We start from the raw sequence: 72089 nt of genomic DNA, 5'->3' as shown, positions 1-72089 counted from the left end.
ACTCATACGCAACATTCCATCTCCTATCAGTATTACTTTGCTCTTGAGGTCTTCTGCTGTAATGAACTCTCTCCTTATCTTGGATGCCACCTACAAATTAAAACTTTTCCTGATTCCTCTTATCTCTCATCTGGACCTTTTTTCACCTCTCAAAGTTGCTTTTTATACATTTATGTTAATAAATTATATCTTATATCCCCCTTTCCCTTTATAACTCAACCCAGTACAATATAAGTTTTGAGGGAAAGAATTTTTTTTGAAAATCTTTTTTTTTTATGTTGACTTACATCACCTTGCATATGGGAGTTTAACAAATGTTTGTTGAATTGAATTGAGTGTATTTTTCCACACAACTAGTGAATAGGTAACAAAACCCAAGTTCCATTCTACTGATATTATTACTCATATAAATTTAAGATGTCTATGAAGACAATACTTTAACTGAAAATTTGAAGCAATAAGTTCTGCAGCAGCACTTTCAGAATCTTAACAGGTCATCTGGTGTTTTCTTTCCATAGTTAAATGTGTGTTATAGCAAAATTTGTGTGAATGATGAAAACAAGACATTTGGGGAATGTTAGCCAAAATCTCTGGCTGGCCTCAAACATGACATTCAATGAACTGTGATAATTAAAACCATATACCTTTTTGGGGCCCCAAAAGGAAATCCTAAAAAAAATAGGTCACGTGTGAAGGAAATTGTTTCCTCATATTATTTTCTATTTCTGTTTCAACAAAGAGATTTTATAGAAGTAAAGTTTTAGGGCTGAATGAGACCTACATAATCTCATCAACTGACACTTGAAGAAACTGAGGCAACAGAAACAGTCACATGTTTTGAGTAACACAGTAAGTGTGGGAGCAGTATTAAAATCCAGGACTTCATGACTCTGTATCCAGCATGCTATTTTGTACTTTACCTAATAATTTCCTATTTTTTTGACTAATTAAAGCTAAATAATTTTGGACTTATAGAAAAATTGAAAATATGAAACAATTATCAGGAAGTTAATCCAAATGAAAAGACCAATTGTTAGAAAAAGGTCAATAATTAAACAAAACATCACCAATTCAATCCAATGAACATTTATTAAGCACCTACTAGGTGCCAGACATTGTGCTAAGCACTGGTAATAAAATTAAAAGTCCTTGTCCTCAAAGAGTTTACAATCTAATAGGAGAAGACAACACAAGTTGGAAATACATGATCTTCTATAAAGTCAAAGTCAAGCAAAATAATTGATGGAAAATGGAGAATTTCAGCCACAACCACAGAAATAACAGTAATAGCCTAATCAAACAGAAATTTTTTTTCAGATCAATATTGATGACTGTATAATTTTTATTCTTCACATACTATGATCACTTTTATAACTACCTTGCTATGTGCTATTGGAGAAAGCTGCTTGGCTTCCTTATGCCTATTACATTTACTTTTTAGAGAAGTATAATTTATACTGACTTCTTAGAATTCCAGAATTTTAGAGCTGGAAGAGAATTCTGAAACTATCTAGTTCAATCCTTATTCAAATATGGATACATGCCATAAAAGTTTTCATTTCTGTGTCTTTCTTGGATGATATTGAGTGTTTTCATTAAGAAAGATTAAGGATACATGTGATCATCATAGGACTAGTTGAAGAGAAAAATAACTATTCTATATCTATCTCAACACATTATTTCAAAAATCAAATCGTTAATCCAAAAATTTAACCTGATTTTCTTCTCCTATTCTCTGATACACATACATTTGTTGCAGTTGTTCTGCTAGAGACAAGAAACGTAAGTCAATGATGATAAATTTGGCCAGTTTTTAAGAAATCTATGGGCTTACCTTTACTGCTTTCCATGTATAGGTCTCTGGGCAATAATAGTTGGTTTAGAACATTAATTCAACACTAGAGTTGTCTAAAAAAAACAACTTATTTTTTTCTGCTGATGTTATCATATCATTTCACCTGTCCCACAGGCATCTCAAAGTTAATATTTGAAACAGAACTCATTATTTTCCTTCCTAAATCCTACCCAGGAACATTCCTATTTTTGTGAAAAGCACCACTATGCTTCCAGTCACCCAGTTTCATAACCTCAAAATCTACTTCACTCTTACCCACTACCCTCCCCATTTCCAATCAGTTACCTGGTCTTATTAATTCTGCTTTTTCAAAAATCTCTAACATCCATCTCCTTTTTTTCCCACTCACACTACAAATACTTTAGTTCAAGCCCTCATCACTTCTCACTTAATAATGGTCTCTTAATAGGTTTTCTCTGTATCCAATCTTTCTTGCCTTAAATCCATCCTCCTTACAAGTGCCAAAGTGATATTCCTAAAACTCAGTTTTGACCATAATACTCCTGTGCTCAAGAAACCTTAGTGGTTTCTTACTCCTGTTAAGATAAAATATAAACTTCTTTGGATGACATTTATATCTTGCATAGTCTTAATCCTCTATCTTTCCAGACTTATTAGATATCATTCTTCATCATACTTAGTACATTTCAGTCAAATAAGCTTACTTCCTGGTTCCCATAAACATTTTAATTCCTATCTCTGGCCCTTTCCCTCCTTATCACTTTCTGTTGGATCTATGCTTTGTGCCTAAACTTATGGTCCTTATCCTTCAATGAACCTTTCCTGATTTCTCAATTTTTTAATGACCCTTGTTCTAGTCACTGACTTTTAAAATACATATCCTGTATTTTTTCCTTTATAAATATGTCTTCCCTGTATAATTTAAACCCCTTGAAAGTAGAAACAGTTTCACTTTCACACATGTAGTTCTTCTGTCTGGCATTTCTTAGGTCAGACAAAATAAATGTGTTTATTGATTGCCACTGTCACTTTAAATCATCTCTTCCCCGAAGAATTGCACTGAGTACCTTGCTTATCAAGAAAATGGTCCAGAAAGAGTGATTGTTGGTGGGGAGGGGGAGGCTATTGGAATGACTAGTCCCACCTATTTAGACATCCATTTTCAGTTTTTCACTCCTCCCTCTGATTTCTCTTTACCATTAGACCTTAGATTCTCAAAAAATTCATTTTTCATAAACTAAAAGATGAGAATGTAGCCCTAGCTTCCCCTAGGCTATTCTTTTGATAATTAACTCAAACTTCTCCCTGTCAACCCTCTTCATCTCCTTTATAATCACCTTTCTCTCCATATTCCTGCCACCAGAAGGTAAATGATTAATAGTGAATGAATAGACTCAAAGGAGAATTGTTTCTTGTCAGATTAGACATAGAAATCAAGTTTTAAGAATGAATTTCAATGATTTCAGGGAGAAATGGGATAGGTTAGATCCCATTGATTTAAATTTTACTTGATAAATTATCCTAAGTTGGTTAGATTTTTTTGGCAATGGAATCTTAATACTCTATCATTATTTCTCTATCTCTATGTCATCTATCTATATACCTATCTTTCTACATACTTATCTCTCTCTCTCTCTGCTTCTGTCTCTGTCTTTGTCTCTATCTTTCCATCTCTCTCTCTCTCTCTCTCTCTCTCTCTCTCTCTCTCTCTCTCTCTCTCTCTCTCTGTCTCTCAGTGCTTCTCTGTATCTCTCTCTGTCTCTCCCCCCCCCCTCCAATTCTCTCTGTGCAGTTAATATGACATTGGATAGAGCTCTGGATCTGGAGTCATTAAGTCTTAGATACTTTTCTTAGTTGTATGGTCCTGGGAAACTCACTTAAACCCCACCTACCTCAGTTTACTTAAATGAAAACTGGATTAATAACAATAATAATAATAATAATAATAATAATAATAATAATAATAATAATAATGCCTCCCTCCCTCCTGTGGTTGTTGGAAGGATTAAATGAGACAATAGATGACAAACACTGACCACTGCCTGAAACGTAATAGATACTTAAGAAATTATTGATTGCTTTCTCCTCCTTCCCTCCCTCAATCATCTATTATTAATGTAAACATTGTGATGAGGAAGAAAAGGGATCAGCATATTGGAAATTTGGTGCAGGCAGGTTTGTGTGCATGCACCGGTGTGTATATATGGGCTTACTGAGAAATTCATATTTTTCAAAGACATTAAAGAGGGAGAGAGAGAAGAAAAAGTAATAGGATGATTGCTTTAAAAGATTATCACACTGTTTCACCGAGATAGAACAAAATAATAACAATATTCATCTGGAGCAAAAAGGTCAAGAACAGCAAACTGATGAAAAATGTAAAGGAAGGTGGCCTACCTCTGCTAGATCTAAAACTATACTATAAAGCAGAAGTCTTCAAAATTTTCTGGTACTGGTTAAGAAATAGAGTAATGGACCAGTGGATTAGAATAGGTTCTAAAGGAGTTGTAGTAAATGACTACAGCAATCTACTGCCGGAATAAAAATCACTATTTGAAAAAATTGTTGGGAAAACTGGAAAATAGTATGGCAAAAACTAGGTATAGACACACATCTCATGCCCTATACCAAAATAAAGTCAAAATGGATTCAGGATTTAGACATAAAGTGTGACACTGTAGATGAATTAATAGAACAAGTTCTATCAGATCTATGGAAAGGGATAAATTTATAACCAAACAAGAATTAGAGTACATTACAAACTATAAAATGAATGGTTTTGACTATATTACATTAAAAAGTTTTTGCACTAATAAAATCCATGCTGCCCAAATTAGAAGGAAAACAGAAAGCTGGGAAACAATCTTCACAACTAGGAGTTCTGATAAAGGTCTCATTTCTAAAATATATAGAGAGAATTGCATCAAATTTATAAGATTACAAGTCATTCCCCAATTGATAAATGTTCAAAGGTATGAAAAAATGCTCCAAATCATTATTAATTAGAGAAATGCAAATTAAATCAACAATGAGGTATCACCTCACACCCATCTGATTGGTCAAGATGAGAAAAAAGGGAAAATGATCAATGTTGGAGAAGTTTTGGGGAGGACTGGGATATTGATGCATTGCTGGTGGAGTTGTGAACAGATCCAGTCATTCTGGAGAGCAATATGGAGGTATGCCCAAAGAGCAATAAAGCTGTTCATTCCCTTTGACCGAGCAATTCCAGTTCTATAGGTCTATATCCAGAAGAAATCATAAAAAAATGTGAAAAGTCCCACATGTTCCAAAATATTCATAGCACTCTTTTTGTAATGGCAAAGAATTGGAAATTTAGGGGCTGTCCATCAATTGGGGAATAGCTAAACAAGTTATGGAACATGAATACTAAGGAATATTATTTTTCCATAAGCAACCATAAAGGGTCAGACTCTAGAGAAGCATGGAAGGAATTAAAAGATCTGATACTGAGCGAAGGGAGAAGAACTAAAAAACAACGTACACATTACCAACAACATTGTGAGCTGATCGATCATGATGGAGGCAGCTCCTTTCAGCTGTTCAGAGAGCTAGGACAACTGTATTGAACTAGCTATGAATACTATTATTCCCATCCAGAGGAAGAAAAGCAAAACCAAAACCAAAACCAACGTGTCAGAATCTGATGAACACTTTATAAAACTATTTCTTATGTATCTCTTTCCCTTAATCCTAATCCCTCTAAAATATTGAAAATGACTAATCTGTAAATATGTTTATCAAAAATATGTTTGCATATTGTTGTTCACTATTGAGATGAGGGTGTTGGAAGGGAGGGTGGAAGAAAATTTTGTAACTTAAAAATATACATGTGCATATGGATAAATAAATATAAATTTAAAAAAAGATTATGACAATCTTGTTTTAATAGTGTTAATATACTAGCTTTCAGGGACAGCTAGGTGCTGCAGTGGATAGAGCACCTGGAGTCAGGAGGATCTGAGTTCAAATGTGGTTTCAGACACTTAATAATTGCCTAGCTGTGTGACCTTGGGCAAGTCACTTAATCTTATTGCCTTAAATTTAAAAAGAATACTAGTTTTTAGAAATGTCATGTCAGCAATTCTTTTTTTTTTTTTTTAGGTTTTTGCAAGGCAAATGGGGTTAAGTGGCTTGCCCAAGGCAACACAGCTAGGTAATTATTAACTGTCTGAGACCAGTTTTGAACCCAGGTACTCCTGACTGCAGGGCCAGTGCTCTATACACTGCCACCTAGCTGCCCCAATGTCAGCAATTCTAAAAAAACAAAATATATTTTTTAGGAGAAGTATCAAAGAAAAGATTTTTTTTTTAAAAAGTCTGGGACTATTACCTAGGATAGATAGACCAAGGATAATGCATAATGAAGAGAAGACAACCCTATTGAACTCATACTTCTGCTTTTATTTTTTTTCTAAAGGGAATGGTTTGTATACAAGAAAGGATAGGGAAAAATGATTAATTAGGAATTGAAATACCTTCAAGTAGCCCATAGTTATTGCCTCTAATCATTCTTAGCATTAAGACTGGATGAACTATAGATTACGTATGAGGTAATTAAAACAGTATAGATGAATTTAAGATAATTATCTTAATGATAATTGGCTATGATTCCAAAAGATCAGTGATGAAACTTTCTACTGACCTAATGATAATTGGCTATGATTCCAAAAGATCAGTGATGAAACTTTCTACTGACCTTAAGGACTCAAGATGGAAATTCATTTTTAGGACATGATCAGTGCTGGAATTTGTTTTGTTTAATTATGCATATTTGTGATTATGGTTTTGTTCTTTTTTCTTTTTGTCGTTGGAAGGAAAAAGGTTGTGAGAAAGAAAAAATCTACTTAATTTGAAATTAAAATTCAAAAAAGCAATTTTAAAGACAAATCATTATGAATAGAAAAGAAGGTATAGAATTAAAGAAGGACAAATGTTCATCTTTTTTAGGAGAATATAGTTGCATCTTCAAACTGTGGCAAGTGAAAAAAATTTTAAATGTATCATTTTGTATTGACCACCTAAAATCTGAATTTATTAAAAACAGGTCATGCTAGATAATCTAATTTTCTTTTTTTTTTTTGGCAGATTTACTGCACTGGTAGACGGGGAATTTTAGAAATGAAGTATGCTTGAATTTCATTGACACGTTGCACAAAGTTTCTAATGATATCTTTGCGATTAAGATGGAAAATATAGACCAGCTGAGAATTTCATTAAGGTAGATTCCTGAAGTATTAAGTAGAAAACTGACCTCAGAGATTAGTCATTAAAAATCTGATGTCCAAAAGGAAGTTGTTATATGAATGTTTGATCTAGAGGCCTGGCCTTGATTTTGGTTGTCATTTTTCTTTTCATTTTTATCAATGAAACTAGAGATGGCAAGTTTCTCAAATCTGTCTGCCCCACAGAGATTGAGAAATACCTAGCATACTGGATAACCAAATTGGAAACCCAAAAGATTTTAACAATGAAGGGCAGTGGGCTAAACACAATGACATAAAATTACTAAAGATAAATTTAGAGTTAAAAAAACACACAAATGGAAAAAGAAGATAACAGCTAGAAAGCAGCTAGTTTTCCAACCAAAGAAACAGAATTATATTATGATTCTTCCCAAATTCATTTATAACATTTGAGCCTAGTGGTATGCCTTTCCAAAGAATACATATTAATTTAAAAATAGACAAATGAGTACATATAGGCTACATTTCCAGGGAGATGTTTCACAACTTTAGATGGTATAACTTTCAAATAACAAAAGTCACAGTTTTCTCTAACATATAGAGGCAATTAAGCTAACTCAGTCAAGAGAACGTTGGATATGAATTCATAGTCCTGAATTCAAATTTAACCTTAGACAGTAATATCTACATTAACCTAGGTAAGTCATTTAATCTCAGTCAACCTTAGTTGTCTCATCTATAAAATTGGAATAATAATAGCACCTCCAAGGTTGTTATAATATTTAAATGAGATAACATTTGTAAATCTCTTTGTAACACTTAAAACTCTATAAAAATCCTAAATATTTTATTATTTTATTAAATGTCATTTTGATGAACACAGTATATTTTAAATTTATGTATAAAAGGAATAGTAATAATCTCTTATAAAAATATGTTCATTTCCTTGGAATCTATGGAGGAAACCAAAAAAAAAGTAGAAAGATCATTTAGTATATATATGTATATATATATATATATATATATATATATATATAAAACCTAATAGAAATAGTTTTCACCAGCACTAAAACTATTTGACCACTGGGTGTCATTGTTATACCCAGGTCTGTTCTTAAATTATAAGAAATTCTGTTTTTTTGGAGGTGATCTGTTTGCTCAGGATTGACCTCTGTTAAATTGGTGAAATTTTTCAAGGTGAGTAGTTGCATTCTAATAGCACATAAACTTATTATTAATACTTTATTCCTTAAAAACAAAAATAAAAAAACAAAATTATATTCAACTGTTGGCCTTATCTCAAACTAGTTAGTAGTTCATTTAAAAAAAAATCACTGAAAAAATGTAGGAAATTTTTTGTACTTGAAATAAATTGTATCAATAGCCTCCCTTTCTTAGTTCCACACAAAATTAGGATATTTATGGGAACCAGAGATCTTTTTTATTATACAGAGGGTCTTTTGTATTTCAAGGTCCTGATTGGTGTGAATAACAAATGCCTTAAAGTGGTTGCATGCATTTGAATTCACACTATTTGGAGCTATAATTATGGAAATAGGTAATTGGTTCCAGTCCAGTATGTACTACAAATTCAAACATTTCCACCACTTCAGGGAATTCATTTTTTGCACTAATTAGGAGAAAGCTGTTGTAATTATTTTGAGTTTTGAGTTAGATGGATTTGTTATATTTTGCTTCTAATTTATTTTAATTTGGGCATCTAAAATCTTTATCAAAATTTGACATTTGGCATATTCTAGTCTAACTAGGTGGCACAGTGGATAGAGAGTTCTGGACCTGGAGTTAGAAAGATTCATCTTTGTGATTTCAAATCCAGTTTCAGACACTTATTAACTGACTTGGGGAAAGTAATTTACCACTGTTTGCCTCAGTTTCTTCATCTGTAAAATGAGCTTGGGAAGGAAATGACAAACATCTCCAGTTTCTTTGCCAAACAAACTCCAAATAGTGGATAAGAGCACTGGCCTTGGAGTCAGGAGTACCTGAGTTCAAATCTGACATCAGACACTTAATAATTACCTAGCCATGTGGCCTTAGGCAAGCCACTTAACCCCATTGTCTTGAAAAATCTAAAAAAAAAAAAAAAACCAACCAAACAAAAAACCAAACAAACAAACAAAAAAGGAAAACTCCAAATAGGTCACTATGTGTTGAAGTTAATTGAGTGTACTGAACAATAATTAGTTCTATTTAGCAAAAGTTAACATTTCCAGTTTTGCTGTTTCTCTTCCTCAAAATAATACTTGGAAAGACTAACAATATAATGGGTGGTTGTAAAAAAAAAATACATGAAGGATCTCTCAGAGGCACAGTTAAAGAAAGGAAAGTATCAGATATGGAGACATGGAAGATTTCAGCTCAAATTCAGCTTAAGACAATAGTTGTGTGATCCTGGGCAAGTCACTTAAACTCTGTGTACCTCAGTTTCTTCATTTGAAAACAGAAATAAAATTAGCTCCATTCTCCAAAGGTTGCTATGAGGATCAAATGACATAATACTTGTGAAGCACTTGACATAATATCTGATACATAATAAGCACTATATAAGTACTATTATTTTATTATTATTATTATTATTAGCCACAGAAAGGGAAATTAAGGACTAAGACATCATCCAAAAGGTTGTATCTGAAGCTGAATTCAGTAATTTTACTATCATTTCTGACTCTATAGTAGCCCCAATATTTTTTTCAAGTTTTTCTCCATTGTGCTGGTTTATTTTTAATTTAATTTAATTTATTCTGAACTTTAAAAATAAAACATTTATTTCTATAACAATAGAATAAGAAAAAAGATTGCACATGAAATTATAAATCTATTATGACTATTTGCTTATTTTCAAATCTATATTAAAGTTATCATGTAACTTGCTTTATTTTTTCATGCCTCTCCCTTTCTCTAGAGAAGTTACCATTAGACACAAATATGTGCATATATTTGTATTCAGACATATGCACACATATATGTGTGTTAAAACAATCTAAACATACCTCTATCATTTTTTCATCTAAATAAAAATAGGACCTTGGTAATTAATTTGGCTAATTGTAATAGTCAAAACAGCATAGTCATTCAAAGTTTTTCTCAAAACAATATTACTAATGCATCAGAGATTTTCTTTGCAATGATACTAGAATGGTTTATTTCCTTCTTCAGTTCATCTTACAAATAAAGAAACTGAATCAATAAAGATTAAGAGACTTGAGTTATACAGCTAGTATTAAATAAGACCAGAGTAGAACTCAGATCTTCCTGACTCTAGTTCTGATACTCTATCCATTGTACCAAATAGCTGCTCAAGGAAGACATGAGTTCAAGTCCTAGCTCTGTATACTCTATATCCCTAGAAAGTTACTTAACCTCCTTTTGCCACAAGTTTCTCAGCTGAAAAGGAAGAATGGTAGCACTATGCATGTCTCAATGTTATTATGAAGATCAAATGAAATAATATTTATTTATTTATTCATTTTTTCTTCCAAGTGATATTTTATTTTTTTCCAATTACCTGTCTTAAAAGTTTTTCAACATTCAAACACATGAATATTTATAAGTTAAATAATTTCCTTCCACATTCCCTTCCCATTCCTCTCCCCCAGTGGCAAACAGTATAGTGAACTTTGTACACATTAGTCATCATTTTCTGTATGAGGAATAGGAATAAGGCGGAAAAATAGAAAATAATGAGATAGGAAGGAAAAATAAATTTTTTTTTTAAAAAAGTGAACATGATGTTCATTCATATCCGGTAGTTTTCATTTGTTTGTTTTGTTTTTTGACTTGTTTTGTTTTCTTATTCTGGGTGTGGATAGCATTGTCTATAGTAGGCCTCCAAGGGACTTCCAGATGCCCTAGCTCTCTGAACTGCTGAGAGGAGCTGCATCCCTCAAAGCTGATCAATTTACAATGTTGTTGTTTTTGATTGTACTGCTCTCTTGGTTCTGCTCCCTTCGCATGGCATAAGTTCCTCTAATTCTTTCCATGCTTCTCTAGAGTCTGACCATTCAAGGTTTCTTATAGAATAATAATATTCCATAACAGTCATATTATAACATTTTTAGTCATTCCTCAATTGATGGGCATCCCCTCAATTTCCCATTCTTTATCACTACAAAAAAAAAGCTGCTATGAATGTTTTAAAACATGTGAGCTTTTCCCATTTTTTTATTATTTCTTCTAAATATAGGCCAAGTGTTGATATTGCTGGATCAAAGGGTATGATACATCTTATTGCTCTTTGGGCATAGTTCCACAGTTCCTCTCAAGATTGGATGAAATAGTTAATAACTCCCCAACAGTGCATTAATGTCCCAATCTCCCACAACCTCTCCAACATTGATCATTTTTCTCATCTCAGTCAACCTGATACGTGTGAGATGGTATCTCATAATTGTTTTAATTTGCATTTCTCTAATCAATAATATTTTGGAATATTTTTATATGATTATATGTAGCTTTAATTTGTTTGTAAACTTCCTCTTTATATCCTTTGACCATTTATCAACTGGGGAATGACTTATAACCTGATGAATTTGATTCAATTCTCTCTATTTTTTTTTAAATGAGACCTTTATCAGGAACCCTAGCTGTGAAAATTGTTTCACAGCTTGGCAATATTGGTTTTATTAGTGCAAAACCTTTTAAATTTAATATAGTCAAAATCATCCTTTTAAAATTTATAATGTACTCTATTTCTCTACTTTCCGTAGATTTCACACATAGAATATTTCTTGATCTACTAATTGGTCTATGGTATTGACTTTTATGTCTAAACCCTGTACCCATTTTCACCTTATTTTAGTATAGGGTATGAAATGTGGGACTATGCCTAATTTTCTGATACTAATTTCTAGTTTTCCAGGCAATTTTTGTGTAATAGTGAGTTCTTATTCCAGAAGCTAATGTCTTTGAACTTGTTAAACAATAGAATTGAAATAATATTTATAAAATGCTCAACATAGTGCTTAAATGGCATACAGTAGGTGTTTGATAAATATGTCTTTCTTGGGACTATCTAAAGGAATATTATTTAAAGAAACAAAATCTGAAAGCATTTCACATCAATGAAACCAGATTTCATAAAGAAGACAATTTTTGAATAATATAAAAAGACAAAAATAATTGCCTAAGACAATATTTGGTCATAGGCACTTGAGAGATATTTACACTATAGATAGATATTTAAACTATAGCCATGGCTTGTTTCTATAGCTTTCCTTTCTAAATTTCAGCTATTTTTGCCTGTGAAAGGAACTAATGAAGGATGATTTCCTGGTCCTTACAAATATGTCATTTTAGGATACTCTGCAAAATCTATATGAGTAAGTATTTTTAGCCATAAACCTTCTTGATACATCCGGGTAAGAGAGCACCTGGCACTTGAAAGTTGAAGACCATTCATGAACAATATGTCAATTATTTCAATTTGACAGGGTTATATTTCACATCATACATGTTTTTTTCTTTCTGAATGCCTAGAAATTTAATCTCTGTATGTTGCATAACAGAGTCTAGGTGACTGACATTTTCACATTTTCATCTTCTTAAATTTTTTTTTTCCTGCTGATGATTATGGATTTCATATGGGAGACTCTGTCATGGTCCAGGGTTTGATGTGATCAAAATGGATTCATCTACGAAAAGAAGCAATTGAAAGATCTTTCCACCTAGAGAGACTACCAATCTATTTAGGCTTTTCATTGCAAATAATACATTACAGAGACTTTGTTATATTCACATTTACAACTATTTTGTACATTGTTATTAGTAATCAATTATTTTTTTTTAAGCCTTTTTCAAGGCAATGGGGTTAAATGGCTTGCCCAGGGCCACACAGCTAGGTAATTATTAAGTGTCTGAGGCCAGATTTAAATTCAGGTACTCCTGACCCCAGGGCTAGTGCACTATCCACTGTACCACCTAGCCACCCCTAGGAATCAATTCTTGAAAAAAAGTTGTTTCATCATTGCATGTTTTAAGGAATGCATATGATTTTGACATATACTAGAAAAATATCTTGTTGGAAAGTCAATAAAGCATTATTTGATACTATTAAGTACAACAATATTCTCTGTTTTTTTAATCATTTGTTTGATTCTAAAGATGAAGTTTCTTTGCCACATCATTTATAGAAGTCTCCTTGTTTTTTTTTTTATCAAGGGCGCTGTTATTGTGTAAGTAGGCTATTATTAAAATTGTGCATATTTGGGAAAAAGTAAGCATTAGAGTCAGTAGCTGTTAATATTATTTCCAGTATCTTTTCCCCCCCTCTTTTGGGGAGATAATGATCTCTAAGGTTAGCATAACATATTGTCTTAATACTCATTTTTGATCTAAGAAATTGTCTTTAACACTGGTAAAAATAATCACTTCTTTTAGGTTTTTCTTTTTTTTTGTGCTGTAAGATTCTGTCCCTGCCTAGTATTCTTTGTTTGTTGTTGTTGATGTTGTTGTTGTTATTTTGTTTTGTTTTCTTTGCTTTTTGCAAGGCAATGGGGTTAGTGGCTTGCCCAAGGCCACACAGCCAGGCAATTATTAAATGTCTGAAGGCAGATTTGAACTCAAGTACTCCTGACTCTAGGGTCTGTGCTCTATGCACTGAGCTACCTAGCCACCCCCCCGCCTAGTATTCTTAAAAAAAACTTTACCAATTAATTCATATTTTGAAACTTTCAGTACAACTATAAAGGTGATATAGACTTATAGTGTAAAATAAGTCATCCTTCTATATTATTAAAAATGCATTTTTGAAATCCCAACTAAGAGCAGTTCTAATCAGTTGATGTATAAACTTAAAAATCATAACTACAGGATAAATCCAAAGCAAAGAAACAGAGATTCCTATGACACTCGAGGGTGTCATAAATAAAACTACAGAAACAAATACAAACTTTTGCTTGCTCTGAAGGTATACAAGAAAAATAAGGAGATTTCAAAGCAAGATAAAATCCTACTGGTAATTTCTGTTCTTTTATTTCAATGTAAGATTAACTCATTAAATTGAAATAGGTCATTGTCACTTACAGGAACAATGACAATTGTCATTATATGATTTACTTTTAAAGAAATGATTAGCACAATAATGATGGAGTGATTTGTCCATTACTTCTGAATTATGGTTTCAAAACAAAGTTTTTCAAAGTTGTTTTGGTTTCAACCTAGTCCACAAATATCAACTATGATTATCATATAAATATCTGACAAGCTGAACTATGTAAACATAGACTTTATTTTATTGACATCTTTTCTTTTTAAATTCCTGAAATTTCTTCCCCTGCCTCATCCCAGAGTGCCAAACCAAATAACAGATATTTTTTAAAAAGAGGGAAAAATCATTCTCTTCTTTGGAACCATGGTTATTCTTTGAAATTTCATAAGATTCATTTTTCATTGTTTTGTAATTTTTGTTCTTTTCATTTACTTTGTTATAATCACTATGTAGTTTCCTTGGTTCTGTTTTCTTCACTCTATCAATTAATAAAATTTTCGTACAATTTTCTGTATTTTCCTATATCTTTCAGTGTAGTCATATTCCATGACATTCACATACCTCAAATTCTTGAGCTATTTTTTAGCTGAGCAACATCTAATTTGTTTCCAGTTCTTTGCTTAAAAAGTACTGCAATTTATATGGTGGTATACCTGGAGGCTTCATTGCAATGACTTTCCTAGGGTACATGGCTCATAGTGACATCTTATGGCAGAACAAATATTATGACTATTTTAGTTGCATTATTTTGTAAATCATGAATACTACAGAGGAAATCATAGTTAAAATATTGTTTGGAAAAAAGAAACAGCCATACTTTGAATTCAATATTATTCTGCAACCTATCAATCAGTGAACATTTATTAAGGTACTCCTGGCATTGTGCCAGATTTTGGAGATTAAAAAGATAAAAATGAAATTGTAGCCATCCTCAAGAAGTTTACATTCTATAGGGGAAGATAACATGTACACACATGACTACATATAAAATACATTAATAAATTAATTTGAGTTGGGAGCATTAAGAATTAGACTAAAAGAATTACCTAGTACACTAAAAAGTTGATAGACTTATTCAGGATAATACAATCAGTAACATCAGAAGTTAGGCTTAAACTCTGATATTTCTGACTCTGAGGTAAATTTTTGATTATGTCTGTTGACATTCAGTGAATTTAGTTCTGAAGTCAAAGAAGTCCTGATTTCAAATATGGCTTTAGACTCTTACTAGCTGTGAGACTCTGGGAAAATCACTTAACCTGCATTTGCCTCAGTTTTCTCAACAATAAAATGGAAACACTGATAGCATAGGATAGCATAGGATCAAAAAAAAGAGACAGTAAAGTGTCTGACACATGGTAGATACTATATAAAGCTTTATTTCCTTCTCCCTCTTTCCCTTACGATCTCCCACACATTCTTTTACAATGTTATCTCAAAAAATATAATTATAGAAATCTTTTGGTATTTATTTCATTATTATTATATCCTATTTCTTTTTCTTTTTTTCAAGGCAATGGAGCTGTGACTTGCCCAACTTCACACAGCTAAGTAAATATTAAGTGTCTGAGACAAGATTTGAACTCTGGTTCTCTTGACTTCAGGGTCAGTGCTCTATCCACTGAACCACCTAGCTGCCCCCCCCATCATTTTTCTTAAGAATGTTTGTTTGCCTAAGTATTAGCAAAATTTTTCATGAGTTTACTGCAGTTTACTGGAACATCTCAGCACACATATTGGACCATGATGGCTCCATACTCACTGTCATTAGCATCAATTTGCATTTCCAGAAGGAGCATTTGTTTTTTACTTACTAATACTACCATTGAGAGGTGAATTTTAGTGCATGCCCCTTTTCTCTTCATCCTCATTCCAAATCAGTTTCTTAGGGGCTCTCTAAATCAGAGTTCTCCAAGAAGGATTTGTCAGAGCAAACCCATTCTAGCCTCCAGATTCTGGAGACCAATAGTCTCAGAGGCAACAAAATAATTTGATCTCTGGAGTTTGGAATGGTAATAAATTACAGTAGCAGAATAAATGACAGAGAAAGAGATACATAAATAAAAAAGGAGAATGAAGAGAAGAATCTGTGAAGGGAACTAGGGGCAGAGATTTTCAGGATCTTTAAGGTGATCAGATGAATTAAAAAATCAGAAAATTTGAGTAAGATGGAAAAAGATTAAGGAGCATTAGATTTTCTGAACAAAAGAGAAATAGCATACAAAGAATAATAGTAATTTATATTTGTACATTAAATACTTTACAAATATTATTTTATTTTATTCTCAAGCCATAACTCTCCTAGATAAGTACTAGTCTTTCCTTCATTTTCCAGCTGAGGGCACTGGAGAAACAGGTTAAGTGATTTTCCCAGCATTCTATCTTTTGAGCCAACAAGCTGTCCCCCAAAAGAAGATCAATAATGAATATTTAGGCAAACAAATATTCTTAAGAAATATGAGGAGGTAGCTAAGTGGTGCAATGGATAGAGCAGTGGATAGAGCACTGACCCTGAAGTCAGGAGGATCTCAGTTCAAGGCTAGCCTCAAATCCTTAATACTCACTTAGCCGTGTGGCCTTGGGCAAGTCACTTTATCCCACTGCCTTTCCCCCAAAAAAGAAATATGATAGGATATAATGATGATAATAAAATAATGTTCCTTTTTGATATGTTGTTGTTATGTTGATATGTTACATTATTACTGTATTCCTTCATTTACTATATTTAAATGTGAGACTCATTTTGCAATACCTTGATCATTTCTAGGATAAAGTATTTTAAAGATATCTTTTAAATTTAACTTCATTGCTGACAACCTAGTAGAAACTAAGTTTAGGTCTTGTCTGTGTTCTTCAGAAGAATATTTTATGTGAGATTTAATTGAAAAAAAGTTAGAAAGATAGCAGGATAATATAGCATTTTAGCCTAAGGTAACTCCCATTCCAATATCTGCCTTCTTCCTTTTTATACTTGAGCTACTCAGAATTGCCTTAGGGCTTTCAATACTGTATAACAATATCTTCATTTGTTGAACTCTCAGAATCTACAATCTTTCCTAAGCTCAAATACCTGTACAATTTTCCTTTAGCAAATAATTTCACTTACTCTCTTACTAAGAAAACCAACCAACCATGATTCCCCTTATTGCTCCAACTCCATAATTCCCAATATTCTCTATATTTTCTTCTTCTTTTTCTTCCTTATTGCAATTTCAGAGAATTGAGTAACTCATCTACATCTTGCCTCAACTGTTTGTGTCCTTGATTCCACCATCTCTCAAGAGTTAGAAGTATCAGTTTATCTGCCTTAGTCTCTCTCTCTCTCTCTCTCTCTCTGTTTCTCTCTCTCTCTCTCTCTCTCTCTCTCTCTCTCTCTCTCTCTGTCTCTCTCTCTCTGTCTCTCTCTGTCTGTCTCTCTCTGGCTCTCTCTCTCCCCCTCCTTCTGACTCTCTCTGTCCCCCTTCTGTATTAAAACTTATTCCATCTACTGGCTCACAAACACTATTAGGTCACAATCCTAAAGAAACAAGCAAAAAACTTAACCTTGTCCTTCACCTTACATTATTATGATACATCCCTCTTCTCTTTCAATTCAAAAGTCTACAATTGATATCTTTATTTTTACCACCTACTCACTGTTTTTCCTATCCTACACTACCTGACCTATATTCATATAGTATCTTATAAAGTTTTATCAAGTACTTTATAGGTTATCTCATTTGAGATAGGTAATAGTATAATATTAATTTACCAAATAGAGCAAGTATAAATATGGCAGATTGGATGATTTCTCCAGCGTAGTACATCTAGCAAGCATATGAGAGAGGGGATTTAAATTCATGTCTTCCTAACTCCAAGGCCTGCACTGTGTCTTTTCTGTCAACTAGTCACCTTCATATTGAAAAGTTCATGCTTTCATTAACAAATGATCATTACTAATTGTTTTGTTTTCTGTAGCTTTTTTCCCTCCTTATTTTCTTCATCTTCTTTTACTGCATAATTTCTCTTCTGTTTCACAGGCTTATATGTCTCTAAATGTTCTGACTTGAGCCCTCTTTATTTATCTCTTTAGATTTTCCATTGCTTGTCTCATCAGCTCACAGTTAATTCCAAAATCTATATATTCATCTGTTTACGTTCTCCTGAAATCTATGCTCATATGTCCACATACATCTCTAGAATTGTACATCTCTATCAGCTCATACCTCAAATTGGAGATGCATAAACATAAATAATTTTCTCCCCTCTAACCCTAACCGTTCTCCATATTTTCTCTATTTCTATTGAAGATTACCTAACACCTAATCCAAAGATAAGACTTTGAAGAATTTTTACTTCTTACTACTCAATTATTACCTATACCAAATATTTTACCAAATCTTATTGAATCTACCTCTACAGCAATTTTTGCAACTATCTCCTCTACATTTTTATTGCTAATTCTCTTGTTCAGGCTCTCATGACCTAGAAAATTACAAAAATTTTCCAGGAGTATTCCCCTCCTTTCAGTGATTGCCTTTTGTTAGCCTATCCTTAATACTTTAACTTTTAGATTTATAGAAGATAAAACACAAGTCAATGTTGACTGTTAATGCTACTGCAACCCTTCAATAATCACATATTATATCTATCACCTATCTATATCTATCTTGCTATCTCTCTCTCTCTCTCTCTCTCTCTCTCTCTCTCTCTCTATCTATAACCACCAAATAGTGTTACATAGACTATACGTGTGTGTATTTACTTACTGTTTCAATATAAATTTATATTAATTTAATAAAGTTTTACTATTTGCTGGCAAACTTCTATCATGAATTGTTTCCTTAGTGCTAGAATGGTATTCAAGTTATCTTTCTGTTGTATTTCACATCTGAGTCATGACCTCCTTCAATCTTTTCTCCCCTAAATATATGTTGTTGATATTATAATTTATATTATGGTTATGATACATCATGACTATTTTACATTACCAGTATGAAAGGAAGAAGGAAGTATTATATCATATCATGGAATATGAACATGAGATATGAAGATAATGATACCTATTCCTCCTAAGGATGCTGAGGAGAACTTAAAATTACATTTGACAAATAATATCAAAAAGCTTCAGGCACCTTATTGATTAGAAGAAATCACAAGCAAAACATTGTAGGAATGCAATGTTTGAGAATATGATATAAGAATTAATGGACCAATGGTATAAACTAATTTGGAAAATTATCAGTTCCCATTTTCCCCTTTTATACAGTTACTTGACTGATTTTTTATGAATATGACTTATATTTAACAAATATCAACAATATTTTAAAATTTATTGCTTGAGAATAGACCTTTCTTTTCCCCCTTGAAAGTGATTTTATTTTTAGCTGAAAAATGTCCAGATCTGTAAAGTCATTTCATGCTCAGAGATTTGCCTTGCTGGTAATTGATGGAAGTAAGTGTTGGCTATTTCAGACAAGATAAAAACATATATACATGAATAAAGGACACCATTGTAACTGGAATGACAAATACTAGACAAATGACTGTTAGGAACCATTGTAATAAAATTAAAATTATGTTAAACCATTCAAATGATACAAAAAATTTTCAGAATCAAGTTATTAGTGACAAAAGTGGCTATAGAAAATAAAAGAGGCTGCATGGCATAGTGGGAAAGAAGAGAGATTTTGGACATAGAGGATATGAGTTTGAACTTCTCCCTGACCTTGATACTCATTTTTTTCATTTTTAAAACAAGGGAGTTAGACCAAATGATCTCTGAGATCTTTTTTTTAAATGTTACATAACAATTAGTATATTAATCAAACTTTGTTTTTGCTAAAATGTTTGTTTTAGATACCTATATTTTAGAATAAATCATAATAACCATTAATTTTTACTGATTTTTATTTTTAAGAATTAAAAAGTACTTTTAAAATAATTTAGTCCTGTTACCTCATTTTACAGAAGAAGAACTTCTGACAGATGGGATAAAATGTACTTTGCCCTGGATCATATATGTAGTTATTGACTGAGAGAGAGTTTGCAAATGTCGTTGATTCTAAGTCCAGTGTTCTCTTCCTTATATCATATACTCTTCTAATTATGTATTGCCTAATTCTTTTCCAAGTCAAAAATAATTGTCTTTATCAAGTTCTAGGAGTCTAAATGTGATTGTAATTCAACTCACCAATCAGTTACATTGGGAGCTAACCAAAGGACTTATACTTGCAAAAACTAAACCTAGAGGAGTTAGAAACACTCAGAAAACCTCAATGAACTTGTTTGAAAATAAGAAAGGACTCATGGAGATAGTCTGAAGGGATTGACTGAAATGAGTAATATCAAATTGCTGATTTCAGAGATAAAGCATCATTATCAGGTCAGGACTGACAAAATTAAAAAGTATTCCTACTTGAAAGTAGTGAAACATACATACTCCAGTTGCCATTAAAGTAAAATAGCAGATCAGTTTACTTTTACATCATTATTGAGCCAACTATGATAATTCATCTCTCTAACATTCAAAGGTCCTTCTGGGAATATTGATCAGAGTTATCTTAGTTAATGGATTAAAATGCATTTGGAGGAGGAGAAAGGAAGAAAAGAGAAAAGGAGAGGTGAGAAGAGAACAGAGAGAGAGAGAGAAAAGAAGGTGAAGAGAAGAAAAGAGGCAAAGGCACAAAGATGAGACAGAGGACAAAGGAACAGAGATAGTATAGTTTTTAGAATGTAGCTACAAAACAATGTTAGTGCAATCAGGATGTAAATCTGTCTTAAAATAGTAAAGATTTTTTAAAAAAGGAATATCTTTGCAATTCTGAGACCCAGTTTAGTGATTTTTCAATTTAGTTTCTTCCAGGATAAATTGAAATTTTCTCCATTTGAGTGAGCAAATAAGGTTGATTTGAATGATGTTTTAAATATCAACTTTTGTTGATGCAATTTTCAGGACATAGTTCATTTTTGCATGCTTTTAAATATATATATATATATATATATGTATATATATATAGATATAGATATAGATATAGATATAGCCCATAATCAAACTGAATGCTTCTGTCCTTAAAAATTCTTGTTCCATTTATTAGACTTAAAATTATTTAAGCAATATACTACTCTTAACATTTTTCAAAATCTCCAAGTGTTGAGATGTAAGTTCATAAAAGAACAAATCATGGGAATTAAAAAAAAAAAAGATCTGTTGAATTGAAATTTAACCTGTCCTCTACCTAGTTCACTTACAAAATATAGGCCTTTTCAGTAAATCATTAGAGCCATTTGGCCTTCAATTTCCTCCTTTGTAAAATGAGAGGTTTGGACTAAGTGATCACTAAAAGTCTTTTCTGGTTCTAAGAAAATCCAGGTTAATGGGAAAAGGAGAAAAATATTTTTAGTGTTTGTTGTGATTTCTTCTATAATTAGATACTAAAATTAGAGTACTATTATATGCAGGATTTAGGATTGAAAGGGACTTTAATGGATATTTAATACTGCCCCTTTAATTTAGAAATGATAATATTGAGATAATATCTGAACTTTTACCAAAAGGTCAAACTCAGATCCAGAAAAAAAAGAAGAATCAAAGAAAGAGGGTCATGTTTTCTTTTCCTGTTTTCAAATAAAATATATATTATGACATTCATCAAACTATAAGATAAAAACCACAAGCAAGTTATCCTGATGATCTTTCTCCATGTGCTCTGGAATATATTGAGAGGTGTTTTTTTTGCCTATTTTTTTACATTATATATACAAAAAATGCTTATTCTGCCATTCCATTCCAAATCATGAACTAATTCAATCATGCTAATATACTTCTGTTCCAATAAATCTGAATACATTCAGGGAAATTAAACTATTTTAAAAAGACTTTTTAGCATGCCAGTTATTTGGGAGCCCTCTATTTAGGGGTATAAGATCCTCTGCTCTCATATAGAGCTAATTGTATAATTTCTACAGCATGAGCATTTATTTTTCCCCACTTTTGATTGGGATCAAGCAAAAAATGATTTGACTAAAATGTAAATATTTCTAGACAAGACAATACAGATTCAAAATGCTTATTTGTGAATACATAAGAAAATAACTTTTGAAAAAAGTTAATGATACATATTCATTCATTTAGAGAGTATTTCTTAATTTCCTCATTAAACTACTTGCTTAGAACACACTGTGAAAAAGTTCATAAATTTCAGTCCATGAAGGTAATTCTTCTACATCTTGACTTGACTATAGCCCAAATTTATCCCATCATTTTGCCATGTTTACCCAGTTCAAATATGGCATACTTATAAGAGAGAATAGATAAGAAAATATAGATTGTTCATGACCTATCTAACCCTACTTGTAAAACAAAAATAAGCTTAAAGTTTCAGTCTTTTTGATTAGAAATCAGCATTTAGGAAAAATTTCAAATGAACGAATCAATTAAAAAGGAGAAAAGAAGTAATCATTTAAATTGTATTGAACAATGTCAAAGAAATGTGGCCAGAGTAGAATCTGAACTAGATCAGAGAATATTTCTTACAGAGATGAGGGAAAATTTATGTAAAATTTTAAATGAAGTGATACATATGGACATGAGAATAAATATTTCAGGTTAGTGAAATGAAGAAGACTTGGTCCAGTAAGATGTATAAAAGGACAATAGTCATTTATGAATGTGAAATATTTTGCTTCTACACTGAAACTCCATCAAGGAAAATACCATATCTTATGTCACCTCAACTCTACAACTTTCCACTCTTCTAAATATCTTTATTTCAATCAAAGACAGCACAATTCTTCCAGTGATTCAAGTTTGTAGTTTAAACATTGTCTTTGACTTTCCAGTGCTTTCCACCCCACATATATAATCAATTTCTAATCTTGCTATTTTTTCCTCCACAACAACCCTCTCTTATCAGACACTTTCTTCCTATTTATATAACCAGACTCTTAGTTCAGGCCCATATCCTTTCTAGATTATTGCAATGGTTTAATTTCCCTGCCTTCAATATTTCTCCAATTCTAATCCTCTTCTACACTACCAATATTATTTTCTTTAAGAGCATATATGACAAATCATTTCCATAATAATAAAACTATAGTGAGTCCATATTGCCTCTAGAATAAAATATAACTCTATTTTGTTTAGCTTTAAAAACCCGTCATAATGTTATTCCTCTCCCCATCTTTACAACCTCCCTGGACATCATTTCCTCTTTTCTACTCTGTGATTCAGCAAAATTGACCTTCTCACTGCTTTTCACTCATGACATACCATATTCCATCTCTATATTTTTATTTTATCTCTTTCTCTCATACTAGGACTGTGTCCGCCAACCACCTTTACTTTTCAGAATCCTTTCCTCCCCCTCCTCTTATTTCCAGGGGTGGGATTCAACCAGTTCACAATGGTTTGGCAGAACTGATAGCTAATTTTACGTTGTTTGGTAAACCAATGTTAAAATATCACTTGTAATTAGAGTTCTCTCTAAGGAGGGTAACTGGGCAGTTGTTCAATGTGGAAATCACAAATTTATATCCCTTACTCTTTTTTTTTAACATTCATCTGCACAACAGCATTTTCTAAGTCCCCTTTTTAATGTTCATTCTGTCCAGAGTTGAAAAAAAATTGATGGAACAATGCTTTTAATATGTATTTATTCATTCCTTGAAACTCATTATACCTTTGATGAAAGGCTACATTCAAATTCCCTCATTTTTATTAGTTCAACATGGAAACATATTAAATAAAGAGGAAAAGTGCCAAACAATCAGGAGATGACAAACTGCCATTTGTTTCCACTTTCTGTTACCCCCAAATTCACCTAGGATATTATAAATGTACTGCTGTTCCCTGAACAGTAAAATCAATAGGAATCTGGGACACAATGAATCCATAGAAATATAGATTTCAAGGGTTATCTTATTACCCATTTTGGTAGCCAAGGAAGTAGAAAAAGAAAAAAAGAGAACAGGTAGAATGAGTTTTGATTCATGCATATGTTCCAACATTGGTTACTTTCACTCCATATGGATATGCTTGCTTACTGTGAGTGATATAGCAAAATCTAATTTTGTGTATCTCTATGGTTCTTATTTAAGTATTAAATGCATGAAATATTAAACTACCTCTTGATATATATTTTTGTATACTTAAAATGGTCATTTGGGTAGATAACTGGTTGCTAATTTATTTGAATCCCAGAGCTGCTTATTTCTAAGATCCAGTCTTTAAGACAAAATGAAAGTTCACATCAAATTGCATAGACAAATTATGGGACAATATTTGATTATGATGCAGTGAAAGTCTTTTAACCATTGAAGAAGAGGGTTTTCTAGGTTAATATACACCTGAGATGCCTTCTTTTTCATATCTCACTTGATCTTAGACAAGAAGATTTCTGCAACTGGGAAATATGTATGTTATATTTATCCATCTTTTATGCAGCACTACCTCTAGTTTGCAAAGGCCAGTTTAATTTTTAAATACTAATATTGCTTATTCACCTATGGAGCTTGGCTCTGTTTTAAGAATTTCAGGAATGACTGGACTTTTAGGTTTACCCAGTGAAACTTAAGGGTCAAAATTAACATTATGCTTTGTCAGCTTTTTTGGCAAAAGCATTATATAACTTAGAGAATTCATATTTCTGAATCTAAATGCTTTGCTCCCTTCTCTTCTAAAATTTGTTCTTCCAAACACATTAGCATAGTGTCCAGAATGAGAAACTTTCTATTCTGTTATGATCCAGTGACATGGAAAATCAGCTTCAGGAGTCAAAATTTAGGAAGACTGTCACCTGACTGGAAGATATCCAGAGGATTATTATCTAAGCTTTATGATATAGAAGATGTCATAAGAAAACTAAGACAAAAATGAAAATGAATTTGCCTTCAAGAACTTTCATTGTATTGGATAGATAAATGTGTTAAATACAGATGAGTAAATAAAATGTTATTTAAAGAGGAAAAAGTACTGAGTTTGTGCCTTCTGTGTGAAATAACAGAGATAGGTGGTGGAATGTCAAAAAGAAGAAAGCTTTTTGATTTATAAATAGTGTGCACAAAGGGGAAAATATGAAAAAAAAGACTAGAAAATTGCCAGAATCGGATTGTGTAGGCTCCTAAAAGACAAACTGAGAAGTTTACATTTTATTTTAGAACATGAAAATGATACGGCCAAATTTGGCTTAGTGAAATTGTTTTGATTTCTTTGTAGAAAACAGATCTGAGAGAGAAGAGTCTATACATAGGGAGGGAATTTGGGAGCTATTATAAAAATCTGTCTAAGTGGTCATGAAGACCTGGGGCTTAGGGGAGTAGCTTTATGAATAGAGAGAAAGTGACAGACATGAGAGATGTTCTAGAGGTTATGAACAGTAAGATAGGAAAAAAAGTCTAAAAAGTTAAATCAAAATCCTGAAAAACCAGAAAGATGGCACTATCCTCAAAACTACAGAGAATCTTGGAGAAAGGACAGTTTGAGGAGAGATGATCATGAGTTCACTTTTTTTTTTTGACTTGATGACTTTGAAATGTTAAGGGATGATGACCTCCCTTTGGAGGTCTGTCTTAACATTTGGCCTTAATAAAGACAAGTAGAAATTGGGCCAAAATATGGGTTTATTAAGTCCTCCAAGCATACAATTTATTCATGGATGCAATCCAGTTAGAAACTGGACTCAAAATAATTTGGAGGGGGAAGCATATTTATAGACATTAGACAAAGGAAATTAGAATGATCAGTAGCAGCCAATGAAGTTAAAATATATTTTATAGTGCCCTTTCATGATTTCAAGATATCTTCCTTTAGTCACATTATCAGAGATTCCATGGGGTTTAGGGAGGGAATGCCTTATTTTGTCACATCATCAGGGATCCTACCAGGGTGGAAAGAATATTTTATTTTGTGTCAGGATGTCTTGGCCTTTAGCAGCTATAGAATTCCATAAAACATGAGATTCTCCTCACCAGGATTTTCTTTCCATCTGGTCCCAATAGGGGATTTTCAGAAGATAATCAGACAAGTTTCCTGTTTCCCAAGAAAGGAGAAACTTGACAATTTTATACACTCTGAATTTGTGGATAAATTCTTATAACATTTTACATGGGATAATCAAAATGTTTAGTCCTTCATGTATGTAAACCTATAGTTCCAGAGAGAGAGATTGTGTCTGGATAATAGATTTGGAGACCTCTTCGTCTTGGAAGATATCTATGCTTAGGGAGTGGAGGGTAAATATAAAATTACTAAAGTAGATTGAAAAAAAAAATATTTTTTTCTTTTGCTTTTCCCCAATAGATTGTGAATTCTTTGAGGGTACAGACTCTTCTTTTTGAAATGCTTAGCACTGTGCTTATCATTGATTGTGTTTTTTTAATTGATTGAATTCATTTTATCAAAGGTCATGAGACCCAGGATCTTCATTTCAGGAAAGTACTTGATTTGTGGATAAGGTTTCTTTATCAGTATCAGAACAGGCTACTTATTTTTGCCTCAGTTGAGGTATTTTTTTTTATCATTTTGACTGCTCTCATTGTAATTGTAAGAGAGAAATCCATTCTTACTAATAGTAGTTTTCTTCCATCTGACAAAGTGGTTTTTTTTTTAAGTATATCTCTAATTTTAAAATCATAAAACTTCCCAGAATTAGACATTAAAAGAGTATCATTACTAGGTTTTGGATTGTAATTGTTGTCTTTGTTTTTTTTTTTTTCTCATGGAAGGAGAGGATTTTAGAAATAGGCTGGCATATATTCTTTAGAAAGAGAATTATTAAATTGTAATTTAGCAGTTTTTGACTTCTTTTTTTTGACAGTGTTAGTCAAAGAGAATTTTTTTGTAGTTAGACAAATATACTTGGTATGGCTTTTCATGGGACTGGCTTTATTTTGTTTTTCAGAAACACTTTGTAAAATTTGGCGATAATATTCCATTGCTTTTTTAAGTGTGGACAAATGATAAATCAAACCCTGATTTTTAGCATTTGTAAATTTCTGACATATTTACATTGTAATTTTAACAATTGATTTTCAGTAGCCAGTTCAAGTTGTTTCACCTGGACCCCTATCATGATGCTGATGAACATAACAGAATAAAGTGTAAGAAGATAGCAATCTTACGGTGGGGCCAAGATGGAGGACCCAGGCCTAAGCAGAAAATCATTTCTATAGCCTCATGCAAAAATGGTTAGGAATGGACAAAATATCCTGCACATGCAGTATACATTTGACCTCCCAGTAAAATCAAATCTTGAGTGGTCAGAGATTTTTACTAATTTTGACTGGTGGAAGTTTAGAATGAAGTCAATAGAGAACATATCCTGCATAGAATTTGAGGTTATTTGCCTGGGGACAATAAAACTTGGATTTGAGGCAAGGAAATAAATAATCATCAAGTATTTGAAGGGCTTTCACATGGAAGAAGTCTAAAACTTGCTCTGCTTGGCAAAGCTAAGAGTATATAAGTGGAAGTTGCAGACAGGCAAATTGAGGTTCAATATGAGAAAAACAAAACAATTTTCTCTCAATTAGAATTCTTTAAAAGTATAATGGATCGCTTTTATAAGACCTTTTAGACTGTCACAGTTCATTTCATAGTTTCTAGTCCATAGTTTTGAATTTTCTTATCATATGAGTAAGGATATTTTTTGTGTGGCTTAGATTTTTCTAACTTTCCTGGAGTCCTAGGCTGGCTGACTGACTGACTTGGGTGGTGGGGGTTGCTCGATGGAATTCAGCAACACCAGGCACCTAGACTGGGTCCATGCTGTGGCGGAGGAAGGTGGCACCATGGGAATCAGTTACAGGGGAGAGTTGGCCCCTGCCACCACCTCTGGGATGATATTGGATAAGTGTTTGGGGGAGAAGGCAGGTGGTGGAAGGGGGATCAGGAGGTGGGGAGTCAGGGAAGAGGAAAGGAAGCTCTTTTGACTCGCACTTTTTGGGGGGATGCCAGCTCCATGACCTCTCCATGTGGATGTGTCTGATTCCTGGAGTGAGGACAGCTGCTTCCTAAACTGGAAAGAGGAATGCCAACTCCTAAGTAGATTCCTTGGTGGAAGAGGGGCTGCAACCAACCAGGAAGCCTCCACAGACCCAGGCATGGAATCAGAAACCATAGCTACAACTATTCTAACCACTGTGAGGGAGCAGCATTAAGTTTATTTTTTTCATTCACATCTACTGGAACCCTTTTGTTCCTAACCCCTACTTCAGTTTGAAGTTTCAGTTTCAGACTCTCCAGAGAGTTGGAAGTGGAGAGAAAACGTATTTCGGGTCAACTGGAAAGATGTAGGCTTGAAGCAGAATCATCAAGCATTGCTAGCACAAGCTCAACTGAAACATTGCTTCCTTGGTGATCAGATGTGCCCAAAACTGGAGTGAGCTAACCTCCAACTTCTGACACAGTCTGAACATCCATTTCCTAAGATCAGAAGCAGAACAAGGGGAATCTATATTCACAAAAAAAACCCCTCTCTCCATGAAAGTGAGGGATCACTGGGTAACTCAAGAAGTTCAACACAAATGGATTCTGACAGTGAATATAAAGAACAAAAGAAGTTTCCACAACAGCCATAACTTGGACAAAGTTCTTAAGAAATTCAAGAGCTGAAAAACAAACTTTAGTTCAGTCTTTTATAAATAATAACAATTGAACCATGAGAAGAGTTAGTTTTATCCTGTCTAGAGCACAGTCTCCTTCTTAAGTTGCCAGCATGGGCAAGTCTTCCCAAGGGAGAATTTTAGAGCTTCTTTATGTAGTGGATATGACCCTCCTTCAGACTGAATTCCTATCACTGAATTCAGATGAGTATTCATCTACTACATTACCTCCCCCAGTAAGCAGCATCTCCATATGCCATATAAAGAACTGCTTCTCCCACAGCTATAGGGCAGGTTGGTTCAGCCATATCAAGGAAAACAACTAAATACAGGGGAAGAACTTCTCAATATCAAAAACACAATCAGAGTAGACTCACTCTTAACACTGACTGATGAACAGACTCTGGTAGCTTCTCCATTTCATGCCCAAGTAGGCTTAACTCCCCCAAATGCTCTGGAATGACTGCAGTTTCACGGCATCTGGGATCATCACTATAAAGAACTATTCATGATATTGAACAATTTGGACAACAACAGTATGATATTTATCAGAGAATAGTTCCACCTCCTCCACATAGTCTCACAGACTTGAGAAGTTCTTATATTAGTTAACATAGTTAACTTGGTCAAGAATTGTGTTCTGCTATGTCTCCTGACTTGCACATCACCACTATATAGGAAAGGAGAACTTATTGTAGTCTAATATATTGTAGTCCAAATCATGGAACTGTGGAATTCCAGGGGTTCCAGCACACTGGATCAGGTATTGGAAATTTGCATAGATCATCAAGCCAGTGAAGCACTCTTACATACTAAAGAAACAATTATGCTTTGAACACAACAGCTACTTATGTGAAGCCCTACAGGCTAATGCAATATCAAATGCAAGTGCAATTCTAACAGATTCCAGCATGCAGCACCAACTGATGATGGAAACAAGAAGATAACCATCTATAGATAATATTCAAAAAACTATAGGGAATTGGCTTGGTATAATCCTGAAAGGTTTGAAGTCATCCATATACTACAACATTAGCTCCCATGAGTTCAAGCAAATTCTTTGACCTACTTAAAACATCTGTGCTTTGGACATAACAAAGTAAAAACTGAGGTATGTGGCTTAGGATGAACCAAGTATCTGGTTGACCTTTTGGACCACAGAGTGTTGGAAGGTCAGAAGAATTCTTGTGGTGAACTACACAATCATGTTTATGGAAAATCTACAGATGAAAATAAAATAGCCATGAAAAAATATTGTTGTTATACCTTCCCTATTGTGATTGTTAAGAAAATCATTTGATGCAGAAATAAGGGAGCATGTTATGGGAGTTCTTTGAAACTTGTCCTCATGTAATGCAGTCAAGATGACAATCATTCAAGATACTCTATAAACTTTAAGAAACACCATGGATAGAATAAATTTTCCTTTGATTGAGATCATAAAATCAAGTTTCAGACTTCACTACTTCTATGTAATGCTATAGGCTGCCTGAGAAATCTCAGTTCTTCAGGAGAAGCACAGAAACTAATGGGATCTTCTGAAGGCCTTGTAGAATCCCTGTTATATATAATCCGTGCTTGTGTGAACACTTCTTATTAAGACAAGACTGGAAAACTGTGTGTGCACCTAGAGGAACTTGTTCTATTAGAATTAGAAGCACCTTGCACACAACTGCTGGGAGGAAATGAATTAGATGACTTGTTAGGAAAAGAATCTCCCAGCAAAGATTCAGAACCAAGGTTTTAGAGAAAATAGAAGATGAAGAAAAAGAGAACTCCACAAGAGGTTCAAGTTAGGATTTAAACTGACATGAATTCCTGAAGTATCATTTTGGGGAGGGCAAAATAAATGTGTTTTTCTGAGGAAAAAGTATACTTAAGAGTTGGCCCCATACCCAGATATTCTGAGTCTTCTAAAAGGACTGGAATGTTTGATATCCATCAATAGTAAAGTCATACCTAACCCTTCTAGCAGAGAGCTCCAACCCAACTACTTTAGAAGGTTCAACAGGATCTCTCCAAAATCTCTCTCTGCAGGTAACTGGAAATTTCCTGCATATATTCGAGTTGTTGTTCCAATCTGTGGAGAAATTCTGAGAATGGACAATGATAGAGCTGTGTCTTTGTGACAAGTCCTTTGAGAAATATGGCATTAAGTGTTCATAGCAAGGACTTTATAGATCATCCCTGAAAGTGGTGAAATCAGCAGCGCACGTATCGAAAGCATTAGTGCAATATTGGGACTTGTGGAGAATTTATAAGAAGCATGGTTGGAATTAAAATCATTTTATTACACCTGCATCAACATTAAAATGTCAGAGATTCAAGACACACCCTTCCCTCTCAACTCCCAATCAACAGATGTCACCTGTCATTCAGTCAGGCTCCAATTTACATCAGCTCCTATTCCTCATCAACAAGAGAACAAAATGGACAGCTACTGCATCCACAGTTGTATTATAGTCAAGATGACCCCAAACAAAAGAACTTTGATGCATACAGATTGCATTTTCAGTCTCCTCATAGCTATGAAGACCCTTATTTTGACGAGTTCACTTTCCAGATTCTGCCAATTATTCAACACAGTGTGAACTGAAATCCTCAATGAAGTATATAGACTTTAATGCCACTAGATGATCTTCTTATAGAAGAGAACAGTACCCAAATTCACCAGACTCTTGATTGTAGCAACAAAAAACCCAATAGAGGAATTCTTTTCTTCCTTAACCTTGCTTCAGTTGAGATGGAGAGATGTGTTTGCTGATTTGATGGTGAAACTTGCTTAGTGAAATGGAAGGAACAAGAGAAGAAGCAATATTTTTTTTCCCTTTGAGGAATTATCAGAAATTGAGGAAAGCATTGAAAGAGAACTTTTATAGCTCTGCTTAGGTATTAGCTCTATTTACTTGTAATTCCTTTAAGTGTGGTAGAGGTGTGGGCAATGTAAAGAAAGTTTTGAGAAACATGTCAAATGAGTTGGGAGAGTATGTAGATCAAATTAAATTACAGATGATTTTTATGTGAATAAAGTCAGGTTCTGATAGTTTGAATGGAAAAATAAAATAAAATGGATTCCTTTCTTGTTTTATTGCTCTTTCTCAATGTTAAGATTGTATGCTATGATGTCTTGTAAATTTCTTTTGTTGGTGTAAATATGAATATAGCACATTGAATAAAAGCGTCATCATTTGTAATACAGTGTGCCATTTTAAAAAGAGACTGAAAAACTAACAAATAAAAAACAAATGGGAGATCCTAGAAACCATTATCACTTTTCAAAATAAAATGTTTTTGTTTTTAAAATGAATAGTGTAATTTGGAAGCACAAGGTCTAGTCTAGCATTGCCTTTCTCATTCCCTGTCTCTTTCATAGGATATTTCACAGTCATTTTCTATGCATATGGAAGAAAAATGAGGAAGTTTCATCCATGGAAAAGTGTTCCCTACTTCCTTTTTCTGCATGAAATAAATGTGTAATCTTGGGGGCAACTAGGTGGTGCAGTAGATAGAGCATTAGTCTTGGAGTCAGGAGTACCTGAGTTCAAATCCAACCTCAAATAATAATTATCTAGCTGTGTGACCTTGGGCAAGCTACTTAACCCCATTGCCTTGCAAAAAAAAAAAAAAGAATTTCCTAATTGCAAGATCTATCTTTCCTTACTGAACAATATAGATGAATTGATGTTACTTGCTGTAAAATATATGCATATGCATATGCATATATGTATAGTCATATATTTATACATAGTTTTAACATCTAATGCCTTTATCTTCTTAACAACTAGACCTATTGGAAGATAATTTCCTTTTCTTTTTTGAGATTCTAGGTTTAGCATTATTATACAGAATCCTGAAAGGAAAATTCATAAGAACTCCTATAAAGTCTGTATTCCTCACTTGAAAAAACAACCCAAGGCTATTTCCCCTACAGTAACCATGCAATTTAAGTAGCTAAACTCCTTGAAAAAACCCATGTCCCCATTAATTTGCTACTATACTGTAATACACAAGTAATTGCTTATTTTTTCTTTTGCTTTCATTTCTGAAATCAGCTTAAAATGTCCCCACTTACAATTACAAGTTTGTAAATAGATGTCTAACAGAGATAAGATCTTCCACAATCTCCTTGCTAGCCAACCTTGAGTAAATTAGGAGACATTCTAATACCATCTTCTTGTATCCCTTCATTGATTTATGTTGTATAAGATCCCAAATCATAAATTTGGGAGATAAGAGAATAGTTGACTTTGTTCCTTATAAATTCTAATTCCAGAACTTTCAAAAGGTGGAGGGAAAGTAGCACAATTACTTTTGTAATATTAAGAGACATATTAGGATGCCCCAAGTTATCACATTCTGTTGTTAAATTTCACACATTGATGTTTTCCCAACATTGATGATGTGTAGATATGGGAGCAAGTAAAACCAATTTAAGTCCAAGAGACTTTAGCAGCAGCCAAATCATCTCCAGGAGTCCTGATTCTTATCAATTGGGCCACTGGGTAGAATGATTCTGGTAAAGACAAGTGAGAAGGAAGCTTTGCACAACAAAGCCCTCTCTAAAATAGATATAATTGTATACCTCAGGCCACCAATCACTAGGATGGTCAGTGTGATCGTCTTTGATATCAAAGGACTAATAGTAGTGGCAAGATGGGAAAAGCTGTTTTTAGAGTCAGTTATCACACTATTACAGATATATATTTTGAAAGACTGAAGCATACTAGAATCCACAAAGAACATTCTGAAATGAATCTTTCTTAATTACATAGCTCATATCTGGGCATTTTCCTTTGCTTTTCCCATTATGGTCAATCAATCAATCAAACAGAAAAAAAATTAAGCAGCTACTATGTGTCAGACTATCTGTTAAGATTTAGGAACATAAAAGGAGGCAAAAGATTGTCCCTGACCTCAAGAAACTTAGAGTATAATGGAGGAGACAGCAAGCAAATATATTTCCAGCAAGCTATATATATATATATATATAATAACTTAAGCAGCTAAAATAAGGTGAACAAAATTTCTAGTTTTTTTCTTTTAAATTTTTGTGGTATTTTGCTTACTTATTTATGCTTTTCTTGTGGGGATTTCTATTTATATATGTCATTTTTGCTTATTTTGGCCTGACAACACTAAGACCAAGTATACAGAGGTTCTTGACCAACCAGCACCACTCCATCCATATGTGAAACTATCGGTTCTAGCAAATAGAGATATTTTGAATGTTGGAGTTAAGTTCCTTGCCTTGGTAATATACTTTCCAGGGATGTCCACATAGATGATGAGGTTAACATATACATAGACAGAACCAATTCAGTATTTGGGAGGTTATAATAGAAAGTGTGGAAGAGAATACTTATTGGTCTGTCTATCAAACTAAAGGTCAGCAGAGCTGCAGTGCTATATTTCTGTGAAATCTGAACACTACCAGCATCATGCCAGGAAACTGAATCACTTCCATTTGAATTGTTGAAGATTCTGAAGATTACCAACAAGATTAACTTTTGAACAGAACACTGAGAGCCTCTCTCAAACTCAACTGCTAAGCATACAAACAATAATACAAAAAAAAATCTGATTGACTAGCCACCAAGCCCAAATGCCAAATATTTTTTACCTAACAGATTATTTTAGAGAGAACTTAAGATTTCTGGAATAGAGCTACAATGGTGGTGCAAAACTTGCAGACTTCCAGAGCTTTTCCCAAAGTAACTTTGAAAAACACTATAAAGTGACAGAACCCTCCAAAAACAGAGAAAAAACTTTTCAACAAGATATCTTGGAGGAACTTCAGGAAAAAATCAATCTCATGTGGATAAAGGGTTTAGGCAGGAAAGCTAGGAAGTTAAAACTAAGGTGCTGGTTCAGCAGGTCAGCAGTACAGGAGACCAGCTGTAAGGGGTCCAACCCCAGCTTGGAGAGAAAGGTGTAGAAGGCAAACTGCAAACACTGTAAATGTCAGAGTAGAAAACCAGAGACAAAACTTACAGCTTTCAGTTCCAAAAGGATGGGATTATACACTCTATGCCCCAGGAGCACAGCTCAACTATTAAAATGAGCAAAAAATAAAAAAGAGAGCTACAACAGAAAACTACTATTCTTAGAGGAATGATAAAAATGCCACCTCAGAAGAGGAAAATAGTGATAAAATGACTACAGGTGAAGCTTCAAAGGGGTTGATGAACTGGACTCAATCCAAATAGATATCTCGAAAGAGATTTTTTGAAAAAGGAATTTAAAAATCAAAGAAGAGAGGATGAAGAAACATTGAGAAAAAATGAGACTCATGGAGAATTCATTCAAAAAATTGAACAAAGAGAATCATTCCTGTGAAAAGAAAATTGACTAACTGGAAAAGGAAAATAACTCATCTAAAAGTAAATTAACCAATTGGAAAAGGAAGCACACATACACAAAAATACACACATACACACAAATCTAACTGAAGGGAATAGAACCTTAAAAACTAAAACTTGGACAAATGAAAATTAAGATTATGACAAACAAGTCTCTATCAAACAAAACCAAAAGGTTGAAAAAATAGAAAAAATGTAAAGTATCACAAGAAAGATGATTGACATAGAAAATAGATTCAGGAGAAATAATTAATGAATTATTCAACTACCTGAAAGCCATCATCAGAAAAAGAGCTGGACAATATCTTGCAGTAAATTATCATGAAAAACTATCCTAATATCCTAGCACAACAAGACAAAATAGTCCTTGAAAGAATCAATCATTCACCCCATACACACACCCCAGAAAGAGATCTCAAAATAAAGTCTAAGAAATAATGTATTTAAATTTCAGTATTCTCAGCTAAAGGAAAAAATACTGTAAGCAGTCAAAAGGGACCAATTTAAATATCCTGTAACACCAGTCAGGATTACACAGAATTATCAGTTTTAACATTACATGATCAGAGGTCCTGGAATATGATATATATCATATTCTAAAGCAAAGGAACTTAGATTACAATCAAAAATCAATTGAAAATTGAAAATTCAATATTCTTTTTGGGAAAAGAGATGGATTTTCAAAAAGAAACAGAGGTCTCCCAAATTTACCTGATAAAAAGACCAGAATTAAGACAAGCCTTAAGAGATTAAAAGCTGGGGTGGCAAGGTGGTGCAGTGGATAGAGACTGTCCCTGGAGTCAGGAGTACCTGAGTTCAAATTTGGCCTGAGACACTTAATATAATTACCTATCTGTGTGGTTTTGGGCAAGCCACTTAACCCCGTTGCCTTGAACAAAAATAAATAAAACATAAAAAATAAATAAAAAGCTAAATGGAAAGGGAAAGAAATGTTAGTCAATTAGTCTAAACCAGGGCTGTCAAAAATGCAGCCCAATTTTATGTGGTCCCCTGTAGATTTACTAAATGCTTTCATAAACAAAGCTGAGCTATATCAGAACTCTCACTAAAATGGCAAATCAAAATGTATTGTCTATTGTTTCAATAGAAACTTTTAAAAGTAAGTTTGGACAGTCCTGGTCTAAACTGTCTATATTTCTACATCATTAGACAATACTGTAACTCTTGAAAACTGTATTTCTCTTAGAGGGCAGCTACATGGCACAGTCAGGAGAATAGGGGTTCAAATCTGGCCTCAGATACTTGACTCTGACTTGGTTAAGTCACTTAACCCTGATTGCCTTGCATTCAGGGTCATCTCCAGTCATCCTGATTTTTATCTGACCAGTGGAACCAATTGGAACCAGTTGGCTTTGGAGGAGAAAGTGAGGATAGTAACTTAGCACCCCCCCACTCAAATCCAATTCATGTGATCATCATGGCATCATCTCTCTGATGTCATGGTTTCCTTTGAGAATGAAGGACAAACATTTCTTAGTTGAAAGAATGTACTTAGACAGAGGGTGTGAGTCTTGTTGTAAGAGTGAACATAACCCCCCTACCCTCACAGGAAAAAAAAAAAAAACCTCACAAGAAATAAAGTAAAAAAATGTGCTTCAGTCTGTGTTCGGATAATATTAGCTCTGTCCCTGGGGTGAATCACATTCATTATTATAAGTCCATTAGAGAAGTTACTTCCATATTTTTCCAGTGTTGCTGTTGTTGCTTGTTATTCTGTCTATCCATTCCTCTCAACCACCATTTATTATATTTTCTTTCTCCTTTCATTCTGTCCCTCTTCAAAAGTGTGCTATGTTTTTTTTTTTTTTTTGTTTTTTTTTTGACTTCCAGCCAAGATGGCAGAGAGAAGACAGGCACAGTTCTAGAGTCTCTTCCCCATCTATCACATGAAACAAATCTCTTAGAGGAAGTCCAACTCACAGAACCCAGAGAGAAAAGCCAGGAGAAAGAGCATGTACCTCAGGATTTGTCTCCCACTGCAGCTTAGGAAGAATTTGGGCGGGTGAGTATCAGGCCTTGATCAGCCAGAGTAGCAGCTGAATTGGAACCTGTAGTCTGAGGGCCAGAGAGTGGGACCTGCTGAATCAGCAGTAGGGCTGGACGAAAGTGGCATGGGTCCGCGGGGAAGCGGAGGTGCTGGTGTTGGTGCTGTCCCCCTAGAGCTTGGGGAAGGGGCTGCGGGGAGAGGTCTGGTGCAGGAGAGCTGGGGACACCATCCCTGGGCTCCTTTGGTCTGAGAAACTCTGAGCCCACCCTCCATTGCACTGAGCCTCCTCCAAAACAAACAATTTCAAACTACTTCTGCTTCAGGCCCAGGTGTGTGAGCAAAAGAACCAGCCCAGTTTAGGAAGGACCTCAGGCCAGGGTAAAGGCCACCACTTATTGAAGGCAAAAGAATTCAATAGTTCCAACTCCTCCCTTCAGGCAAAGGGAGAAGGCCTGGCAACCAAGGTCACAGACACTCCAGAGAGGGCAACCAGCACCTCCTACTGGCCAGCCAGAGAAACTGCGCTCAGTAAAACCTTTAGCGATCCCAAACCGAGGTGAACCAGCCCCACCCCCAACTCAAGGTCTTAGCATAATGAAGAAGGGTCAGCAGAAAGGTGGATCCATAGAAAAATTGAAGGGAAAGACCCTAACTCAGAGAGACCTGGAACCTCTGAGGAGAATACAATCTGGTCTCCAGCACAGAAAGACTTCCTCAAAGAAATATGGAAGGAGCTTAAAAATTTGGGAGAAACAATTAATACCTTGCAACAAGAAAACAAAACCTTAGAAAGTACAATTGGACAAACATAAAAGGAGAATAAATCTCTCAGATCATCAATTGGACAATTACAAAATGAGAACAATTCTCTCAGATCCTCAAATGAGCAAATGCAAAAAGAAATTAATTCTCTCAAAACCTCAATTGGTCAAATGGAAAGCTCTTTCAAAAGTAGAATTGACCAATTGGAAAAGGAGTTGCAAAAGGTTAATGAAGAAAACTCCTCCCCCCCCAAAAGAATGTAGTCTACAGAAACTAATGACTCCACGAGACAGCAACTAAAAAAATTAGAGAAAGAACAAATCAAAAATCCCCAATTAAGTACCAAATTAGAAATTCTAAAAATTAAAGGAGAAATTAATAAAATTGAAAGCAAAAAACTATTGAATTAATAAATAAAACCAAAAGTTGGTGTTATGAAAAAACCAACAAAATTGATAAACCTCTGGTCAATTTGATTAAGAAAAAAGAAAGAAGAAAATGAAATAGCTAGTATCATAAATGAAAAAAGTGAACTCACCACCAATGAGGAGGAAATTAAAGTAATTATTTGAAATTATTTTTCCCAACTCTATGCCAATAAATATGATAATCTAAGTGAAATGGATGAATATTTACAAAAATATAAGTTTCCCAGGTTAAATAAAGAAGAGATTAAATACCTAAACAACCCTATCTCAGAAAAAGAAATTCAACAAGCCATTATTGAACTCCCTACAAACATTTAAGGAACAATTGGTTCCAATCCTATATAAACTCTGTTGGAAAAATAGGGAAAGATAGAACTCTGCCTAACTCTTTCTATGAAACCAAAATGGTACTGTTACCTAAACTAGGAAGCATTAAAACAGAGAAAGAAAATTATAGACCTATCTCCCTGATGAATATAGATGCAAAAATCCTAAATAAAATCTTCACAATATGATAACAACAAGTCATCACTAAGATAATACATTATGATCAAGTAGGATTTACTCCAGGAATGCAGGGTTAGTTCAATATTAGGAAAACTGTTAGTATACTTAATTATATCAACAACAAACCTATCAGAAATCATATGATCCTATCAATAGATGCTGAAAAAGCTTTTGACAAAATACAGCATCCATTCCTATTAAAAACACTAGAGAGTGTAGGAATAAATCGACTGTTTCTTAAAATAATTAGCAGTATCTATCTGAAACCATCAACAAGCATTTTACTCAATCGGGAGAGGCTAGAGGCATTCCCAATAAGATCAGGGGTGAAACAAGGGTACCCATTATCACCACTATTATTCAATATTGTATTAGAAATGTTAGCATCAGCAATTAGAGAAGAAAAAGAAATAAAGGAATTAGAATTGGGAAGGAAGAGACAAAACTCTCACTCTTTGCAGATGACATGATGCTCTACCTAGAAAATCCCAAGAAATCATCTAAAAAATTACTGGAAAGAATTAGCAATTTTAGCTTGCAGGTTATAAAATAAACCCTCATAAATCCTCAACTTTTAAATATATGTCTAGCAAGAAACAGCAGGAAGAGCTAGAAAGAGAAATGCCATTCAAAGTAACCTTAGACAATATAAAATATTTGAGAGTCTATTTGCCAAGACAGACTCAGAATCTTTTTGAAAACAATTATAAAACACTTCTCACACAAATTAAATTAGATTTAAATAACTGGGCAAATATTAACTGCTCATGGATAGGTAGGGCTAATATAATAAAAATTACAATTCTACCAAAACCAAACTATGTGTTTGGTGCCCTACCAATCAAACCTCCAAAATATTACTTTAATGAGTTAGAAAAAGTTGTAGGTAAATTCATATGGAGAAATAAAAAGTCAAGAATTTCCAGGAGCTTAATGAAAAAAGTGCAAAAGAAGGTGGCTTAGCCCTACCTGATCTAAAATTATATTATAAAGCATCAGTCATGAAACCTGTTTGGCATTGGCTAAGAAATAGAGTGGTGGACCAGTGGAATAGACTAAGTGTAAAAGTAGGAAGTGATTATTAGTCATCTGCTGTTTGATAAACCCAAAGAGTCTGGCCATTGGGATAAAAACTACCTCTTTGATAAAAATTGCTGGGAAAATTGGAAGTTAGTATGGAAGAAACTTAGATTAGATCAACACCTCATACCCTTTACCAAGATAAGATCCAAATGGTTACAGGACATAGACATAAAAACCAATACTATAAGCAAATTAGAAGATCAAGGGCTAGTCTACCTGTCAGATCTATGGAAAGGGGAACAGTTTATGACTAAGGAAGATTTGGAGAATGTCACCAAAAACCAATTAGATCATTTCGATTACATTAAATTAAAATGCTTTTGCACAGATAAAACCAATGTAACCAAGATCAAATGAAATGTAGTAAATTGGAAAACAATCTTTACAACTAATGATTCTGACAAAGGACTCATTTCTAAAATATACAGAGAACTGAGACATATTTTAAAACAAAAAGCCATTCCCCAATTGACAAAGGGTCAAAGTATATGCAAAGGCAATTTACAGATGAGAAGTTCAAAGTAATCCATAGCCATATGAAAAAATGTTCTAAATCATTAATTATTAGAGAAATGCAAATTAAAGCTTCTCTGAGGTACCACCTCACACCTCTCAGATTGGCCAGTATGACTAGGAAGGATAATGATCATTGTTGGAAAGGATGTGGGAAATCTGGGACACTGTTATACTGTTGGCGGAGCTGTGAACTCATCCAAGCCTTCTGGAGAGCTATTTGGAACTATGCCCAAAGGGCAACAAAAATGTGCATACCCTTTGACCCAGCAATACCACTATTGGGTCTATACCCTGAAGAGATGAGGGAAAAGGGTAAAAACATTACTTGTACAAAAATATTTATAGCAGCCCTGTTGTGGTGGCAAAGAACTGGAAATCCAGTAAATGTCCTTCAATTGGGGAATGGCTTAGCAAACTGTGGTATATGTATGTCATGGAACACTATTCTTCTATTAGGAACCAGGAGGGATGGGATTTCAGGGAAACCTGAAGGGATTTGCATGAACTGATGCTGAGTGAGATGAGCAGAACCAGAAAAACACTGTACACCCTAACAGCAACATGGAAGTGATGTTCAACCTTGAAGGACTTGCTCATTCCATCAGTGCAACAATCGGGAACAATTTTGGGCTGTCTGCAAAGGAGAGTATCATCTGTATACAGATAAGGAGCTGTGGAGTTTGAACAAAGTGCAAGGACTATTCCCTTTAATTTAGAAAAAAAACAGCTTATTGTCTGATCTTGTTACCTCTTGGACTTCTCTTTAGGGATATGATTTCTCTCTCATCACATCCAATTTGGAACAAGTTACAACATGGAAACAAAGTAAAGACTGACAGATTGCTTTCTGTGGTGGGGAGGGGGAAGGGAAGCAAGATTGAGGGAAAAATGAAAAACTCAAATAATATCTTTAATAAAAATAAATTTAAAACAATTTTAAAAAATTTAAAAAAGACAAAAAAAGTGTTCTATGGGGCAAATGAGTGGTGCAGCAGACAGAGCTCCAGGGCCAGGAGGCCCCAATCCTACATCCCACCCCAGAGACCGAGCATCCACCCAGTCCCATGGCCCTAGACAGGCCACCCAATTCCACCTCCTTTCAATAAGTCAAAAAGAAAAGAAAAAAAGAAAATGTGTTATACCTGACTATCCTTTCCCATGATCTACCCTCTCCTCTATCACCCACATCCTCCCTCCCTGCCCCCGTCCCCTTTCTCCCATCTCCTTTCTCTCCTTTTTCTTTTTTACATTTCTATGCCCTATTAAGTGTATATATATATATACATATATATATATATATGTATATATATATATGTTGTTTCCTTTGAGTCATTTCTGATAAGAATGAAAGCTTCCTCATTCCTCCTTGCCTCCCCCACCTTCATACCACTGAAAAATCTATTTCTTGACTCTTATATGAAATATCTTAGTCTATTCTACTCTCCTTTCCTTTCTCCCAGTACATTTCTTTTTCATCCATTGACTTCATTTTTTAAAATATATTATACCTTCAAATTCAGCTCTCTCCTGTGTCTGGACTATGAAAGCTCCTTCTAACAGTTCTAATAAACAAGAAGATTCATATTAGTATTATCTATGTCATCTTCCTAATATACTAATATATGTAGTTTTTCTTCATTAAATCCCTCATAATTTACCCTTGTTGTCCACCCTCTTTATGCTTCACCTGAGTCCTGTACTTGAAGATCAAACTTTCTGTTCAGCTCTGGCCATTTCAACAAGAACATTTTGAAATTACCCTTTCATTGAAAATCCAGCTTTTTCCCCTGGAAGAGGTTGGCCAGTTTTGGGTAGCAGATTCTCAGTTTTATTCCAAGCTCTTTTGCTTTTGGAATATCATATTCCAAGTCCCACAAGCCCTTAATGTAGACACTGCTAAGTCCTGTATAATCCTGGCTGTAGTGCCATGATATTTGAATTGTTTCCTTCTGGCTGCTTGTAATATGTTCTCTTTGACTTGGGAGTTCTGGAACATGACTATAATATTCCTGGAGGTTGGGGGCGGCTAGGTGGCGCAGTGCATAGAGCACCTGCCTTGGAGTCAGGAGTACCTGGGTTCAAATCTGACCTCAGACACTTAATAATTACCTAGCTGTGTGGCCTTGGGAAAGCCACTTAACCCCATTGCCTTGAAAAATCTAAAAAAAAAATATTCCCGGGGGATTATTTTTTTGGATCTCTGTCTGGAGTAGATGAGTGGATTCTCTCAATTTATATTTTGTCCTCTGCTTCTAGGATATCAAGGCAATTTTCCTATAGAAATTCTTTAAAAATGAAATCAAGATTTTTCCTGATCATGACTTTCAGGTAGCCCATTAATTTTTAAATTGTCACTCTTATCTCTTTGACAGATCTGTTGTTTTTTGAATGAGATATTTCACATTTTCTTCTAGTTTTTCATTCTTTTGATATTTTTCATTGTCTTTCTTGATTTCTTGCAAAGTCATCAGCTTCCTTTAGCTCCATTCTACATTGGAAGGATTTGTTTTCTTCAGTGACCTTTCTTATCTCCTTTACCATTTGGCCCGTTCTGCTATTTAAGGTATCTCAATGACTTTCTGAACTATTTTTTTGTATTTGACCTAAACTGTTTTTTAACATGTTTTCTTCAACATTTTTGGATCTCCTTGACTAAGCTGTTGATTTGGTTTTCATGTTTTTCTTACATCTCTTTCATTTTTCTTTCTAATTTTTCTTCTACCTCCCTTACTTGAATTTCAAAATATTTTTTGAGTTCTGTCACAGCCTGAGCCCAACATATATTTTTTGGAGGATTGAGATGTAGAAGCTTGGATTTTCGCATCTCTGAGTGTGTGTTTTGGTCCTTCATGGGACCAAAGTAAATGTCTATGGTCAGGTTCTTTTTTTGTTAACTCATTTCCCCAGCCTGTGCCTGGTTTTGGGGTGCTTCCTGACTCAGTTCCTTCAAGGTCTTATCAGAGGCTCTGACTGCTCTCCTACTTGTGCTCTGGTCTGTGGATAACCCTAAGTCGTCCCCTCTGCCCTGGGGCTGTGAGGATATTCCCTGCTCTATGGCAGTGGGGGGGTACCAGACTGTGATCACAGTATGAATATGGACAAAGTCCTATCTCAGGGCCAGAGGATAGACTTCGACAGTCTTCCTCCACTCCCTCACCTTCCTTGTGCTAAGCACTCTGGAAGCAACTGCCTGTGGGTAGCTCTGTGACCCTGTTTCTGTTTCCTAGGATCTGGGCTGTGCTGAGGGCCACAGCTATGCTGATAGCTGTGGCTGAGCTGAGGGACATGCTGCTTCCCACTACCTTTGGCAGATATTTCACTACTGATCTTCCAAATTTTTCTTGGTCTTTCTTTGGTACCCAGTGGACTGTTCCTGGAAGACTGTACCTCCTTCACTCCTGCATGTTATTCCTAACTGTACTGTCAACCCCTCCAACCTCATGGGACAGAGCTTTCCACTATCATATAGGTGTCCTTGGGCTGGAAAATTGCTTCACTGGATCTTTCTGTGGGTTCTGCCTCTCAAAAATTTAGTTAGAATCATAGTTTTAAGGTTTTTTTGGAATATTTTCAAGAAAACTTCTAGGGAAGGCTGTTCTCATGCTGCCATCTTGGCTCCCCCCAACCCTGCTCATCATTTTTAATTCATCTAATATGCAATTTTATAGATGGACACAACTTTTCTTGGCAGTTTTAGATAAGAACCAAATTATTTTCCCTGGTTATATGCTTTAAATGCTCATTTTCCAGAAGCACAAAGAAAAGAAAACAAACTTCTTGCCCCTTGACTAATTCTCAAAGAACTGAATTGCTTTGCTGCAATTTGTTATCATAAAACCAAAGAGTTCACTATTGAGTTTAGTGTATTATTTGGTTTAGATCTAATGCCATATTGTTTATAACATTAGTTGAACTTAAAGGTGAAATGTCCCCAAATGCATTTTCTATCTCCTTTCAAGGCATGCTTGCCCTATTTTTTTTTCTTTTTAGTTTTTTTTGGAAAGCAGTTTAATGTTTATTTCACATACAAAGAAAACGTAGAAAGCAATTTACTGAAAACCCACAAAGAAAAGCATTCTAGAGTATAAATAGAACTGGATTTGAAATAGAGAATTTAAACTTGAAGTCTCCTTCTGTCAGATACTAACTACATATTCTTTGACCAGTCACTTAACCTTTCTTGGCTTCTCATTCCTAATCTGAAAAATAAAGGAGCTTGTATGGTTGGCCTGTGAGATTTCAGTTAGCTCTAAATGTATGGACTATATCTCAATGGAACAGAAAATAGAATTTAACAAGTTCTTAAAAATAAACAGTTCTGGAGTTGGACCTAGTTCTTTTGGTCTGAATTAAATATCATGTGATTTCTAAGGTCTGGATGGTCAGTGTAAAGTTGCTTAATATATTGCCAAGAGGCCTATTTTAGTTCAACAATGTAAACAATGTCAACTATTGGTACTGTCCAAAAGTTTAATTTTTTCCCTTTGTTTGTATTCTGGATGTGCTGATTTCCACCTGTCTGGAAAGAACACTTTGAATAGATGTCCCAGAAAAGTTCAGGGGTAAGTTGAATTATAGAAGTGTCAAACAGTTCATTGACTATATTGTAATTTTAACACTTCTAAATATGACCTGAACAAGACTATGATATAATTAGAAAATTTTTAAATAAATAAAAATACAATAGAATAGAGATAATGATAATATGAGATTTTCTAAGTCAACATGTAATCAGAGGGATGCTTATATAAGGTTTAGAAGTCCCTACTTCCCACTCTCAACTTTACTCTAATCCATAGTTTTGAATCATATTAAAAAAAATGAGTGATAATAAAAGCAGGGAGATGACAACTCTTCTGAGGGCAGAATTTTATGGTAGTTTCATTGTGGCTTCTCATTGCTAGCCAGTCATATAATGGCCATATTTCAAAACAGGGAAATTTAGAAACAGCAATAAACATTGTTCTCTCCATATAATGATAAATCTAATTGGAGAGAGAAGAAATGTAAACCAAAAGATAAATACCTACTCCTTTAAAAAATTTGTCTATGAGAAATGGCAAAGACAGCATGATGAAAGGGATAGAAAACTAGATATTAAGACAGAAAGAGAAACTTTTATATGTTATATGACCCTGGAAAAATCATTTAACTCTTTAGTACCATCAAATAACTTTAAATTGCTGAACAAGTGGTGACATGACTTGGTAGAGAGCATAACTATACCAAGGTTTCAAACTTAAGTAGAAATGAATGTCACTTAACCATACAAAAACAATCTCAGGGTGGCTAGATGGCACAGTGGGGAGTCTAGATGGCTCAGTGGATTAGAGCACCGTCCCTGGAGTCAGGAGTATCTGAGTTCGAATCTGACCTCAAACATTTAATAATTACCTAGCTGTGTGGCCTTGGGCCCCATTACCTTACAAAAAAAGAACTCTACAGGTTTATTTTCCACATATTATTTATGGTTTTTATTATATTTTATGTGTTTCAAATATTTCCCAATTACACTTGATTTTAATTTAGTGTGTACTTGAGAATGCTGTGGGACACATTCCCTTTCATGGGTCAAATGTTTGGCAATTTAATACAATGAATTATTCTTGTGGTCAACTCTACAATCCCATTTCTATCAAACAAACAAAACATAACCCTACAATATGTAAAATGACTTATTGAGTTTTAAAAGCAGTTAGGTAATTATGGAGGTGACAATATTCTGCAAATGATTTTAAAGTTAGGGTCTTTTCTTTTCTTATATTTTATTTCCTTCATACCAAAATTTTGTGTTTAATACATATTTGTTAATTCACATTAATTCACTTCATAATTCAACAAGCATTGATTAAACACTTTGCTGAAGTAGGAACTATGTTCTTCAACTTACTAAAAAAATTACTAAATTTCCAAAAAAATGACTTTATACTAAATTTAGTATACTACATTTAGTAGGGATGAATTGAGAAAGAACAAAATATTTTTGATTAAGCAAATAATAAGAAAAGATATGTCAAATTGATTACTAATGTTTCTTGGAAATAGTCATAAACCCTCATCGACCATCTAGTTCCTTAATCTATTTCACTTAGATCAGTATAAGTGTAAACTGTCTGCCATGAAAATTCCAGGGAAGAAACAAAGAACAGGTCAAGAACTGGACATGTCCCAGAATTCAGATGTATTTTAAAGAATCTACCCTGCTAGAATTACTAGATAGGAGAAGATCTGAAAGCATCTAGGTTATGATGACAATATATCAGGTTCCAAGACTCTTATAATGAAAAAGTTGGAATTATAAAGAAATCATCATAATTATAAAATAGACTTGATCCCTGGGAATGAGAAGAGATTATGGAGGAAAAACTTTCCTTGCCTTTATTGATTTGTTTGACTGTTCTGATAAGTGACAGCCTGCATCTAAGGCAGAGACCTCAGCTTCCCGCCCCACCACCAAAAATGTTGAGGATACTGACTTCCTACTGAGGACTGAGCTCTGTTTTAGTCAGTGCAGAACAAAAGTTTGTAGCTGCTTTTAAAAATCCCATTTCATGTATATGGTGTGATGTGCGCCATTGTGATACTGGCATAATAGTCTGTACTGGATTGTAGTTATTACAAAAATGTGACATCTTTTAAAGACTATGGCCTCTTTCAATGAATGATTACGAAATCCAGTACTGCCAATAATCAGAGTACCCCCTGATAATTCAAAGAATGCCCTAAACTTCTCAAAAAATTACTGGAGCTAAACCAATTTTATTTAATTGTAGATATGTATGTGTGTGGGGGGTTATGGGTGTGTTTCACATAATCCTTTATAATACACTTAGTCAACAATCACTTATTAAGTAATTATGACATAACTACAATTTTAAGAATTGGAGACCCAGAGGTAGGCAACAATATTGCTCTTTTAAAGGTTGATTACTTCTGTAAGAAAGGACCTTCCAAATTGACCATTAGTGTTTCTGGGAAATGGTTATAAACTCCCAAGTCTCCAATCTAGTTCCCTCTTCCACTTCACTGAGATCAATATAATGAGGTTGACATTCTAATGGGTAAAACATGTAAATAATTAGAACCTAGATTTATACAAGAGGAAGCCAGGTTGTGCAGTAATTAAAGCACTGGAACTGAAATCAAAAAGTTCTGAGTTCAAATCTCTTAAAACACTTACTAGCTTTATGAGCCTGGTTAAGTCACTTAACTCTTTGCCTCAGTTCCACATCTACAAAATAAATACACATTGGAGAAAGAAATAGTCAATCACTACAGTATCTTTACCAACTATAGAGTCATGAAGAGTCAGACATAATTGATCAACTGAACGACATCAGATAAACATAGAGTAGATTGGAGGAAATCTCAGAGGGAAGGAACATATGGGTAAAGGGACTGAGAAACATTGAAGAATAAAAGATTTGATGTTTTTCTTAAAGGGAGTCATGGAAATTAAGAGATAGAGGTTAAAAAGAAGAACTTTTCAAGTATAATAGACACCCAGTGTAAAGGCACCAAGACTAGAGATTGTGTGTGATGTTGAAGGAACTGCAAGTAGATAAGTATTGCTGAAATTTAGATTATACTAAGAAGACTGAAAAAAAATAGGCAAGAGCCAGTGAATGAAGAACTTTAAAAGAAACAGAGGATTCCACATTTGATACAGCAGATAATAAAGAATTACTGAAATTTATCTACAAGCATAGAAATCTTACATGGCCATGACTATAGTTTAGGAAATTACTTTTTAGCTTAGTGGAGGACAATGTGGCATAGGCAAAGACTTGAAGCAGGAATATAAGTCACAATGTTGTTTCAGTAGTGCAATTGAGAGACAAAAGAAGAGACTGAATGAAAGCAGAGGTTTAATGAATAGATATTTATTAGAATACTGAAGAAAGATAAAATTTCCAAATGAACCACACCCATAAAATAATAATTCTGTGAATTTTCTAAAAAAATTTAATGACTAGGACCTCTTTCTCTTTTTGGAATGCTAGCTTCATCCATGATAAAATCTGTTTTCAAATAGAGTAAATGCTTGACCTATATAGAGTCCTACAAAATAAAATAACTAATATGTAAAATACAACCATGCAGGTATAAGTGACAGCAATCCTGAAACAAAACTTTGCATAGCATATTAGTGTAATAAATAAGCTGTATTAGCTTGAGTTGATAGGTAAATTAAGTATTCTTCAGCATGCCAAAAGCAATCTGTTCACACATCTCATATCAAGCATTCATCTTCCTTAGTAATTAAGAAAAATCTGTGACATAACTTGAACTCATTCAATTGAAGCCAAAGCTTTAAGATTATGAGATAAACAGTGGAATAAAAGCAGGAACCAGCTCCTTCACCCTCAACCCCACCTCCAAAGTGGGGGAAATACCCATAACGTATAAGAACATTATAATTACATAGGTCTTTGCAAAATCTGAACTTAGACTGACCTTGACATTTACTGGCTAATGTGAACAATTATGTAAGTGAGAACATACTGTATAAACATGCATAGCACAAACATGAACAACTTTTCAGAATTTCTAATTAACACATCAGCAGAAGCACTCTTGTCATTGTTTGCAGGCCTTTGGCAAGGCAGGGATAATTTTTCCAGGGTCCTTCACTGTAAAACATGTTCCACATAGAAACCACTTACAGAAAACTCCTTTATAATTATCCCAAGGTCAACTGCCACAGCTGCTGCATAACTTGGAAATGTCAGTTCAAGTTAAGAGACAAGCTCCAAAGATACCTCCCCTGAGCTTAACTAGGAAGACTGAGTATTGAAGGTAAAGGTGAGGAGGAAAAATGAGAAACAGAATTTCAAAAATGAGAAGTCATCCAAGATCATTTATCACATAGAAGTATATGTCAACATAAGAAGTGGTCACCCTTTTATCTTCATTTATCTTCTTTTTGTTCCCAAAAGGTATTGATTGTGTCTACAGCTTCCCTTTATGGCATTAGAAGCTACTACTTGTCTTATGGCTAATTGCAGACTACTTAATTTTATCCAATCATATTGAGTCCATTAAAAATTCTCCCTATTAATTCTGGCCCCAACAAGATTATAGAGTTTCCAATATTACCCTGGGATTTGAGGTCAAAACCAGAGCAGACCAGAGAGACACATACTGGTTGGTCAGTGAGTCAGTCAGATCAACAGTCAACAAATATTTTATTAAGAATTTATTAACTGTCAGACCCTGTGCTAAGCACTAGGGATGCTTAGAAAGGGGAAACAAACAAATAAAATAGCCATTGTTCTTAAGAAGCTCACTTTTTAATGGACCTATCTATCTCTCACTCTGTTTCCATTTCTCTTTATGTCTATTATCTATCATTTATATCTGCTTATTTATCTACAACTTTCTATATCTCTGTATGTTCATCTTTATCATGCTCTTAGATCTATTTATCCATCAATCATCCATATTTTTATGAAGGTAAGAAACTGTAATTTCAAAAGGCAGTTTAATGCATGTATTAAATGACTTGTGAGAGGAATAAATTCATCATCAATTACCATATTCAATGATAATTAATTCTAACTTTTTTATTCATAGCATCAAGAATGGTGCCAGAGATGTGAAAGATATTTAATGACTTTTGTTAAATTCACTTTATTTAATTAATTTAGGTGTCACTCCTTTAAAATCATTTGGTACTTATATGATATTGAAAATTAAGTACAGGAGGATGTAACCTTCAGAATGAATTAGTAGCACTATGGATAGAGCACTGGGCTTGGGATCAGAAAGTCATTTTCATGAGTTCAAATTTCAGATATTTATTAGTTATTAGATGGGGAAATTGCTTTACTCCCTTTGCCTCATTTTTTATCTGCAAAATGAACTAGAGAAGAAAATGGCAAAGCATTCCAGTATCTTTACCAAGAAAAATTCAACTGGGGTCATGAAGAGTTGGTACATGATTAAAAATAATACTACAGCAACAAGAACAAGACAGATGAAAATAGCTCAGGCATTTTTTATAATAGAAGTGTTTATTTTAATTCAATTAGGACAATTTGTTGTTATTGTTACCAAGATCTGTGATTTCTTTGCTCTAGGAAAAATCTCTAGTAGAGAAAGTACTACACTGCCACAGATTAGTACTAATATGCAATTTGAAGTGATAGCAAGTATGCTATATCACAAGTAAGTTAAGATACTTCCTTGCTAAGAATCTGTGTAACAGAGGAGGATATGAATTGATGAATTTCTTGTTCTGAGGTCATCCTTCAACTCCTGATTCCATATTAAAATTGAAAAATGTCCCAGTTTTTGATGGAGTGGAGCCAAGACAGAAAAGTAGAGGTGACAACTGTGAAGAACTCTCCCAATATTTCCCTACAGACAACTTAAAAATAATGGCTCCAATTTAATTCTGTGGTGGCAGAGCCAACTAAATTGTAGGATGAAATATTTTTCTAAGCTAAGACAATTTAGAATTTTTAAAGAATAGCTCTCTGCATGTGAAGTGGAGGTTGTCTCAGAATGCTCACAGTGGCAACAGCAATGATGAATCCTATAGGTGTGTACAAGAAAAGGAATAGCTTCAGGGGCACTCAATTCAGAGACAGCAAAGAGGTCAAATAATTGATTAGAAAGAAGTTATAGAGGATCCATTGCAACTTTGGGTGGTTCTGTTTGGTACCTCTACTATTGCCCATAAGCAGTTCTGGGTCACTATTCCAGGGTAAAGAACCTAATGTTTGGGACCTTAGGGAAAAAGGTCACAGTCCAGGGTCAAGATGATCACTGGTATTTATAACTGAAGGGAGACAACCACATTTCTGGATAAAGATCAAGAGTGCACACCAGAAGAGCAAAGACCATTCTTTTTCCTGGGTCACAAAACATTGGGAGCAGCAAAAGCTTTCAGCCTTAGATCTAGTTCTAAAAACTGAAAGCCCCAAACTTGGGGGTAGTACTTCCCCAAGTTGGGCATAGCCCAACTTTAAAATAAAATTCAAAGTCAAGACATAGACTGGAAAAAATTAGCAAATAATAACAATAGCTGTAGCAGCAATAACAACAAAACTTGACCATAAGAAGCTACTACAGGATCAGGAAGATCAAGACCCAAACTTATAAGAAGACAATAACATGAAAGCATGCACAAATGAAATTTCAAGAAAAATGCTAATTGGAAAGAAATTTAACAAGAAGTTGTGGAAGCATTAAAGAAAGAAACACAAGTAATAAAGAACAAAACACTAGGGAAAAATGAAAATGAAGCAAGATATTTATAAAAAGAATTAATATCTTGGTAAAAGAAGTACAAAATTACTGAATAATAGTGCCTAAAAAAAGAATTGACCTAATGTAAAAGAAGCACAAAAATTTCCTAAAGAAAAGAACACCTTCAAAAGAGAAAAAACTCACTGAAGGAAGCTGACTCCATGAGACATCAAGAGACAGTCAAAAAAAGTCAAAATAATGGGGGAAAATAGAAGAAAATGTGAAATACCTCATTGAAAAAATTGACAAAATAGCAGGGAAAATTAGCTTATACATTATTAAACTTCCTGAAAGTCATGATAAAAATAATCTAAATATCATATTTCATATTCTTAGATCTAGAGGATAAAATATAAATGGAAAGAATCCACTGCTCACCCCCTGAAAGAGATCTCAAAATGAAAATTCCTAGAACCATTATAGCCAAATTCCAGTTTCCCAGTCAAGGAGAAAATATTGCTATCAATCGGAAAGAAAATATTCTAATATCATTCCATCACAGGCAATCTCACAATAAGATCTAGCAGCTTCTATGTTAAAGGACTAGGGTTCTTAGAATATGATATTCCAAAGCAAAAAAAAGAAAGAAACTAAGATTATAACCAAGAACGATGTGCTCAACAAAACTGAATATAATTCTTTATAGGAAATAATGATTTTTAAAACATTCCTGATCACAAGACTGGAGCTAAATAGAAAATTTGATATTTAAACACAAATCTCAAAAGGCAAGGAAAGAAGATTAAAAAAACAAAAACAAGTTTCTCTCATAAAATTCTTGTTCCTCAAATATATAGAAAACTAAATCAAATTTATAAAAAAAATAAGGGCCATTCCCAAATTGATAAATAGTCAAAGGAAATGAGCAGATAATTTTCAGAATAAGAAATCAAAGATTTCTATAATTATATATATATATATATATATATATATAAATGCTCTAAATCACTAGTAATTAGAAAAATGGAAATTAAAACACCTCACATCTATTAGAAATCATAAATCCTAGAGCAGATGTTGGAAAATAGGTACCCTAATGAACTTTTGGTAGAGTTGTGAACCAGCATAGTCATTCCTTAGAATAATATTGAACTATGTCCAAAAGTTATAAAACAGTGCATCCTCTTTGACCCAACAATACCACTACTAGATCTGCATCTCAAAAAGATGAAAGGAATAGGAAAATAAATTTTGGGTATAATAATATTTGTAATCGCCCTTTTAATGGTGGCAAATAATTATTAGTTGAGGGGATGCCCATAAATTGGAGAATGTCAGAATGAGTTGTGGTATAAGATTGTGATGATAGATTTTTGTATTTTTCAGGATGACTAGGAAAATGGTTTCAAAAAATCTGAAAAGACCAGTATGAACTTATTCAAAATGAAGACAGCAGAATTAGACCTGGGTTAAAGTCCTGCCTGTAAAGTAGATTAGCTGTGTGACCATTTATGCAGACATTGGAGGTTATAAATCACAGATAAATTTCTGATGTGCTTCACTAGAGGGAATTTCCACATCAGCATTCCCCCACCACCTTACTCCATCCATGAAATCAAAAGTCTGGATGAAAAATATAAAAAAAAGTTAATCACATTTATTTGGTACAAATGTCACTGCTGTTCAGTTTTTATCCGACCCTTTTTGATCTGTATTTGTGGTTTTCTCGGCAAAGATACTAGAGTAGCTTGCCATTTCCTTTTCTAAATCATTTCACAGATATTGAAACTGAGATTAGCTGAGTTAAATGACTTTCTCAGGGTTACACAGCTAGTGAGAGTCTGAGACCAAATTTGAAGCCAGGTCATCCTGATTACAGGCCCAGAATTCTATCCACTAAACTGCCAAGCTGCCCTCCTTTAAGTATAATTGATAGCAATCAATTTATTTCTCTGCTTTAGGATTTCAATTTAGCATATTTGTTTATTTGTTTTGGGCCCTGCCCTAATAATTTATTGGTGTAGAACACCAGTGTAGAACACTATACCTCTCCCAATGTAGATCTGCAATTTATGATCTTAGGGAATCTTGAGTCAGTGAAAGATTAATTGGCATGCCCAGACTCATAGAACTAGCACATGTTACAACAGAGACTTGAACTTGATGTCTCTGATTCAGAGATTTGATCTCTCTCTGTCTTTGTCTCTCTGCCTTTTTCTCTCTCTCTCTGTCTCTTATTCTTTTTCTCTCTGTGTTGGTCTGTCTGTCTCTCTTTCTGTGTTTGTGTGTGTGTGTGTGTGTGTGTGTGTGTGTGTGTGTGTGTGTATCTTTCTCTGTCTTTATTTCTTTCTGTCTCTCTCTGTCTCTGTTTCTGTCTCTGTTTCTGTCTCTCTCTCTCTCTCTCTCTCTCTCTCTCTCTCTCTCTCTCTCTCTCTCTCTCCCTCTCTCTCTGTCTTATTCTCTTTTTCTTTCTCTCTGTCTCTTGTCTCCATATCTGTCTCTGTCTCTGTCATCTGTTCATCTTTTTCTTGTTGTTTAGACAGAGACAGAGAGACAGAAAGGAGAGACTGAGACAGAGAGAAACTCTGAAAAGTACTTTCTGAAAAGAACCTAAAATAAATTCCAAGCTAACATTTCCAAGCTTGGAATTTATTTTAGGTACTTTTCAGAGCAAACAATTAAAATTGTTTCTAGCTTAACTGACAGTCAACCACCTGCTTTTAATGGAAAGCAAAAAGGTTTAGGAATTCATCTTTCCATGCCACATCTCTCATCAAACATTTTTTTAACTTTAAAAATAAGAAATAATGACCCTAAAATGTAAGAGTTATCCTCTTGGTAGTCTATCAAAAGATACTTCAAACATCTCTTTTTGTTTCATTTTGCCACTTGTCACCTGGGTGAGTGTTCAGAAGACCTTTGGGTTACATTTTAAATATGATACTTTCCTTTTATCTAGCTGTTTCTGAGCAACAAGCATGTCACGACAGTCATTAGAGAGAAAATGATTTCCCATATGTCTCTTACTGTGCTTTGCATTGACTTTTACCAACAAATGTTCACATTGACTCCTGCTGCTTCAAATCACTGCTACTTCTAAAGGATTTTTCCAAACACACCTGTGATATTCTAGCTCGTTTTCCCCTTTTTTCCTGTCCTTTCTCCCCTCTCAGGCTCACACAGCTCTGGATCATGAAACAGGAGAAACAGTCTAGGAAAAGGAAAGGGTCATGGAATGGAATATGTGATTAATAAGTAAAACAAAGAATAAAGAATGTACTGTTTGTTCAAGTAAGAATACAGAATTAAAAAAAAGGCCATGCACTGTAAGAAATGGAATAAATTTGCCTTCCCTCTATGGGGAGTGATTGAATTCAATGCATAAAGATGCTTTGGCATTATGCCTCTGGTTTTCAGAGTTCTGCAGAGTTTCAATTCTGCAAAGCTAGAAGATTAGAGAAGTTCTAACAAAACGTTCACCTGTGTTAAGGGAGCAGCAGGAGAAGTGAATCTTAAGAGACCTTGATTTAAATATGCTGCTAAAAGGGTGGTGGTAACAGGATGAAGCATGTTGCTGTTGCTAAGGAAAGAGCTAGGAAGGGAACAAGTCACCCAGGAGATGTATTTGGGGTAGATCAAGGTAGGAGAAGTTGAAAATGTTGTCAGTAAGTGCTTCAGTTGAAAAGGAACTGAATTTAGAATCAGAAAACCTGAGTTTAAAATTCATCTCCTCTTCTTACTATCTAGTTGACCTTGAGAAAATTACATAACATCTGTTGGCCTCAGTATCCTCATGTGTAAAATGAAGTTTTAAAGTAAATGACTATAAGGTACCTTCTGGTTTCATATGTATGATTTACTATCTCTCTTAAAAACTTTTTTATCTTGGGGAAAAGTCCCAGTTGCCTCTCCCTAGGTAGAACTCTGAAGAACCTAGAAAAATGTTTTATATTCATAAAAAACCCTTTTAGGTCTAAGGATATTATCAAGATATATTAAGTGAAAAATAATTTAGAAATAATAATAATGAACATTAGAATTGTGTTTTCATAAAAATAAAGTGATTTTCTATTCTTTGGGTCACTTTTCTATAAAACAAATAGAATTACATTATGGAAATATTTACAATGTAACTTTGGCCTTCTTTGCAATGAGACAGTGATTGTATACATTATCACTGTTATGCTATTGACCAAAGTAGATTTAACTTTTCTCTGTAGTTACAAAACTCAGAAATTCCAGACAGTCAGTATAAAGGAAATCATGACATCCACATGTAAATTGTTTATAGAAGAATTGTGTGTATTACACAATAGAATTACTTTGGTTTCAGTGTTGCTTTACTGATCCAAATTTAATTTCCATTTTTTTTGTGGCTGTAATGCTATATGCTAAATTACTCTGACAGTTTTTGACTTGTCTGGTATATCAGGGTGGCATTGGCTCATTTTCTAATGCTTGTATTGGGCTGCTTCCTCATGTTCATTCCTGGAAACTCTTCACTCTTTTCCAGACTGCCTAAATTTTGTCTCCTATTTTTTTTTAGGTTTTTGCAAGGCAAATGGGGTTAAGTGGCTTGCCCAAGGCCACACAGCTAGGTGATTATTGAGTGTCTGAGACCAGATTTCAACCCAGGTACTCCTGACTACAGGGCCGGTGCTTTATCCACTGCACCACATAGCCATGCCATTTTGTCTCCTTTAAAAAGTCTTTACAGATTCTATCAGTTATTAATTATACCCTACACCAGAACTTGCATATATGTGTATATGTATATGTATATATAAATTCATGTTTGCATAAGATGCATCTAAGTGTATGCACATATTTGTACATATATATATATATATATATATATATATATATATATATATATATAAAATACATAAACGGGTGTGTATCAGATATGTTGAACAGTGTATAGGGCACCATACCTGGAGTCACAAGACCTGAATGGAAATCTGGTCTCAGACATTTACTAGCTATATGATCTTGGACAAATCATTTAACTCTTCTTGCCTTAGTTTCCCCATCTGTAAAATGAACTGAAAAAATAAATAGCAAATCATCCAGGATTTTTGCCAAGAATAACTGAAGATTTGGGCACATTTGAAATGACTGCGCACAACTATATAGCTATATATCTATCTCCATCTCTATCTATCTATCATCTATCTTCTCCTTCTCTCTCTCTCTCTCTCTCTCTCTCTCTCTCTCTCTCTCTATCTGTCTATCTATTTATCTATCAGCTATCTATGAATAGCTAGGTGACACAGTAGTTAGAACATCCACCCTGAAGTTAGAAAGACTCATCTTTCTGAGTTCAAATCTGATCTCAGACATTTATTAGCTGTGTAGTCAAGTCACTTAGCCTTGCATGCCTCCATTTCTCATCTGTAAAGTGACCAGAAAGAAATGACAACCTACTTCAGCTCTTTGCCAAAAAAAATCTTCAAATGGCCTCATGAAGAGTCAGAAAGAACAGAAAAATGTCTAAATAACAACAAAATACAAACATACATGTATAAACATATTTATACACAATATATATGTATATATACATATATATATATATATATATATATATATTTCTTTTGGATTCTGAGCATTAGCACATCTTATGACACATAGTAGATGCTTCAAAACCTCCAGCTGATTGATTAGTCTATTTTGAACATACTAATGAAATATTCTGGCTATTCATATGTCATCCCTTACCCTCTTTGTATGAAAATCATATCTTCTCATATCATATAGTTTAGTGAAAATATATTTTGCAACAGTTATTTATTTTAAACAAATATTTTTTCATCAGCAAACAAATATTTTTCTTTTAATCAAATCTGCCCTTTTCCTTTGGGAAAAAGAAAAACATTGTAAGAAACATAAAAGGTTAACCAGAAAAACAAAACCATTTTAACAAAAAATAAATTCCCATATTGTCCAAAAATGATCTTATTTGTCATCTTCAATCCATCAACTTTTTGCCAACTGTGGACAGCACAGTTCATCATTAAACATCTGGAATAATGGTTTGTTATTGCATTGATCAGTACTTAAGTTTTTGAAAGTTGTTTTTATACTGTTGTGAATGCATGTTTTAGTTCTTTTTTTCTTGATACTTTTCATTTAATTGTATCACTTCATATAAGTTGTAGTAGATTTCATTGAATCTATCCATTTTTATTTATTAAAGTATATCCCATAAAATTCATATACCATAATTTGTTAATCTATTTACTTATTCTGATGCTTTATTTCCATCTGTATATACATACTTTGCACCTGCTTATTGTGGTCTATGTGATATTCAGACTTATTTCTTCAGAGAATGTTGTATTCTATTTCTCCCTGCCATATAATAATACCAGTAAAATGTTGATAAAAACAACAAACAGACAAAACAACATATATGTCTATACTTTCATGGAAGTCTTGTAATCAGTAAGGGAATTTTGCCATTTCCCCAATTCAGTCCTGTCTTTTAAACTCTAAGGTCAATTTATAATCCATCTTTATTTTCTGTCCTAGATATGCCTACTGGTGGACAGACTCTTTAGGTTATAAAGTACATTGTGATCTGGACAGTAAGCAGTCCTCATTTCTTTAAACATTACTGTGTGGAAGATAAGACCAGACTTCTTTTAATTATTATACATCTCTTAGAGGAGATTCTGAAATGTTATGTGGTTTCATTGTGCATTCAGCACAATAACTTCTGAAAATAGGATCCCCTTGAATAGCGTGCTCAAGTTCAAATAGAAATAGCAATGACCTGTCAATTGCTAGGCTACATATTGTCAAAATTTTAAAATGTAATGTGACATTATTTTAATATCCCCAATTATATATTAGTCTGTTTTGAGCTATACTTGGAAGTGGTGTTTGTCCTATGTAGAAGGTGGGTTTGTCTTTCACACTTTTGCTCTGAAGAATCTCATCATTCATAAAAAAATCCCTTTCAACTTGAACTGCGTTCTGTGGTGTATCTCTTTCATCACAGTGACAAACACATTTGGAGAGCACACTGTATCCCATTTTATTCCTTGTCTAAAGTGTATTAGAAATTGTTGAACTGAGTTATTTGTATTGTTATATTTTTAAATGAATGTTGAATGATTTTTGATTTGTGTATAGGAGGTAACTTGGAAAAGAGCTTATGAGGTAATAATTTGTTTTACTGAGTCAGATGCCTTTTGTAATCAAAAAACAATAAGCGCAGTGGGTTCTTGTATTTTTCTGCATATTTCAGAAATAGAATGCTGCTCATGAAACTCTGATTGTTCCCTTTCAATATCCTCATCTAAAGATGTTCTCAGTTCACATCAAGATGAAACTTCTTCTATAGCTATTCTATAGCTATAGGATCTCTATGGCTATTGATGTTTTCTCAGTGACTTTTTTCTATAAGGTCTGAAGTTTTTTAAAATGAAGTTTTTCTATTAATAAACATTTGTTTTCTTTTCCTTCCATTCCCAGACTTTCATAAAGGGAGAAAAAAGAAAATAAAAACAAAATAACACATGCAATAATGTTAATAGTCAATCAAAACAAATTCCCAGTTAACAAAAATGCATGTCTCACTATGCATATTTAGTTCATCTCACCTGTAAGTCAGGAAGTGAAGAGCACTTTCTTTGATCTGAATTTAAAAGTTTTCCAAATTCATTCATTAAAAATATTATGCTCATAGCATAAATTGTTTTCCTGGTTCTGTTCACATCACTTTGTATTAGTTCAAACAACTACTTCTTTTGTCATTTCTTATAGTAACATAATATTCTAATACATTCATATTCCATGAGTTGTTATTCAGTCTTCCCAATTAATATGCACCTTCTAAGTTTCTAATTTATTACCACCATATATGTCTCTGTGTCTCATATATGTATGTATAAGACTTCTTTAATTGAGCTATCTGGAATCTATATTGTCTGAAATCATTGCCAATTCTAGTATAACTTTTCCTTCTTCACATAATTTTTGCACCCTCACAATTGTTTGGATAACCTCACAATTGTATTATCTCTGGAATGGATCTTCTCTACATACATGTAAACTAGCTTCACTGCTTTCTCCATCATTTCACTTTAGTACCATTTCTGCTTCCTTTAAATCCAATTTAGAATTATGATATTAGGGTTCTAATAAAATGGTTCTACTCTTTAGTGTAGAAAAATCTCTTTAATCTGTTTTAATTTTCTTCTGTTTGATATTTTCATCTTTTCATCTTTAAATGCATTTGGGATGATTTTGACATTCCTTAGTTTGGTATCTCGACATTTTATTTTACTAATTTTTTCTCACATTGTTTCCCTTTCCCTGAAAGAGAGTAAGCACATAATAAATGCTTGTTGATTGATTGATTTATTAATTATAACCAGAACAGGATCCTGAAAAGAAGATAGGAAGAAGGCAAACTTTTTAATTCAAAATATATTCTACATGAAATAATAGATTTGCTTCTTTCTGATATTTGCATGTGAATTATTCTTGTATACTCTATAGATAGATACTGAATTTTTATTTTGGAATTTAAACTATTAGAGAAGAAAAACTATGTCTCTAGAATCTTTAGAAAAATGATGAGTTGGGGAGGCTAGGTGGTGTAGTGGATAAAGCACTGGCCCTGGAGTCAGGAGTATCTGGGTTCAAATCTGGTCTCATTCACTTAATAATTACCTAGCTGTGTGGCCTTGGGCAAGCCACTTAACCCCATTTGCCTTGCAAAAACCTAAAAAAAAAATGATAAGCATAAGCACTATTTTTTAACTTGGAGGTACTTTTCCCTTGGGAACTTTTTCCTCCTGATACTGAGTTTAAAGTCCATGGTCCACTGATACTGAGTGTAAGGGGGAATCTAAATTTGTCTCCATCCATGCCTTCCTCTCAATCCTCTGTACCAGAGTTTTGAAATTTGACAGTCTTTAAAAGCTAAGGAAGAATTAAGAGACTCTATATCTCTTAGATGAATGACACAATAAAAAATACAAAGTTCCTTCTATCTCTGAAAATGTTTCTAAAATGTATTATTGCATGTGAATGAATAATCATCTTCGCATATGATATGGCATTTTAGACACTAATTTCCAATTGCTTCAAAGCCAAGAAGCTCTTAATGTATGAAAATAGACCCTGTAGCCGACTAAGGCTAATAGCTCCTTGACTTTAAAGTACTAGATGATACATTAAATCATTAACATTACCATATACTAGAAACCAATTGTATGATGTGGCATATTTTTATTACTTTGCCTTTCATGACATTCTCTGTTCTTCCCCACCTTAACATTTCTTTTGCCTTTCCCTAAGGACTTCAGGAGCAGAGAAGATAATTTGTTTACCTGTCATTACTGTCTTTACCTGTGCTTTTTTGTTGTAGAGTCTGCTTTTAAAAAATTACACACACAATGATATAGCTTACCTTTCAGCAGATTGATTTTTTAGATTTTCTTCCATTCAATCAAAAGAACTGTTTCTCACTCATTTAAATGCACAAACACATACATACACACATGCACATATATACATATATGTGTCTGTGTACACAAAGATAAAGACTGATTATAAGTATTCCAAGCATTTTATAGCTGATTTTAAGTGGCTAATTAAAATCAATAAGAAGAAATGTATGAAGGCAATACACTCATTTTATAGGAGTGAGTTCTCATTCTGCAGATCTAACATTCATGATTTTCTAAGTGAAATATTTGAAGCTAACATAAAAGTATAGAATTATATTATTAGTGATGGAGAATACCATAGGTATTCAGAGAAAGAATTGTGGAATTTGAACAAAAACCAAAAACTATTACCTTTAATTTAAAAAAATGCTATCGTATTAAGTAATTTTGTTATCTCTTATACTTTATGTTTTTTCCTTAAGGATATGATTTCTCTCTCATCACATTCAACTTAGATCAATGTATAACATGGAAACAGTGTAAAAAATAACAGACTGCCTTCATTGGGGGAGTAGGGTGAGGGAAGTAACATTAGGGAAAAAATTATAAAATTCAAAATAAATAAAATCTTTCTTTAAAAAAGGGGGGTGGCTAGGTGGCACAGTGGATAGAGCACCAGCCTTGGAGTCAGGAGTACCTGAGTTCAAATCCGGCCTCAGACACTTAATTACCTAGCTGTGTGACCTTGGGCAGGTCACTTAACCCCATTTGCCTTGCAATAAAAAACCCTAAAAAAAAAGAAATATGGACTTCAGGCAAAAATGATACCCTACATTTCTGGAGCACTGTTCAATTTCCAAAATGCTTTTGTAGTCATTTTCTTTTTTTTTTAAGTTTTTTTTTTTTTTTTTTGCAAGCCGCCCCTGTAGTCATTTTCATCTTTGATTCTCACAGTCCTAAGAGGTAGGTAGGATTATTCCATTTGACTTGCTTAAGATTAGAAGGCATACTGTTTTTAACTGCCTTTGCCTGGATGGGTTTAGGGTCCATAGTCCATGATAACTATCTGATTCAGAAACAGAAAATTTATTGTAACTCTAGTTCAATCCTTTGCATTTATAGCCTTTATCAGACTTCTTGCTGTCATGGGCAGAAAAGGTAGATAGGTAGATAAATGTTTACAAAAAGTTTACCAAAAGATGATTATTGAAAACTATCTTTGCATGTACTTAAAAAAATAAAATAAAATAACATAAAAAATGAGTATGTATTATAAGATTATTATGGACATCTTTTGCAAGATTGCACACAAATAACTTTTGTCAAATTGCTTGCCTTCTCAATCATGGTGAGGAGAGATAGGATGAAAGAATTTGAAACTCAAAATCATAAAAATGAAGGTTAAAATAGTTTTCCCATGTAACTGGGAAAAAATAAAATATTAAAATCCAATAAAACTCAAAACAAAACAACATCACTAATCAACCAGGAGAAAAAAGAAAATAAGCCTGTGTTCCCAAAATTTATTTTGGGCATTCTATCCTACAATAATAGCAGCAGCCAAGGCAGCAGCAGCAGCAGCAGCAGCAGCAGCAATAATAACACCAATAATACCTCCAAAGGAGCTGTGTGGGAAGATAGAGAGAAGGAGGCCTCTCCCCAGTCCCAAGATTCTGCTTTAAAATTGTCATATGCAAGAAGGTAAGGGCAAGAACTTTCTTATACTCATCTAGCAACAAAAATGTGCTGTTCTGATTCACTATTGCCTTCCAAGAGCAAAAGTAAAATTCACTGAAAGAAAAGGTTGGTGTAATAAAATAAGGGCACAATAGTAGAAATTTCTCATTTTTATTTTTTCTTTAATATTTTTCCCAATTACAGATAAAATATTTTTTAACATTCATTCTTTAAAATTTTGAGTTTGGAATACTCTCTGTTCCTCCCTCTCCTCCCCCTTCATTGAGAGGGCACACAATTTTATATAGGTTATACATGAGCAATTGGGCAAATATATATTTCCACATTGATCATGTTGTGAAAGAGAATGCAGACTAAAAAAAAATCCCAAGAAAAATAAACTTAAAAAAAAATCTGTTAAAATCTGCATTCAGATTCTGAGTTCTTTTCTGGAGCTGGATATCATTTCAGAACCTTTTTTCAAAGGCAAACTTTTGTTCTTAAATTTTGGAGGGATCCTAGATTTTGAATTGAAAGGTGCTTTAGCATTTATTTAACCCAATTCCTTCATCTTATATATGAGGGAAATAGACTAAAAGAGTTTAAATGACTTGCCCAGTATCACAGGTAACAAGTAACAGATTCAGAATTTGAACCAAGATCTTTTGAGTTCAAAGTTAATAAAGGTTCCCCCCCCCCAGGTTATGTTGATTCTATTTTAATAAACTCTTCTTTGAAGTCTTAAAAAAGAATTATATTATCACAAGCATGGAATAATTCATGGACAGATGTTAGACTCTTAAAAATTAAAAATGGTTATAATCACAAATTTTATACAAAAACTTTTGTTAAATACCTTCAGTGTTTAAAGACACTAATCTGTAACCAGAAATTTGTGAGTAGTGGTGATGGTGGGGATTAGTAACAGAGGAATTTAAGGGAGACAGTGTAGCTGATTTAACTTTGACTTCTAACATCTGAATTCTTTGTTCTAAGAAGTTCCAAAATTGAGTAACCCTATTTTCCAATTCATGACATCTAAGTAATAGTTGTGGTTGAAGAGTAAATACAAAGCATGTGAAAATTGAGCAGAGAGCAATGGACTTTTGATGTTCTCTTTTATGGTAAGTTTCTTTGCTTTAGGGTTTAGTTATAGTCCTTTTCTTGGAAGTCGCTTTGGACTCTGTGGGCTGACTATAGTGAATTAAATAAATACCTTGTCTTCACAATAAATAAGCCAGTAATGTTCAGTTGTCAGGCATAGAAATTAGACGTTTTCTATGACTTTTTTGATTCTTTTTCTGGTGATTGACATTGAATGCCTACCTGACATTTTTAAGGACTTTTCCCTAGATTTCTAAAAAATATATATCCATTAGAATACAACCAACCTGCTCAAAAAACATTTGCTGAATCTATGTCAGGCACTGTTGTAGGTGCTTGCAAAATAAAATAAATTGCAAAATATATTCTATAGGGAGAGAAAACATAGACATAATTTATCTTATGTCAGGATTTATTTTTTGTGAAATATAACAATTTGCATAATGAAATTTTCATATACTGGGTTTTTTTTTTCTTTACAATCACTTTAAATTCAAAGTTGTATTGTCCTTTAAAAGGCAGTTAGCTCAATGGATAGAGTGCTGGATGGGTTAAGAAGATATCTTCCTGAGGTCAAATCTGACCACAGATACCTACTGACTGTGTGATCCTGTGCAAGCCTCTTAACCCCTTTTGTTTCAGTGTTTTCATATGCAAAATGAGTTGGAGAAGGAAATGGTAAATCACTCCTGTAACTTCATCAAGAAAACCCAAAACAGGGTCACACAGAGTTAAAAACAACTGAACAACAATTGTCCTTTAAAATACTCTATCCACTCTGTCAATCCACTCTTCATTTAAGAGACTTTTTAAGCTGCTGTCAGAATCAGAAAGTAAGAAATATTGCCAGTGATTGATCATTTCTCTGGAATACAGTTAGAAGACAAAAAAAGATCAGTCACATTTTTTCTTAAGAATCAAAGGGAGGGGCAGCTAGGTGGTGCATTGCATAGAGCACCTGGCCTGCAGTCAGGAGTAGCTGAGTTCAAATCCGATCTCAGACACTTAATAATTACCTAGCTGTGTGGTCTTGGGCAAGCTGCTTTACCCCATTGCCTAGCCAAAAACCTAAAAAGAAAAACATCAAAGGGAAAAATCAATGATCATGAATCAAAATTTATTTAATAATCTTATTGAAGAGGTAGATATTTGTAGCAAAATACATGGATAATATGTACAAGCAAAAAAATCTGCTTATTATATATTCTGCTTGCCACATTAGCAATTAAATAAAAATTTTCCATTGATGTTGATGTGAATTGATAGACTAATTAATAAGAAATTTAGATCATCATATCACTAATTAGTTGCACAACCCTGGGAAAAATCACTTAACCTCCTTGGCTGAGTTTCCCCATCTGGAAAATGAGGGGGTTGTACTGGATGATCTCCAAGGTTCCTTCCAGTCTAACATTCTATGAATACAGTTTTTACATCAACCCAAGAATTTTTATTTATTTAAATTTTTCAGAAGTTTTTTGTGATATATGCTCCCTCTTGCTCATTTCTGTTTTAAATATTATTTTCTCCCTAACCCTAGAGATCAATGGAATGTCTGCTAGAAGACACATACATACATACATAAATATATGTATATAGGCTAATACCTAGATAGATAGATAGATACATATGTGTATAGACTACCCAGTTTCAGAGTTTTTTTTTTTGATCCTTCAACTCAATTGTTAAAACACCTACTGTGCTAATAATCTCTGTATGGTTTCTGGTTGGGATAGGCATTAGAAAAGCTTTATTGTAAGAAGCATTTGATCTGAGTCTTCAAAGAAATTTAGGACAGAGGACAGAGAATCTCTTTGTATAGGGGATATGCAAACATTGAGAAGTATAAAATAAATTGCTGTGTATGGGGAACAGATAGTATTTTATTTTGAATGCAAAACAGTAAGTAGGTAATCAATCTGGAAAGGCCAGCTGGAGTCAGATTCTGAAGAGCTTTAAATATCTAGTAGAAATCTTTGTATTGTGAATCAAAAATGTTGAACTCAACTAGAAATACCTATATGCAAGGATTCCTTGACTTAGAAAAACCACATATTAACATTATCTGTGTTTCTTTGTCTTTTTTTTTAGTTTGTTAAATATTTGTAATTTACATTTTAATTGGCAGTTACTGAAGCATAGGAGAATCTGGAAGCTATATAAGGTCTGAGGTTCTTTGGTGAAGACAATAGGGACTTAGAAAAACTTCTTTTTACAAAAGTTTTATTTATTTAAGGCAATGGGATTAAATGACTTGCCCAAGGTCACACAGCTAGGTAAATATTAAGTGAATGAAGCTGGATTTGAACTCAGGTCCTCCTGACTCCAGGGCCAGTACTCTATCCATTGTTCCCCTAGCTACACCTTATTAAATCTATTACTTCCCAACAATATGAAGAAGGAATTGGAAAAATGAATGTATTTTTATTGATATTTTATTTTTCCATACACATGTTATGAAAGTTTTTCAGCATCACCTATGCCTATGTTTTTTTTTTAAGTTACAAAATTTCCTTCCATCCTCTCTTCCCACCCCCTCCCCTCAGTGGCAAACAGTCAGGCTAATATTGTACATAAACATTTGTGTTAAACATTTTTATAGATTAATCATTTTGGGCTAATTAGGATTAAGGGAAAGAAATATATGAGGTTTTTTTTTTTTTTTACAAAGTGAATGTAGTGTTCATCAGATTCTGAAGGAATTTTTTTTTTTGCTTTGCTTTGTTTTGTTTTGTTTTTCTTCCTCTAGATCGGTATAGCATTGTCCATAGCCAGTCTCCTGGGGTTGTCCTAGCTCTCTGAACTATTGAAAGGAGCAGCATCCATCAAGGTTGATCATTTTACAATGTTAATATGTAAATCATTCTCTTGGTTCTGCTCCCCTTGCTAAACCTCAACTCCTATAATTTATTCCTTGATTCTCTACAGTCTGACCATTTAGGGTTTCATATAGAATATAATATTCCATAATATTCATGTACCATAACTTACTTATTCATTTCTCAATTGATGTACAACTCCTCTATTTACAATTCTTTGCCACTACAAAAAGAACTGCTATGAATAGTTTGGAACATGTAGGACTTTTCACATTTTTTTATGATTTCTTCTGGATAAAGGCCTAGAACTGGAATTGCTGGGTCAAAGGGTATAAACAGTTTTATTTCTCTTTGGGCATAGTTTCATATTACTTTCCAGAATGGTTGGATCACTTTACAACTCCACTAGCAATGAATTTATGTCTCAGTCCTCCCACAACCTCTCCCATAGTGATCCTTTCCTTTTTGTTATTTTAGCCAATCTTATTGCTTAAATTTGCATTTCTCTATCAATAATGATTTGGAGAATTTTTATATGACTATATATAGCTTTAATTACTTCATTTGAAAACTGTATATTCAAACCCTTTGACTATCAACTCGGAAATGAATTGCAATCTTATAAAATTGAAGCAATTCTCTATAGAAATGAGACCTTTATCAGAGCTTTTAGTTGTGAAGATTATTTCCCAGCATCTTGTTTTTCTTCTAATTTTGGTAGCATTGATTTTATTGGTGTAAAACCTTTTTAACTTGACAAAGGAATGTATTAAAGCAAGGTAGAACTACTAGCTCTGGACTCAAATTTGAAGGTCATATCCAATAACTTGATACTTAGTTCTTGTGTGACCTTGAGTAGGGTATTACTTAACTTTCCAGTGTCTATATTTACTCATGTTTAAAATATTAGAGTTAGACTAGATGACCTCTGAGTTGCTTTTCATATTAATTCCAGAATTTCATGATCCCAGACCAAATAGATGCGTATTAGCATTGTACAATCAGGAAATGACAAGGACCTGAACTATTGCAGTGGTTGTGTGAGAGGTGAGATGGGAGACATATATAAGCAATGGGGTGGAGTAGAATGGAACAATGAAAACCACAACTTTGTCAACAATGCATGGGAGTGAGGAGGAAGAAATACTGAAGATGGCTTTGAAGTTGCAGATCTGAGTGACTGGAAAGAGGGTGATCCCTGCAACAGAAATAAGGAAATTAGGGAAGAAACATCATGTTGAATTACTTCCTCTGCTTTTCTTTCTTTTTAGAAATGATTACAAGTAAGATATGTTCTCAGCAAGTCAATAAATTGCCTTCTGTTTCCTTAAAACATCAGGCTCTGTGAGTGTTTGGTTTTTGTTAGAAAAACATAAATTCAAGCTAATGCCTTCATTTGAAGTCCTTCATTGTTATCAGTCTCCTCTGCCTAGTCAGACACTGTGCATTGTTTTGACTCTTTATATAAATCAGACCATTGCCAGTTCTTGACAGCTTGGGGGGTATTTTCATTTAAAATACACAAAACAGCATAGTAAGGTCAAGAGAGGATTATAGGATTCAGGTGTGGATTAACTATAGAAAGTTTTGCTGGATCAGACAAAAGCATGCATTAATGGTTCAGATCCGATGGAGGTGGGGATCAAGTGCCAGCTGAGGCCATGGAAGCCATCATTGCCTCCTCAATGCATATACCAGAGATTTGGAATCATTTACCCTCATAAACTTCTTCAAACACTGAAAGGATGGGTGCGCCCTGCTAATTCATGTCCTTCTATAGATCTCACATTTTAAAGGTATGACAGACAGTTGGGGAAAAGCAAAGGAGACCTTAATGAGTTAAGTCCCATTAAAAATCAAATCAACAAAATGTTCTAATTTCTCTAGACTAGAACTAGTCAGGCAGACCCCTATGGCTAACTAACCCTGTTTCCATAACTTTTGGCATTCCCATGCAATTCAAACATCCATGTTTTCATTCTGCCTCTCTCTCTCTCTCTCTCTCTCTCTCTCTCTCTCTCTCCAAATAATCCATGAAATATGTTCCCATTACTCATTATAGATCTAAACATTTATTTGCTACCTGTATCAGGTACACATATATTTTAAAATAGTGTCACTAATATGGCAATTTCAGGTACAGAGAGGGTGATTTTACTTTAGAGTCTTATATTATTTGGAATTTGGAATCATTTGCTTCTCTATTCTCATAAACTTCTTCAAACACTGAAAGAATGAGTGGGTCATGCTAATTCATGTCCCTCTGTGAATTTCTCATATTTTGAAGGGGTGACAGACTCTTGGGGAAAAGGAAAGGAAATCTCAGTGAGTTAAATCTTACTAAAAATAAACCAATAAAATTCTCTTTATCTTTTAAAACAATTCATATAGACAATCATGGTGATAGTGTAAAGTTGAATTCACTCATCAAGGAGTTAATATAGCAAAGTTAATTTATGTCTGATGGTCCGGGGAAATAAATTGAGGGATAAGAGGATTGGATAGCATGGTAAGATTGAAAACAGGGTTGAAAATTACATGGCAGAGGAAAAAGATGGGTTGATAAAAGTTTGAGATCAGATAAAGGAATTCAGAGTTCATGAACATTGAAGTGGAACATATGGGAAATGACAAGATCAAAGATAAAGCCATGTCTATGCATAGCTGATATAGTGGAGGATCAGGAAACCAAAGGCAGCGAAGGTACATCAGGGCTGATGTTAGGAAAAAGGTAGGAGGCCCAGGTGGTCAGACTCAACTGGGACTCCACAGTAAACTCCAGTAGCAAAGACAGAAGTCACAAGTGGCCTGGATAAATGCACATGAAGCAACACTCCCTGTTCAAAGTCTTAGAGGGAAAACAAAGCAAAACAAAGCAAAACAGAGACCAAAGACTTTTATCTAAGAACCATACTCCATAGATTCCCCTAGTGCTCCATGCAGTTAACTATTTCCCTTCTAATTTTAGCTATTTTCATTTTGTTTTTGCAAAAGATTGTTAGCTACCTTCTTAACATCTCTTGCATATAAGACCCCTTTGCAACTGATTCTTCCACAACTCTCTTCCTCTTACTGTTGCAATAGACTTCTAGTAGGTCTTTCTGGTGTCATCTTTTTGCACTCCATTCTATCTTTCACTTGTCTATTAAAATAATTCTGTTAAAGAGAAGGTCTATTACCTCCAAAATAAAATACAAAATCTGCTGGCTATTAAAGTGTTCAATAATCTGATGTCTTCCCTCCTTTCCAGTATTATCACATTTCACTACTCCAGATGCTGGTATAATCCAGTGACATTAGCTTGCTTCCTATCCCCACCAGACAACCTCACTAGGTTGTACCTCATTCCTGGAATTCTCTACTAACTTGATTCTGTCTCCTAGTTTCCCTGGCTTTCTTCAAATTTCATCTAAAACCTACCATTTCCCAAAAAAAATGCTTTTCCATGTTATTCTGATGACTTTTATGTCCATTTTACTGATCTATGGCTAGATTTACATAGCTGTCTTTATGTTGCTCTTTCCTTTCCCATTAGACTGTTGTCTACTTGATAGCAGGGACTGTTTTTGCCTTTATTTGTATCCTCACTGTTTAAAATAATTCCTGACACGTATTAGGAACTTAATAAATGCTTACTAATGTAATTTTACATAAATATGTTCCATTTTCCCCTGTAATCCTCTCTTGTTTTTGTTCATTGAATAACTCTTTCCCTACACAGAGTTGCAAAAGTTGTTTTTCTAAACTGTGATGTGGCCTTTCAAAATCCATTCATTCAACAATTTGGAGCTTATTGTAGAATGTGTTATGAGATTTTTGACTAATTTATGCTAGTCTGCTAAATTTTCTAATAGATTAGGTTGAATATTGAATTCTTATAGCAGTGTTTGAGATCATTATATTTATCAAACACTATAATCTTCTTGTGTTTCTAAATCTTATATTTCAGAATCCTAATGTGTCCCTTTGACAAAATTTTCTATTTCAAAAAAAATAGTTTTGATGATTCTTGCTTTGTAGTATAGTTTGAAATCTGTTGCTGCTAGACCACCTTCCTTTCTACTGTTTTTCATTAGTTCCTTCAAGATTTGTCCTCTTTTGTTACCACAGCAGGATGTTATTACAACTTATTCTAGTTATAAAACAACCTTTTGTAGTTTGATTGATATAACTCTGAATCTATATTATAACATATATATATATATATATATATATATATATATATTTGTAATTATCATTGCCTTGACACAACTTTGCCAAATTATTTATTTGAGTGATTTATATAAGGAGTATTTTTTTGCAGTTGCTTTTATAGAACCCTTAAACTTCTTTGGGATTGGATTAGTGCATACTGTAGTTACTCTGAATACAATGTGTTTCCATAAATTTCGGCTATTTAATTTGTAAAATGCAAAACATTATTTATATGAGTTTATTTCAATTATCAGTCTAAAGTTATACATTGTTTCAATTATTTTTAAGTTAAATCTCTAGCATTCTTTAAGGAGAATATTCTATCATTTGCAAAAAATTGCTAATTTTGTTTCATCTTTTTCTATATCCATTTCCTTAAATTCTTTTTCTTGTCAATGCTATAACTGACATTTTTAAAAGAAATTAAAATAGGGTGGCTAGGTAGCACAGCGGATAGAGCACCAGCCCTGGAGTCAGGAGTACCTGAGTTTAAATCTGGCCTCAGACACTTAATAATTCCCTAGCCACGTGGCCTTGGGCAAGCCACTTAACCGCATTGCATTGCAAAAACTTAAAAAAAAAAAGAAAAAAAGAAAATGAAACAATAGCAATTGTCTTACTCTTGATCTATTGAAAAGACTGCTTATACTTCTTCATTATGTTTAATTATAGTATTTGGTTTTGTGTTGATAATGTATCACAAAAATTAAAAGTCACTTATTTTTTCTATTTTCATTGTTTTAAACAAAATGGATTTCATATTTTATTAAAACTTCTATTTCATCTATTGATACAATCATAATTTTTATTGTTCTTATTCTATTATATTTATGGTTTTCCTAATATTTGGCAAACTATTCTCTCTTGTATAAATGCAATTTTGTCTGAAAAACATTATGAAGTTACCCCTTATTCCTCATTTCAAGTATTCCTTTTTCCTTGATTTATCCTTTCTTCTTTAAAACCATCAAAACAAACGAAACAATCCCTGATCCTTCAGTTTGTCTTAATTTTCTCCATAACCACTGAACACATAAGCGTTCTGATGCCCAGACTCCAGTAAAGATAATCCAGTTTTTAGTGCCACGTTCATCATAAAAGTCCTGCTTCCACACTATTGTTCTATTAGAAACCAGGAGGGATGGGAATTCAGGGAAGTCTGGAGGGATTTGCATGAACTGATGCTGAGCGAAATGAGCAGAACCAGAAAAACATTGTACACCCTAACAGCAACATGGGGGTGATGATCAACTTTGATGGACTCGATCATTCCATCAGTGCAACAATCAGGGACAATTTGGGACTGTCTGCAATTGAGAATACCATCTGTAACCAGAGAAAGAACTGTGGAGTTTGAACAAAGACCAAGGACTATTAACTTTAATTTAGGGAAAAAAAAACCCTGATATCTTATTGTCTGATC

At 33.8% G+C, this 72089-nt stretch overlaps 1 pseudogene; it reads left to right on the top strand.

Moving 5' to 3' along the window:
* The first annotated feature begins 28722 nt into the window (after positions 1–28722).
* LOC141504652 (plakophilin-4-like) lies at positions 28723–31291 on the top strand (annotated as a pseudogene).
* The last annotated feature ends 40798 nt before the right edge of the window (positions 31292–72089 follow it).

Source organism: Macrotis lagotis, chromosome 1 (genome assembly GCF_037893015.1).
Source record: "Macrotis lagotis isolate mMagLag1 chromosome 1, bilby.v1.9.chrom.fasta, whole genome shotgun sequence".
NCBI lineage: Eukaryota > Metazoa > Chordata > Mammalia > Peramelemorphia > Peramelidae > Macrotis > Macrotis lagotis.
This window is presented reverse-complemented; position numbering and strand designations above follow the sequence as displayed.